General features: G+C 41.6%; 1 protein-coding gene across 1 annotated transcript; it reads right to left on the bottom strand.

Moving 5' to 3' along the window:
* Positions 1-6,735: 6,735 nt before the first annotated feature.
* On the bottom strand, positions 6,736-31,698 carry LOC109868594 (neuropeptide Y receptor type 1-like). The gene is made up of 6 exons (XM_031803376.1): positions 30,517-31,698; positions 22,757-23,344; positions 22,357-22,598; positions 21,630-21,776; positions 20,875-21,091; positions 6,736-7,841 (listed from the first exon to the last, which is right to left on the bottom strand). The coding sequence occupies exons 2-6, from the start codon at positions 23,063-23,065 to the stop codon at positions 7,626-7,628; spliced, it is 1,131 nt and encodes a 376-aa protein (XP_031659236.1). The 5' UTR covers positions 23,066-23,344; positions 30,517-31,698; the 3' UTR covers positions 6,736-7,625.
* Between the last annotated feature and the right edge of the window lie 29,250 nt (positions 31,699-60,948).

Genomic DNA, 60,948 nt, shown 5'->3' with positions numbered 1-60,948 from the left:
AGATTTAATTATTTGCATACACGGCCAGTTTTAATAATTGCTCGCACAGTTGATTTCTTCAAACCAAGCTGCTTACCTATTGCAGATTCAGTCTTCCCAGCCTGGTGCAGGTCTACAATTTTGTTTCTGGTGTCCTTTGACAGCTCTTTGGTCTTGGCCATAGTGGAGTTTGGAGTGTGACTGTTTGAGGTTGTGGACAGGTGTCTTTTATACTGATAACAAGTTCAAACAGGTGCCATTAATACAGGTAACGAGTGGAGGACCGAGGAGCCTCTTAAAGAAGAAGTTACAGGTCTGTGAGAGCCAGAAATCTTGCTTGTTTGTAGGTGACCAAATTCTTATTTTCCACCATCATTTGCAAAAAAAAATCATTAAAAATCCTACTATGTGATTTTCTGGATTTTTTTTCTCTCATTTTGTCTGTCATAGTTGAAGTGTACCTATGATGAAAATTACAGGCCTCTCTCATCTTTTTAAGTGGGAGAACTTGCACAATTGGTGGCTGACTAAATACTTTTTTTGCCCCACTGTATGTAAAATTATGTAGAATTGCATGAACTGTTTATAAAATGTATTTCTTTCTTGGACCTGCAAATACGATGATAGATTCATGCAATGCTTTTACTATAAAGGAGATCTTTCCATCTCTACTCTTGTCCATGGATGTCTGCAAACCCACAACCTTCTGGCCCGCAGCCTTATACGCTATAAAAACCTCTTCATGGCAATTTAATACATTCAAGACGTAAACTGAAAACCTAAAACTGCATATCTAAGGCTCTGGTCTGTCCATGAAGTGAGGGTAAAAGGTAGACATGTTCTCTGCTATCCACATTGTTTAATTCTTATTTTGGGTATAGGGAAGGGTCACTTTTTATTTCAAGCATTCAGGGAGAATTTAGGTCAAATATATTTTGCTGAAGGGAGAGCCATCCATTTTCATTTCAGAAGTCAGATTATCTCCATGTAACCATTATTATAAATAACGTTCCCTCCCTTACATTTAGAATGCTCAGGCAGGACAGAAATATGGTCCAATTCACACACCTACCAATATAACCCATTGTCATCCCTACTGCCTCGGATCTGTCGGACTCACTATACACAAATACTGCATTTATAAATGTCTGTTTTGGAGTGTGCCCATCTGTCTGTATACAAAAAGGAAAGAAAAAAGAAAACTGTGATGTCTGGTTTGCTTCATAAAATGAATTTGATGTATAGCATCTACTTGAACTTTTTACTTAAGTATGACAAATTAGTTATTTTTCCACCACTGTACTTAAGTACATTTAAAACCAGATACTTACATACTTTTACTCAAGTAGTGTTTTACTTGGTGACTTTCACTTTTACTTGAGTAATTTTATATTAAGGTATCTTTAGTTTTACTCAACTATGACCATAGCATACTTTTTCCACTACTGATTTACGGTTGTAGAGTTTTTTCATCATTATAACTATCTGTGAACATTTAGACTCTCTACACACATTCAGATTCCTATATGTTATCCTGAAAGCCCAATCACCATGTGTCACGTTCTGATCTTCATTTCCTTTGTTTTGTCTTTATTTAGTATGGTCAGGGCGTGAGTTGGGGTGGGCAGTCTGTTTGTTTTTCTATGTTTGGTTTCTGTTTCGGCCTAGTATGGTTCTCAATCAGAGGCAGGTGTCGTTAGTTGTCTCTGAGAATCATACTTAGGTAGCCTGGGTTTCACGGTTGGTTTGTGGGTGTTTGTTTCCTGTGTCAGTGTTTGTGCCACACGGGACTGTTTCGGTTTGTTTATATTCACTTTATTGTTTTTGTATTTCATAGTGTTCAGTCTTTTCTATTAAAACATGGACACTTACCACGCTGCTTATTTATCCGATCCTTGCTACACCTCTTCAGACGAAGAGGAGGAAATCTGCCGTTACAGAAACACCCACCAACAGAGGACCAAGCGGCGTGGTAACGGGCGGCAGCAGCAGCAGCAGCGAACACAAGACTCGTGGACTAGGGAGGAAATTCTAGACAGGAGAGGACCCTGGGCACAGCCAGGGGAATATCGCCGCCCCAAAGCGAAGGCAGAGAGGCGCTGGTATGAGGAGGCAGCACGGCGGCGCGGTTGGAAGCCCCAAATATTTATTGGGGGGGGCACACAGGGAGTGTGGCGAAGCCGGGTACAAGACCTGCGCCAACTTCCTGTGCTTACCGGAGAGAGAGAGGGACCGGGCAGGCACCGTGTTATGCGGTGGAGTGCACAGTTTCCTCAGTGCGTGTGCATAGCCCGGTGCGGTACATTCCAGCTCCTTGTATCGGCCGGGCTAGAGTGGGCATCGAGCCAGGTGCCATGAAGCCGGCTTTACGCGTCTGGTCTCCAGTGCGTCTCCTCGGGCCGGCATACATGGCACTAGCCTTACACATGGTGTCCCCGGTTCGCCAGCACAGCCCAGTGCGGCCTATTCCACCTCGCCGCACTGGTCGGGCTACGGGGAGCATTCAACCAGGTAAGGTCGGGCAGGCTCGGTGCTCAAGAGCTCCAGTGCGCCTGCACGGTCCGGTCTATCCAGTGCCACCTCCACGCACCAGCCCTCCGGTGGCAGCCCCCCGCACCAGGCTGTCTCTCTGTCTTTTCCCTACAGGTGCTCCCACCTGTCCAGCGCCGCCAGAGCCTCCCTCCTGCCCTGAGCCGCCAGAGTCTCCCATCTGTCCTGAGCCGCCAGAGTCTCCCGTCTGTCCTGAGCCGCCAGAGTCTCCCGTCTCTCCTGAGCCACCAGAGTCTCCCGTCTGTCCTGAGCCGCCAGAGTCTCCCGCCAGCCAGGAGCCGCCAGAGCCGTCAGCCAGCCAGGAGCCACCAGAGCCGTCAGCCAGCCAGGAGCCGCCAGTCAGCCAGGCGATGCCAGAATCGCCCTTCACTCCGGAGCTGCCGGAGTCTCCCGCCTGTCCGGCGCTGTCTGAGTCTCCCGTCCAAATGAGGACCCAGCCGAGAAGAGATCAACATCCGATGAGCTTCTCCTTCACGTCTCCTTCACGCCGAAATCTCCTGTCCATTTGGGACCCATGGCTAGGGTCCCCAGTCGGAGGTCGGCGGCGACGGTCGCCGCTCATAAGAGGCCACGGGGACGGTTGAGGAGGCGGACAAAAACTGTGCTGAAGTGGGGTCCACGTCCCGAGCCAGAGCCGCCACCGAGGACAGACCCCCACCCAGACCCTCCTCTATAGGTTCAGGTTTTGCGGCCAGAGTCCGCACCTTTGGGGGGGTACTGTCACGTTCTGAACTTTATTTCCTTTGTTTTGTCTTTATTTAGTATGTTCATGGCGTGAGTAGTCTGTTTGTTTTTCTATGTTTGGTTTCTGTTTCGGCCTAGTATGGTTCTCAATCAGAGGCAGGTGTCGTTAGTTGTCTCTGATTGAGAATCATACTTAGGTAGCCTGGGTTTCACTGTTGGTTTGTGGGTGTTTGTTTCCTGTGTCAGTGCCACACGGGACTGTTTTGGTTTGTTTATATTGACTTTATTGTTTTTGTACTTCATAGTGTTCAGTCTTTTCTATTAAAACATGGACACTTGCCACGCTGCGTATTTATCCGATCCTTGATACACCTCTTCAGACGAAGAGGAGGAAATCTGCCGTTTACACCATGACATTAACGAGTATTGGAGCTATGTGAGTATGTGATCTAGGAGTATTGAGCATCAATAGCATGACCAGATAGACTGTAAAATAGTCAACATGATGTGAGCATCTGTGTATCACTCTTACTTCAGTGGTAAGTTCATATATGCTCTAGTCTACTATTGTAGTTCAGCACTCAGGGCCCAGAGTTGTTTCTGAACATACCCTAGCTAACTCATTAATATATAGCAGCATACATTTTGACACATGATTGGCTCTAGTTAAGCAGGAAACTGCCTGGGACTAAGAGCCAATCACGCCTCACTGGCTAGGGGCAGGAGCCAATGAGAAGGGTCTGAGGTGATTATATTGTGGACACACAGCTAAGAGGGTCTGCACACACACACACCAAAACACAACACAGCTAATTAGCTAAAGATAATTTCACACACGAGGGATTTGTAATTTTTATTAGGATCCCCATTAGCTAATGCCATAACGCTAGCTTATCTTCCTGGGGTCCAACACCAATTAACAAGACATTACAAACAATAGGGTTGGGAACATTAAAACCAGCTAAATTTAAAACAAAACACTCCATATCTGAAATTACAGATGCACAAAATCAAGTGGGATGTCAGAGTCATTGCAGTTTCAACAAAAAACGGAACACAGAAGAAGAATCTGCCTCAGGAACCACAATGAAAATATACTTTTTAAATATAAAATCAGATATAAGATGTATATATATTATTTGTTTTACATAATTTCCACAGTTTTGTACAATCATAAAGTTGATGTGGACTCATGATGAAGATTTACAGTAGGCCAGCCAGACAGTCGGCCACCCAGACAGATATACAGTAGATCAGCCAGCCAGATAGCAAACCAGGCAGCCAGCCAGTCAGCCACAGACAGATACAGTAAACATTAGACCAGCCAGCCAGACAGATATACAGTAGACCAGCCAGCCCTCAGCCAGCAAGACAGCCAGTAGACCAGACAGCCAGTCCAGTCAGCCTGCTCTGTGTGCCTGTGATCTGTCTGCAATGCGTCAGCAGCACCAGGGACTCCCTCTCCAGCCAGACCCAGCTGCCAGTCACCGTCTAGCCCCTGGCTCACTGCTGGACACCCAGCACCCACCTGCACTGCATGGTGTCCTTATTCCTCTCTCTCTCTATCTGTCTCTCTCGCTTGGTCTCAATCTACCCCCCATCTCTCTTTCTGTGTCATTCTCTGTCTCTCACTCTTTGTCTGTCTCTCAAGCTCTCTCTCTCCCCCTCTCTCTCGCTCGGCCTCAATCTATCCCCCCCCCTCTCTCTCTCTGATTCTCTCACTCGGTCTCAATCTATCCCCTTCTCTCTCTTTCTTCTCACTTCTCTCTCTCTGACAGAAGTATCAGCGTATTTCAGACTGATCTCTGATTGGTGAATAGCTTATAGATTGTTCTACTGTTGTCACAGAGAGACAGTGACTGAGAGGAAGGGCTGTCAGAGCCAACAGGGTTATTCTGATGTTAGAGAGACAGCTGTCATATAAGCTTCAAGTTGAAATGCATGCACATCCCTGACAACCTGAAATGGTCCCTTCACACAGACAGTGTGGTGAAACAGAGCCTCTTCAACCTCAGGAGGCTGAATGAATTTGTCTTGGCCTTTAAGACCTTCACAAACTTCTACAGATACTCAATTGAGAGCCACCAGGTTGTCTACCCTGCACTTTAGAGACTGCTGCCCTATGTATATGGTCACTGAACACTGGTCACTTTAACAATGTTTACATAATGTTTTACACACTTCATATGTATACTGTATTCCAGTCAAGGCTCATTCTATATAACTACTGCTGTATATACCTTTCTATTCATATACTGTTCATATACTGTCCATACTGCCTATACACACCATTTTATATATATACACACACACTATATACAGTACCAGTCAAAATGTTTGGACACGCCTACCCATTCAAGGCTTTTTCTTTATTTTTACTATTTTCTACATTGTAGAATAATAGTGAAGACATCAAAACTTTGAAATAACACATATGGAATCATGTAGTAACCAAAAAAGTGTTAAACAAATCCAAATAAGTTTTATATTTGTGATTCTTCAAAGTAGCCACCGTTTGCCTTGATGACAGCTTTGCACACTCTTGGTATTTTCTCAACCAGCTCCATGAGGTAGTCACCTGGAATGCATTTCAATTAACAGGTGTGCCTTGTTAAAAGTTCATTTGTGAAATGTCTTTCCTTCTTAATGTGTTTGAGCCAATCAGTTGTGTTGTGACAAGATAGGGGGGTATACAGAAGATAGCCCGATTTGGTAAAATACCAAGTCCATATTATGGCAAGAACAGCTCAAATAAGCAAAGAGAAATGACAGTCCATCATTACTTTAAGACATGAAGGTCAGTCAATCCGGAAAATGTCAAGAACTTTGTAAGTTTCTTCAAGTGCAGTCGCAAAAACCAAGTCAGTCAAGAACAAATTCTTATTTACAATGATGGCCTACCCAGGCCAAATCCTAACCCGGACGATGCTGGGCCAATTGTACACCGCCCTATCACGGCCGGTTGTGATATAGCCTGGACTTGAACCAGGGTCTGTAATGATGCCTCTAGCACTGAGATGCAGTGCCCTAGACCCCTGTGCCACTCAGGAGCTTGGAGCTTGGGACCATCAAGCGCTATGATGAAACTGGCTCTCTTGAGGACCGCCACAGGAAAGGAAGATCCAGAGTTACCTCTGCTGCAGAGGATACGTTTGTTAGAGTTACCAGTCTCAGAAATCGGCAAATAAGAAATCGGCAAATATGCACCTCAGATTGCAGCTGGAATAAATGCTTCAAAGAGTTCAAATAACAGACACATCTCAACATCAACTGTTCAGAGGGGACTGTGTGAATCTGGCCTTTATGGTTAAATAGCTGCAAGGAAATCACTACACTACTAAAGGACACCAATAAGAAGAGACTTGCTTTCATCAAGCTGTCATCAAGGCAAAGGGTGGTTATTTGAAGAATCTCAAATATAAAATATATTTTGATTTGTTTAACACTTTTTTGGTTACTACATGATTCCACGTGTTATTTCATAGTTTTGACGTCTTTACTATTATTCTACAATGTAGAAAATAGTACAAATAAAGAAAAAGCCTTGAATGAGTAGGTGTTCTAAAACCTTTGAACGGCAATGTAATGTACATTCTGATCGTTGACCATGACCATGATATTTCTACATCTCTCTCTTTATTCATTTTAAGGGATTTGTGTCTTTTGTTTTGCATTGTTAGGTATTACTGCACTGATGGAGTACCAAATATAAGCATTTCGCTGCAACTGTGATAACATCTGCAAAATATGAGTATGTGGTCAATCAAATTTGATTTGATTTTGATTAGATCTCAAGGCATCCCTGAGTTCAGAATTGACTGTCTGACTGACTGTCCATCTTTCTGCCTGGCTTGACAACAGTTTAACACCCCAGGATGATGTCAATATCTGGTGAAGGCAGTTTTTCTGGGGACAAGCTGAATGAGCTCAGAAATACATCATCACCATTGAAACAGAGCCCACGAGTCCCTGGTTCTGTAAGTCTCTCTGCCGCAGTCTCTCCAGATGTTTGCTACCTAGCGTAGCTGCATGTGTGCAATCTGTCCATGAGCTGCTCTGTCGATTAGCTGTATGGATCTGTTTGTTTGCTTTTAGCGAAGTGCATTCTGTATACTCTGTAGGGCCTGCGATGCTTTGTAGGAATTCAGAAATCGACCGATCTCTATGGAGACTGGGGCCAACCAGCTCTGTCTTTGACAGTCAGTCCAGCTGCTTAGTTCCACTTTCTCTCTCTCTATTAGCGTTAGCGGCTCTCTATTAGTTCTGTCCATTGGGGCGTTCTGTCTGTTAGCTGCTTGCTTGATATGAACTTTACCCTTGTTGTTTACATCGTGTCTGACAGCTGTACACACTACACAATGTCCATTAGCTCTTAGCCATTAGCATTAGCCACTAGCTCTGTCGGCTAGCTGTTAGCTGCATATGTTAACACTGGGCTCAGCCCGTGGTGGTGGAGCGATGCTCATTGACCCTGCCCGGTTCAGCATCGACATCTTGGTGATCCCCTCGCTGCCAACGGTGGAGAGTGGGAAATTCTCGTAGCTCTCTGGCGCCCCCAATCCACAGTGGCAGCGCTGCAGCTGGGCCTTCAACTCCCTCTGGAAGTTACTGTTCAGGAAACCGTACACCTGTGTGTGTGTGTGTAGACAAAGTTTAAATGCAGAGCACCAGCACCTTAATATGTTTGTAATGACATTTACATTTCCAACAATTTATTCAATACAGTTGAGTTGAGTTCAGTTAAGTTAATTTAAATTCAATTCAGTTCAGTTAAATTAGATTATATTTAATTTCATTCAATTCCACTCCACCCTTCTCTACCCCACTCAACCCTTTCAGGCTTTTCTTGAGGAATTCTCCCAGTGCCTCTCTGTAAATCTTCTGGGAGAGAGAGGGAAGGCAGCTAGCACTTACACATCACTCAGCTACCCCTCTCACTACCGCTACCCTAACCCTAACCTTCTGGGAAAGAGAGGAAGGTAACTAGCACTACCACTCTCACTACTGCTCTCAACTTTACGGACTGTTGGGACAGAGGGAAGACATGCTTTTCAAGAGCAAGAACAAGGACAAGGCATCTTGTGTCCTGCTTTTAACCGGGAAACTACAATCAAAACTGGACCAAATGTGTAAAAAAGAGAGCCAACCACAGGCCCAGGACCCTAGAATAGAGATACAAAGGAACAAGTGCCCCTTGCACAAAAGAGTTGAGAAAATAGCAGAGAAAGAGAGGTGATACATGGATTCTAAAGCATTCATGGATTCTAAAGCAACTGCAAACAAATTGGTTACTCAGTAGAGAAGCTTTTTAAGAAAAAAGAAATAGTTCGTAAGTGCAATTCCTCAACAATATCTCAAGATTTAATAATTTTCTTACGAACTTCTCAAATATCCAATTATGAATCTTCTTAAGATGTTTGTTGCTAGGCAACTGATTTAGCTAGCTATCTAGCTAGCAATGGCAATCATGTTAGCATATTTCCTACTGAGATTACTATTCTAAAACATGTTCTTGGGTTTAAAATAATCAATACTGAAACTTTCAGATGAAGTCTGTGTGAATTAAACATGTTCAATTGCTTTCATGGCTGTATTCTCTCACTACCCTGAGTTTAAGACAAGGGTTTAGCTATCTTGGAATTAAGAACAAATCTAAAAACGTTATTTTCAATAACCTTCAATAAACTTTTTGCTTAAGGAGAAACATAAGAAATAGCGCAAGAACATTTCCAATAACCTTTTTGAGGAATATCAACTTTGCTTAACTTCGTAAGTCTATAGTTCAGGAAAAAATGGTGGTTAAGAAGACATTTCTTCTTAAGAAGGTTTTGTGAATCTGGACCCAGGAAATCTGCACCTGGCTTGTTAATTTTTAAACAGGCATTTCAAACCAAAACAATTCAAACAAAACAATAACAATGGAACTATCAGCAATAGTCCCAGTCGTTACTCAGGTAATAATGACTACCCCTCGACCACACCCACAAACCAACAGTCTTTCCTATACCCCCATTTTAAAAGGGGCAACTTCATTGTCGATTTTTTTTGTTATACAGAAATAATAAAACATGCAGAAAAATTGCTGTTGTTCAATGTGCATGTTGTCACGTTCTGACCATAGTTGTGTTATTTTATTCTTTGTTTTAGTATGGGGTGGGCAGTCTGTTTTTCTATGTTGGTTTTTGTGTTCGGTATGGTTCTCAATCAGAGGCAGGTGTCGATAGTTGTCTCTGATTGAGAATCATACTTAGGTAGCCTGGGTTTCACTTTTGGTTTGTGGGTGTTTGTTTCCGTGTGAGTGTTTGGGCCACACGGTACTGTTTCGGTTTTTGTAAATTCACGTTGTCATTTATTGTTTAGTGTTCTGAGTTTTAATTCAACATCATCATGAACACTTACCACGCTGTGCTTTGGTCCGATCCTTACTCCTCCTCAGACGAAGAAATCCGTTACATGTAGCCAAGTCAAAAATCCCGACCTATGGTTCGCAATGCTCCCACATAGGGAAATATAGCCTGTGAGAAGAGCCCTCTGGATTCAGGCTATTCGGTGTGGCAAAGTGGGAAATTTTGGGGCGCTGTGTCCAACTAGGCTAAAACATTTCATCAAAGTAAGACATTTAACTTGTTTAGTACAGTCCATTTGTAACTCTACTCACTACTTGTAGCTGTATAGTCTGTTTGTAACTCTACCTCAATACTTGTAGAGTTACAAACAGACTATACAGCTACAAGTAGTAAGTAGAGTTACAAACAGACTATACAGCGACTCACTACTTGTAGCTGTATAGTCTAACTCTACTCACTACTTGTAGCTTTATAGTCTAGTCTGTTTGTTTGTGTTGTTGGTCTTGGCTAGCTTAATGATCCGGTTGGTTGCTAGCTAGCAGTCAATCAAGTGACTGCTAGCACAGTCATGAAAAGTGGCATGAGGGAAGCACTACAATATGATATTTTTCTAAGTAGTGAGAACACTAGGGAGCAGGCATTGTTGAAAAGTAATCTTTAGACATGTTGTGCTTTTCTTTAAATGTAGTTTTGTAATTGACTTAAACAAGCAGACAACAAGAAAATTGTATTTGAAAAAGGTCAAGTTTTTGCTGTGAGCCAATGAGGTTTTGGTACAGACCTGGCGTGCAGGTTTGCGAAGTTCTATCTAATACCGACTGGGACTATAGCAAGAGCAGTAGCAACGGAACCTTCAGCAGCAGTAGAAGTCTCACCACACCCGTTTGTCTATCCACCATGTGTGACATCAGGACATTCCAAAAGGTGCCAAAAACTGAAGCAATAAAGGGACAGCCCAGATACATTACTTGGTCACTATGTGCATTTTCAAAACACATGAACTAACCTCCTGTTTTACCAGTTGGCCAACGACATGACACTCTGCCCTATGTAGACACTAAAAATACATAACAAAAAGGGGCATTGGAAAAGGGAGGCAGATTCAGATTTTGGAGGACCAGGAGAAAAAAAGCGAGATCAGGTACCTCACAATAAACATATACCTGAATGGGACAGTATTGTTTCAAGGGAGCGAATGAAGTTGCGCTCCACACCTTTGTAGCCAGATTTTTTTTACACTCAAATCTGTGGTGGAAGTAGAGGGAACACATGACCAGTACCTGATCAACATTACAACATCACAAGCAAGTTCCAATGAACAAAGACAGTGAACAAAGACGGCTAGACGCAAAACTCGTAGAGTTAAAAGATCAAGTCCTGGACCAGCTCTCTACCAGCACTGACATAGAGATGGAGCAGCTGCGTGACCAACTCTGCCAGGTAAAGAATGAACACAGACAGTTGATAGAAAATCTGACATCAGAGAGAAAGAAAGTGACAGAAGAAAAAAAAAATCCAAGATGGCGTAGCAGTCTTTGTCTTGTCTCGTCCCATGTATATATATTTTGATATATTTTTCTTCGCATTCTTTTTTATATTTTTCCTAAACCTCAACTTCAAAATACCCTCCTGCAACCTGCCTCACCCAATGTGGTATGGATCTGTTTTTTCAAAAGTATTTCTATTTACCCCTGAACTGGAATACCTCAACTGAAGCTAGCTAGCTAACTAACTACCCGCTATCAGTCAGCTAACCACTGCTAGCGGTCATCAGCTAACCTTTAGCTTGGAAAGCTCTCACCAGTTCGTACAAAGCGTTTCAAACCAGAGCATACAGGACCTATTTTTCTCTCCATATCCCGGATTCCTACCGGAAATTCTGAACCATTTCATCCGGATCATCACAGCTAGCTAACCGCAACCCGGGTTGACTACTCCTGGCTAATGTTTCCGTCCCGGAACTAGCACCAACTAGCCTGGAGCTAGCCCATGCTAGACCCATCTCCCGGCTAGGGCTCCTGGGCTACTCCTGAAGCCCACTCCACGGCTACAATATCCAGACCCCTTCTACTGCCGGTACGGGGCACGGAACACCGCCGATCCTTCACGACTGGAATACCGACAATCTGCCCGAGGATCCCAACAGGCCCCTCAGGCGCGACGTCCCCTGAAGGCCCATTCTGCTAACCGTGGCCTGCTAGCTATCTAGAGCATATTGGACTGCTAGCTGATCCATCGGCCAGTTTCTTGCACCACTATACCCATTTTGCCAATTGGACTTGGACCCCTCTGTTACTTGGAACCCTACTAATTCCACGACTGGTCTATCGACGTCACCTCACGAGGCAAAAACAAACGTCCATCTAAAGCTATCCATCTAAGACTATCTGAATCGCCATGTCCCCAGCCAGCCCAACCACCCACTGGACCCATACGATCACTTGGCTATGCATGCCTCTCCCTAATATCAATAAGCCTTGTCCATTACTGTCTTATTTAACTGTAGAGCCTCTAGCCCTGCTCAATATTCCTTAACCAACCATGTTGTTCCACCTCCCACATATGCGATGACACCACCTGGTTTAAACGTCTCTAGAGACTATATCTCTCTCATCATTACTCAATGCCTAGGTTTACCTCCAATGTACTCTCTTCCCACCATACCTTTGTCTGTACATTATGTCTTGAATCTATTCTATCGTGCCCAGAAACCTGCTCCCTTTACTATCTGTTCCGAACGTGCTAGACTGCCAGTTCTTATAGCCTTTAGCCGTACCCTTATCCTACTTCTCCTCTGTTCCTCTGGTGATGTAGAGGTTAACTCAGGCCCTGCAGTGCCTAGCTCCACTCCTACTCCCCAGGTGCTCTCATTTGTTGACTTCTGTAACCGTAAAAGCCTTGGTTTCATGCATGGTAACATTAGAAGCCTACTTCCTAAGTTTGCTTTATTCACTGCTTTAGCACATTCTGCCAACCCGGATGTCTTAGCCGTGTCTGAATCCCGGCTCAGGAAAACCACCAAAAACCCTGAAATTTCCATCCCTAACTATAACATTTTCGCCAAGATAGAACTGCCAAAGGGGGCGGTGTTGCAATCTACTGCAGAGAGCCTGCAGCGTTCCATCTTACTATCCAGGTCTGTACCAAAACAAATTTGAGCTTCTACTTCTAAAACTTAACCTTTCCAGAAACAAGTCTCTCTCCATTGCCGCTTGCTATAGACCACCCTCTGCCCCCAGCTGTGCCCTGGACACCTGGACATATGTGAATTGATTGCCCCCATCTATCTCCTGAGCCCGTGCTCCTAGGTAACCTAAACTGGGACATGCTTAACACCCCGGCCATCCTACAATCTAAGCTTGATGCCCTCAATCTCACACAAATGATCTATGAACCTACCAGGTACAACCCCAAATCCGTATACACGGGCACCCTCATAGATATCATCCTAACTAACTCGCCCTCCAAATACACCTCTGCTGTTTTCAACCAAGATCTCAGCGATCACTGCCTCATTGCCTGCATCCGTAATGGATCTGCGGTCAAACGACCATCCCTCATCACTGTCAAACTCTTCCTAAAACACTTCAGCTAACAGGCCTTCCTAATCGACCTGGCCGGGGTATCCTGGAATGACATTGACCTCATCCCGTCAGTAGAGGATGCCTGGTTATTCTTTAAAAGTGCCTTCCTCACCATCTTAAATAAGCATGCTCCGTTCAAAAATTTTAGAACCAGGAATAGACATAGCCCTTGGTTCACTCCAGACCTGTCTGCCCTTGACCAGCACAAAAACATCCTGTGGCGTTCTGCATTAGCATTGAGGAAAGCTAAGGCTAACTTTTTCAAACAGAAATTTGCATCCTGTAGTACAAACTCAAAAAAGTTCTGGAACACTAAAGTCCATGGAGAATAAGAGCACCTCATCCCAGCTGCCCACTGCACTGAGGCTAGGAAACACTGTCACCACCGATAAATCCACAATAATTGATCATTTCAAGCAGTATATCCCTACCCCGGTCAACAGCCCTGCACTCCCCACAGCAACTTGCCCAAACCTCTCCCACTTCTCCTTCACCCAAATCCAGATAACTGATGTTCTGAAAAAGCTGCAAAATCTGGACCTCTACAAATCAGCCGGGCTAGACAATCTGGACCCTCTCTTTCTAAAATGATCTGCCAAAATTGATGCAACCCCTATACTAGCCTATTCAACCTCTCTTTCGTATCATCTGAGATTCCCATAGATTGGAAAGCTGCCGCGGTCATCCCCCTCTTCAAAGGGTTCAATTCTTGGGCCGACTCTTCTCTGTAGACATCAATGATGTCGCTCTCGCTGCTGGTGATTCTTTGAGCCACCTCTTATGCAGACAACACTATTCTGTATACCTCTGGCCCTTCGTTGGACACTGTGTTAACTAACCTCCAGATGAGCTTCAATGCCATACAACACTCCTTCCGTGGCCTCCAACTGCTCTTAAATGCAAGTAAAACTAAATGCATGCTCTTCAACCGATCGCTGCCCGCACCTGACCGCCCATCCAGCATCACTACTGACCATCCTACCGATCCTCGACTTCGGCGATGTCATTTACAAAATAGCTTCCAACACTCTACTCAACAAATTGGATGCAGTCTATCACAGTGCCATCCGTTTTGCCACCAAAGCCCCATATACTACCCACCACTGCAACCTGTATGCTCTCTCGTTGGCTGGCCCTCGCTTCATACTCATCGCCAAACCCACTGGCTCCAGGTTATCTACAAGTCTCTGCTAGGTAAAGCCCTGCCTTATCTCAGCTCACTGTTCACCATAGCAGCATCCACCCGTAGCACGCACTCCAGCAGGTATATTTCATTGGTTACCCCCAAAGCCAATTCATCCTTTGGCCGCTTCTCCTTCCAGTTCTCTGCTGCCAATGACTGGAACGAACTGCAAAAATCTCTGAAGCTGGAGACTCCTACCTCCCTCACTAGCTTAAAGTACCAGCTGTCAGAGCAGCTCACAGATCACTGCACCTGTACATAGCTCATCTGTAAATAGCCCATCCAATCTACCTCATCCCCATACTGTATTTATTTATCTTGCTCCTTTACACCCCAGTATCTCTACTTGCACATTCATCCTCTGCACATCCTACCACTCCAGTGTTTAATTGCTATATTGTAATTACTTTGCCACCATGGCCTATTTATTGCCTTACCCCTCTTATCCTACCTTATTTGCACATGCTGTATATAGATTTTCCTACTGTATTATTGATTGTACGTTTGTTTATTCCATGTGTAACTCTGTGTTGTATGTGTCGAACTGCTATGCTTTATCTTGGCCAGGTCACAGTTGCAAATTAGAACGTGTTCTCAACTAGCCTACCTGGTTAAATAAAGGTAAAATAAAAAATTAAGACAGTGACAATGAGAAAAGTAGAGGAGATCAAGGAGGAGATGAGAAAAGAGCTTTTAGAAGTAAAAAAGGACCTGAAGAACAGAGGACGCCATACAGACTCCAAAGGAGCAGCTACCCACGGTCACAAACCCCAGCCCACCTCCCACTGTGCTCCACACACTCATTCCATACCAGCTCTCCAGGAGATCCCTTTCCACCCAACACCAACCCTCCTCCCTCAGATCCCTCTCCAACAAATAACAACCTCCCTACCACCTCTGCTAGCTCAACCAACACTCCCACCAACGCTCCAAGAACAACCTGGGATTGGAGTAATTCTCTGTGACTACAACAGAAACATCTATGGGAAGAGAACTACTACCTGATATGGAGGTGAGAAAAATATGGTGCCCCACACCCTAGAGTGCCCTCAAAATAATTTCAGAGGACAGTTTAATAGGAGCGAAGACAATAAAAAATCCACACTGGAACGAACGACCTAAAGAACATGAGAGGACGTGTGGCCCCAGCTATGGAAGAAATAGCCAATATGGCCACAGAGAAATACTCATCTGCAATAATTATAATTTAATCTCTTCTCCCGTGCTGCAATGTGCCATTCAATATTATTTTAGAAAACAAACTCAGAGCTCTCAAGAAAACGTGCACTAAGATCTAACATCTTTTTGGCACACCACAAAGACATCCACCCTCACCTCATGCAAGACCATGTCCACCTAAACTGGTGATGTGCAAACGTCTTAGCAAAGGTGCTAAAGTACATGGCCAAAATGCGAAGAAAGACTAAGAGCATCCGGGAATGCCTATGGAATGCCTATGGGAAGCCAGCAAATAAGAACATCCACCAAGAGTCAGCACTCCGCCCAGAGAGACCCTCACATAACCCAGAGACTCCTACACTCCACCCAGAGACTCCTACACTCCACCCAGAGACTCCCACACTCCACCCAGAGACTCCCACAGTCCACCCAGAGTCCAGCACTCCGCCCAGAGAGCCCAGCTCTCCACCCAGAAACTCCCACACTCCACCCAGAGTCCAGCACTCCGCCCAGAGAGACCATCACCTCACCCAGAGAGCCCAGCACTCCATTGAGTGTGACCAATGAACAAGTTGAAGAAGTTGAACTTTTAGCAGTAACATTGGATAGTCAGTTATCATGGTCAAGTCATATTGACAAAGTTGTTGTGAAGATGATGAGAGGTATGTCTGCGTTGTTCTGCGTTTTTGACACCAAGATCAACTGTACTATTGTTCAAGACTTTGATCTTGTCCCATCTTGATTACTGTCTGGTAATATAGTCCGGTGTAGCAAAGACAGACCTAGCAAAGCTGCAGCTGTCTCAAAACAAAGCAGCACACCTTTCCCTTAATAACTGCACACAGAGAACTAACATCAACAAAATGCACGACAGTCTTTCACGGTTGAGTTGAGGAGACTGCTTCTTTTTAAGACACATTTTTGTGTTGAAAATGCCGAACCACTTGTATAATCTATTTGCATTCACTTCAAACAGACAGAGTACCAGTCAACATTTTGGACACACTTACTCATTCAAGGGTTTTTCTTAACTGCTACTATTTTCTACATTGTAGAATAATAGTGAAGACATCAAAGCTATGAAATAACACATGGAATCATGTAGTAACTAAAGTGATAAACAAATCAAAATATATTTTATATTTGAGATTCTTCAAATAACCACCCTTTGCCTTGATGACAGCTTTGCACACTCAGGGCATTCTCTCAACCAGCTTCATCCAACCGCCTTGAAGGAGTTCCCACATATGTTGAGCACTTGTTGGCTGCTTTTCCTTCACTCTTTCCTTCACTCCAACTCATCCCAAACCATCTCAATTGGGTTGAGGTCAGGTGATTGTGGAGGCCAGGCCATCTGATGCAGCACTCCATCACTCTCCTTCTTGGTTAAATAGCCCTTACACAGCCTGGAGCTGTGTTTTGGGTCATTGTCCTGTTGAAAAACAAATGATAGTTCAACTAAGCACAACCCAGATGAGATGACCTATAGCTTCAGAATGCTGTGGTAGCCATACTGGTTAAGTGTGTCTTGAATTCAAAATAAATCACTGACAGTGTCACCACACCATCACACCATCACACCTCCTCCTCCATGCTTCACGGTGACAACCACACATGCAGAGATCATCCGTTCACCTACTTTGCGTCTCACAATGATAAAAAATTATAATCTCAAACTTGGAATCATGTGACCAAAGGAAAGATTTCCACTGGTCTAATGTCCATTGCTCATGTTTCTTGGCCGAAGCAAATTTCTTCTTATTATTGGTGTCCTTTAGTAGTGGTTTCTTTGCAGCAATTCGACCATAAAGGCCTGATTCACGCATTCTCCTCTGAACAGTTGATTTTGAGATGTGTCCGTTACATGAACTCTGAAGCATTTATTTGGGCTGCAATCTGAGGTGCAGTTAACTCTAATGAACTTATCCTCTGCAGCAGAGCTAACTATTCCTTTCCTGTGGCGGTCCTCATGACATCCAGTTTCATCATATCGCTTGCTTGTTTTTGCTACTGCACTTTAACTTCTTGGTGACAGGGGGCAGTATTTTCACGTCCGGATGAAATGCATGCCCAAATTCAACTGCCTGCTACTCATCCCCAGAAGATAAGCTAGATATGCATATTATTAGTAGATTTGGATAGAAATCACTCTGAAGTTTCTAAAACTGTTTGAATCATGTCTGTGAGTATAACAACTTATTTAGCAGGCGAAACCGAGGACAAACCATTCAGATTGTTTTTTGAGGTTACTCTTTTCAATGGGCTTTTATTGGGAATCCAGATTTCTAAGGGACCTTCTTGCAGTTCCTATCGCTTCCATTGGATGTCAACAGTCTTTAGAAATTGGTTGAGGTTTTTCCTTTGTGTAATGAAGTACGGCCATCTTGAACAAGGGTAACTTGAAGTGTACTGTTAGATAGAGGCACGTGACCAGAAAGCTAGCTACAGTTTGTTTTCCTCCTGTATTGAACACAGATCATGCCGTCTTCAATTTTATCGATTATGTACGTTAAAAAATACCTAAAGTTGTATTACAAAAGTAGTTTGAAATGTTTTGGCAAAGTTTACAGGTAACTTTTGAGATTTTGTAGTTACGTTGCGCAAGTTGGAACCGCTCTTTTTCTGGATCAAACGCGCCAAATAAATAGACATTTTGGATATATATCGATGGAATTAATCAAAACAAAAGGACCATTTGTGATGTTTATGGGACATATTGGAGTGCCAACAAAAGAAGCTCGTCAAAGGTAAGGCATGAATTACATTTATATTTCCGTTTTTGTGTCACACCTGGTTGAAATATGCTTCTCTCTCTTTGTTTACTATGGTGCTATCATCAGATAATAGCATCGTTTGCTTTCGCCGAAAAGCCTTTTTGAAATCTGACATGTTGGCTGGATTCACAACAAGTGTAGCTTTAATTTGCTATCTTGCATGTGTGATTTCATGAGTTTGATTTTTATAGTAATTTATTTTAATTTGGCGCTCTGCATTTTCACTGGCTTTTGGCCAGGTGGGACACTAGCATATCCCAAAGAGGTTTTAAGAAACTTTCAAAGTTCATGAAATGTTCCGCATTGACTGACCTTCATGTCTTAAAGTAATGATGGACTGTTGTTTCCATAATATGGACTTGTTCTTTTACCAAATAGGGCTATCTTCTGTATACCTCCCCTACCTTGTCACAACACAACTGATAGGCTGAAACACATTAAGAAGGAAAGAAATTCCAAAAATTTACTTTTAACAAGGCACACCTGTTAACTTCACTAGGGTAGGGGACAGCATTGGGAATTTTGGATGAAAAGCGTGCCCAAATTAAACTGCTAGATTATGCATATAATTAGTAGATTTGGATAGAAACCCCTCTGAAGTTTCTAAAACTGTTTGAATGATGTCTGTGAGTATAACAGAACTCATATGGCAGACAAGAACCTGCAAAAAAATCCAACCAAGAAGTGGGAAATCAGAGGTTGGTAGTTTTTCAACTCATTGCCTATCGAATACACAGTGTCTATGGGGTCATATTGCACTTACTAAGGCTTCCACTAGATGTCAACAGCCTTTAGAAGCTTGTTTGAGGCTTCTACTGTGAAGTGGGGGCGAATGAGAGGGGATTGAGTCAGAGGTCTGCCAGAGAGACATGAGCTGACCACGCGTGATAGTTAGCTTAAGTTCCATTGCAATTCTACAGACAAAGGAATTCTCCGGTTGGAACATTATTGAAGATTTATGTTAACATCCTAAAGATTGATTCGATACATCGTTTGACATGTTTCTACCGACTGTAATGGAAGTTGTTGACTTTGTCTGCACCTAGTGATCGCGCCTCATGAATTTTGATTACTGGGCTAAATGCGCGAACAAAAAGGAGGTATTTGGACATAAATTATGGACATTATCGTACAAAACAAACATTTATTGTCGAACTGGGATCCCTGGGAGTGCATTCTGATGAAGATCATCAAAGGTAAGTCAATATTTATAATTCTATTTCTGACTTCTGTTGACTACACAACATGGCGAATATCTGTTTGGGTTGTTTTGGTCTCTGAGCGCTGTACTCAGATTATTGCATGGTTTTCCGTAAAGTAAAAAACAAATCTGACACAGCGGTTGCATTAAGGAGAAGTGGATCTAAAATTCCATGCATAACAGTTGTATCTTTTAGCAATGTTTATTTTGAGTATTTCTGTAAATTGATGTGGCTCTCTGCAAAATCACTGGATGTTTTGGAACTACTGAACATAAAGCGCCAATGTAAACTCACCGAACAAAACTTTACCGAACAAAACATACATGTATTGTGTAACATGAAGTCCTATGAGTGTCATATCTCTTTCTGCTTTTTGTGACTCCTCTCTTTGGCTGGAAAAATGGCTGTGTTTTTCTGTGACTTGGCTCTGACCTAACAATCGTTTGGTGTGCTTTCGTCATAAAGCCTTTTTGAAATCGGACACTGTGGCTAGACTTACAACAAGAGTATGTTTAAAATGTTGTAAAATACTTGTATGTTTGAGGAATATTAATTATGGGATTTCTGTTGTTTTGAATTTGGCGCCCTGCAGTTTCACTGGCTGTTGACGCTAGCGTCCCACATACCCCAGTGAGGTTAATTGAAACGCATTCCAGGTGACTACTCAATGAAGCTGGTTGAGAGAATGCCAAGAGTGTGCAACGCTGTCATCAAGGCAAACGGTGGCTACTTTGAAGAATCTCATAAAAAATATTTGGATTTGTTTAACAATTTTTTGGGTTACTACATGATTCCATATGTGTTATTTCAAAGTGTTGATGTCTTCACTACTATTCCACAATGTAGAAAATAGTAAAAAATAAAGAAAAACCCTTGAGTAGGTGTGTCCAAACTTTTGACTGGTACTGTATATAACCCACCAGACACACTACTATGGGTTTCTCCACTGTACCCAAACCCAAAACAGATTTAATACATCGCTCAGTTATGTATAGAGCCATGTCATCGTGGAATGCTCTGCCACCAGACGTTACTCAGGCAAAAAGCACATTTAGCTTTAAAAAAACAGATAAAAAACCAACATATTGTTTCACAGAGCCTCTCCTCTTTCTAAACATCTCATTTAACTGTATACAATAATATGAATATGTATATATGAATAGTGTGTAAATAATATTTTTGTTCTCTTAGTGTCTATCCAATTTATAACTCTTATTTATTTTAATTTGTTTATGTTTATTTGTTATTATTATTAATTATATTTAATGTCCTTGTCTATTACCGTTCTGCACTTTGTCATATATTTGTACGTTTTATGTGGAGCCCAGGAAGAGCTGCTGCATGTGCAGGAGCTAATGGGGATACTAATAACCTAAACTAAACTCCACTCACCACAGGGTTGATACATGTGGAGGCCATGGCGGTGAGGTGGCAGGCGGAGAACACAGCATCATGCTGGCAGGCGGGCAGCGCCTGGTGGTCCCAGTCGAATATCGTGTTGAACACGTTGAGCGGCAGCCAGCAGAGGGCGAAGGCGGCAACGATGGCCGCCAACATAGCATTGATCCTCTGGGCTCCTCGGGCCTTCCGGCTCCGCTCCACCACGTCCCTGGATGGGAAAACACAGGAAAGGATGAGATTTACAGTATTCCACACTTTTCCAGTTACTTTTGTTTCTGTTTTATTTGTTCTATGTGTATCTGTTGTTGTAATTTTGTTTGATCAATGTGTGGCCACCGGAATGGACTAAATGGATGGGATTTAACCATACTTTACCAGGTAATTTCATTAACATTTCTATTTATTCATTAACTGTTCATTGTCTATCCTCTTTGATGATCCTTAGACTATTACTCCATTCATTCATTTCTTTTATTCACCATTGGCCACTCATTGACTACCATTCATTGACTCCTGTCCTGATGTATTACCTGCGTCTGAGTAGGCATACTATTATTGACTATTCACTAACTCATTAATCTGACAAATCTTTGACTGTCGTGTGTGTGTGTGTGTCTGTCTGTGCTTGCGAGCATGCATGAGTGCATGTGTGTGTGTCTGTCTGTGCTTGCAAGCATGCATGAGTGTGTGTGTGTGTGTGTGTGTGTGTGTGTTTGTGTGCTGGCGTGAGTGTGTGTGTGTGTCACCTGCGTCGACGTAGGCGTAGGAATATGCGGAGGTAGCAGAGCAGCACTAGTAGCAGAGGGAGGCAGTACTGGAACAGCAGCAGGGAGGTGGTGTAGGCCAGACGGTGTCTTTCAGTTGGCCATTTCTCCAAACAGATCACATGGTCTCTGAGGAGAGAGAGTGAAGGAGAGCAAGAGAGAGAGGGAAAGAATGAGATTGAAAGTGAGCAAGAGAGAGGGAGAGAGAGAGTGAGACCAAACGTAATTTATGAATCAGTGGATCACCTCGACAACTTCCAGTGAAATTGCAGAGCTCCAAATTCAAATTAAATTACTATAAATATTTTACTTTCATGAAATCACAAGTGCAAATACAACCCATATTTATGTTTATTTATTTTCCCTTTTGTACTATTTTGTACTAACTATTTGCACATAAAATTACATTTGAAATGACTTTATTCTTCTGGGACTTTTGTGAGTGTAATGTTTACTGTACAATTTTTTATTGTTTATTTCACGTTTGATCTATTTCACTTGGTTTGGCCATGTAGACATATGTTTCCCATGCCAATAAAGCCCTTAAATGTAATTGAGAGGGGGGGGAGAGAAGGAGAGAGAGAGGAAGGGAGAGAATGATAGACAGAGCGTTCGTAAATTCATCAGTTCTGCGCTCTGGCACACTCAGACGAGAGTGCTCTGAAATCAGAGTATCAGAGTGAATTTATGAACACACACACGGACTCACCTGAAGGGGTTGGCAGGCAGCGTGAGGTTCTGGAAGGGGTTGTCGGTCAGAATGTTGTAGGACAGGAACGGGAGTGATATGAAGCAGGCGACCAACCAGGTGAGACCTACGGCCAGGTAGGAGTGGCCTGCTGCTGGGGACCAGCCAGTAGGGTGCAGGATCAACTGATGGCGCTCCAACGCAATCAACACCAGGGAGAAAATAGACACCGTCACTGACACACACTGTACAAACGGAGTGACCTGATGGGGAAGAGAGGAGATAAATAAGGGACAAGAGAGGGAGAGGGAGGAGAAAAGGACACATTATGGACACAAACAAACATGGCAAGGTTATCAAACAAAGATACAGGAACTCTGAACATGGATTCTTTTTTTGGAAGAAAAGTCTGTGTTCTCACCTTGCAGAGTGCCTCCCCCAGTACCCAGCGGTCCATCAGAGTGTAGATGACGGTGACAGGTAAACACACCACACACATCAAGATGTCGGAGCAGGACAGGTTGGCGATTAGAATGTTAGTGACATTATGAAGTTCCTTCTGCCGCCCGATGATGAAAACCAGGCCCACATTGCCTAACAACCCTACTGCGATCACCGTGCTGTAGGCCACGATGAGGAAGGTGGCTCCACTCACCGAGGGTGGACACTGGGCTGACTCTGACCAATCAGAGTTCTCCCAGACGCCAGAGGAGCTGCTGTTATTGGTCATGGTGGAATAAGCGTTTTGGGGGCTGTTAGAGGGAGCTTACTGGTAGAGCCTGGGAGTTGATGGGGGACTAGAGGGAGCTAAAGGGGGTGTAGAGGGGACAGGGTGACTGGGTAATCAGGCAGTTATAGTCCTTCTATACCCTCCTCAGTTGGCTGATTGGTCGTCAAGATGTTAGAGTCGCTGTGCTCGTCTCTCCGAGTCTGCTAATCACTCAGTCGTTGAGCCCTCAGTCTGATGGAGACAATATGATTGGTTTGGCTCAGGAGGAGCAAAGTCTATCTGTAAAACAGGGAAGAGAATAGAAAATAATCTCAGTCTATCTACTGTATAATATAAGAGAATCTGTAAGAAAAGATTGTGACTAGAGGGAGTGGAGGAAAAGTGAATACAACTTAGAAGATATACGTACAGAAGATGAGAAAATGTGAAAAGACAGAACAGAAGATGAGAGAAAATGAGATTAGAAGGAGAGGACAAGAGGATCATAAAAAATAAATGAGAAAAAAGAAAAGCGGGAACATAGTTTAGATGACAGAGAAGGTATGAGAAGGGAAAAGATTAGAAAAAATGAAGAGGGGAGAAGTTAAGAACAGAAAAAGAGAAGAGAAGGAGAACTAATAAGTAGAGGGAATATATTTATCAAGGCGAGACTCAAATGCAGACACATGAGGCAGCTAGTTGGAGTCTTACAATGTTTAATAAGCCAAAGGAGAAGGCAAGAGAATGGTGGTGGACAGGCAAAACCAGATCAGAGTCCAGGAGGTACAGAGTGGCAGAAAAGGCTCATGGTCAAGGCAGGCAGAATGATCAGGCATGTGGGTACAAAGTCCAGAAACAGGCAAGGGTCAAAACCGGGAGGACTAGAAAAAGGAGAATGCAAAAAGCAGGAGAACGGGAAACCACTGGTTGACTTGGAAACATACAAGACGAACTGGCACAGAGAGACAGGAAACACAGGGCTAAATACACTGGGGAAAATAAGCGACACCTGGAGGGGGTGGAGACAATCACAGGGACAGGTGAAACAGATCAGGGCGTGACAATATTAAACAGAGAAGATATTAAAGAGAGAAGATATTAAAGAGAGAAGAGGGGGAGAACTAATAAGTAGAGAGAAGATATTAAAGAGAGAAGAGGGGGAGAACTAATAAGTAGAGAGAAGATATTAAAGCGAGAAAAGGGGGAAAACTAATAAGTAGAAAGAGAAGATATTAAAGAGAGAAGAGGGGAATAACTAATAAGTAGAGATAAAAGAAGATAAGAAGAGGGTGGAAAGGCTTTCATTGTCCACTAAATATTAAAATGTCCACTAAATATTCAGAAAATCTCTAGTCAGTGTTGAAGAGCTCAAGGAAAGATATTAGAGGAGAGGTGGATGTAATTATATCTGTCTCTCTTCTTTCAGGAACGCAGCTCTCTGTGACAAATACTACAGCTTCTCTCTCTCTCTCATTCAATTCAATTCAATTCAAGGGGCTCTTTGGCATGGGAAACATGTGTTAACATTGCCAAAGCAAGTGAGGTAGATAATATACAAAAGTTAAATAAACAATACAAATTAACAGTAAACATTTAACATACGGAAGTTTCAAATGAATAAAGACATTACAAATGTCTTACTCTTCATCTCTCATTCTATCTCTGTCTCTCTCTTCCTCACACCAGTATAACCATCTCATAATTTCTTCCTCAGAACTTTGCTTCATGTCTTTTAAATGTTTTTTCCCAGCAAGTTGCACACACACACAAATATACACACACATAAAAACAAAAAACACACACACAAATATACACACACATAAAAACAAAAAACACACACACAAATATACACACACATAAAAACAAAAAACACAAACTAAAACAAAACCTGTTACAGTAACAGAAAAAATGTGAGTAGATTTCTGTCTCATTTGCATGAGAGGGGGAGTGCAGCGCAGATGAGGTGTGTAGTCAAGCAATCAGCAATACACTGCCAATTAGGACGGGAAACAAACACACACGAGAGAAGGAGTGGTGAGGGAGACTAGAGAGAGACTGGGAACAAACACATACAATGAAACAGACGCAGACTCACACACACTGCCCTCAAGTTTATAGTGTGATTATACAGCCCGTCTCACTGAATATTACTGGCTCCTCTGACGAGATTAAACATTAGAGACAAATTGCTTAATGTGACCCTCAAAGAATTGTGTGTGAATGTGTGTGTGTGAATCATTATATTAGTCTAGACAGTTGTAGTAGAATATACAACAGTATAACTATAGCTAGACAACAGAGAGTATATATAGTAGAACAGAGATAGACTGTAATATTCTCTGATCTGGCAGCAGACAGGGATGTCTGAAAGCCCTGGCCTCTCTAAAAATACCAACGCGCTCCTAGACACAGACTGACTGTGAATAACACACGCATTCATGCTTGGATGCACAAACACACAAGCATGTGCAAAGACACACATGCAGACACACACAGACACACGTATGCTTGGGCGCATACAAACACACACATAAGAATGTGTACTCACACACCTGCACGCACACACAAAATAGTAAACGTTCCTCCCTCCTAATTTATCTGGTTCATACTCTGCTCTCTTCCTCAGGCCAGTGGTGTCCTGGTTTGACTAAGCTGTTTAGTAAAACCACTCTGAAAGACAATACATCATGCTTATGACACCAGCTCATTGCCACAGACAGATATCAATATCACTAATCCGGAAAAACAACTAATATCTCTTCTGTTTTGCTAGTCTCCACTGGGCCATTTTACTGTGTTATGAATGTTGCTCACAAATGACCAGTCGCTTTCTTAATGAGTTAACCGCCTCTGCCCTAACTCATTATGAAAGCAACTGGTTATTTGTGATTAACATTTAATATCAGCATCAAAGTAGACATCATGCTAACCTACAAATCCCTGCAAGGTCCTGCACTTCATCTCTAAATGATACCTTTGCTAACAGGTAAAGGATCAATTTAAAACTTGCACAAGACAGTTGACAGAATTGTCAAATTTAAAGAAATGTAGCCAATTTATTTGTTACTAAATTGAGCTAACATTACATAACTAATCCAGAGAGTCTTACATTGGCTTCGATACGTCAGTCTCGCACAGATCGTCATGGCATTTGTAGGTCTTTATGATAGCCACATTAGCAGCAAATTAGCATGGCATTATTCATTTTTAAATACAGGCGAATATATTGATAAAAGTCACATTGTCCTAGAGAGAATTACATGATTATCAAAACTTCATGCCAGGGTAAGCCTACACAAAACACAGTGCTTATTTTAAGTGTTTCTAAAATCCCCTATGGGATAAATGAATGGTGGAAAAACTAATTGGAACCATTTCCCTGTTTGACCACTAGGTTTTATGGGTATTATGACTCATACTGTGGTACTCTATTAGAGCAGCATGTAGGGATTGATGAGCAGCATGAAAACGAAATCTGTATGAGTGTGTTTGGGGAGGGATGTTGAGTCACTCAGTGGAAAAAAAATATTCAACAGAAGACAATAATGAAGCAAATATCCTCCATCCATCACCTCCAAAACTCCCTGCTGGGATAAACAACTAACTCACATACACGCTAACATTTGCGTCTCCACAGGCTTTCTAGTGTATAGGACACAGAGTGTTTTCTCTCAAAGGGTAGAATACCGAATCTCCTCTGCTAGCGTATGTGTGTGTGTGTTTACTCAACGGAATACAAGAATCAAGCAAATATCCATCATCTCTCACAACTCCCTTCTGGGATAAACATAATTTTTCTTCCTCTCCTCTCCTCCCTCCCCTCTTCTCCTTCCTCTCTCCTCCCCTCCCCCTTTTCTCCTCTCCTTCCCTCTCTATCCTCCTCGGATGAGTTGGACCAAAGAGTGAAGGAAAAGCAGCCAACAAGTGCTCAGCATGTGTGAACTCCTTCAAGATGATTGGAAAAGCATTCCAGGTAAATACCTCATGAAGCCGGATAAGAGTGTGCAAAGCTATCATCAAGGCAAAGGGTGGCAACTTTTTGGGTTACTACATGATTCCATATGTGTAATTTTATAGTTTTGATGACTTCACTATTATTTTACAATGTAGAAAACTGTAAAAATAAAGAAAAACCCTTGAATGAGTAGGTATGTCCAAACTTCTGACTGGTACTGTATGTCACAATACATGTTAACAATATGTGTTAACATACACTACATGTACAAGAGTATGTGGACACCTGCTTGTCAAACATCATGGACAATAATATAGAGTTGGTTCCCCCTTTGCTGCTATAATAGCCTCCAATCTTCTGGGAAGGCTTTCCACTAAATGCTGGAACATTGCTGCGGAGATTTGCTTCCATTTAGCCACAAGACCATTAGTGAGGTTGGGCAATGGTGTTGGGAGATTAGGCCTGGCTCATAGTCAGTGTTCCAATTTATCCCAAAGGTGTTTGATGGGGTTGACAAACCATTTCTGCATGGACCTAACGTTGTGCACGTGGCATTTTAATGCAGAAACAAGAAAGGGCCTTCCCCAAACTGTTGCCACAAAGTTGGAAGCACAGAATTGTCTAGAATGTCATTGTAAACTGCAGCGTTAAGATTTCCCTTCACTGGAGCTAAAGGGCCTAGCCAGAACCATGAAAAACAGCCAAAGGCCAATATTCCTCCTCCAACAAGCTTTACAGTTGGCACCATGTATTGGGGTAGGTAGCATTCTCCTGGCATCCGCCAAACCCAGATTTGTCTGTCGGACTGCCAGATGGTGAAGCATGACATCATACCAGATAAAAAAAATTCACTGCTCCAGAGTCCAATGGCGGCGAGCTTTACACCACTCCAGCCAATGCTTGGCATTGATGATGGTGATCTTAGGCTTGTGTGTGGCTGCTCGGCCATGGAAACCCATTTCATGAAGCTCTCGACGAACAGTTATTGTGCTAACGTTGCTTCCAGATGCAGTTTTGGAACTCGTTAATGAGTGTTGCAACCAAGGACAGATGATTTTTACACGCTACGGCTTCCGCACTTGGCGGTCTCGTTCTGTGAGCTTGTGTGGCCTACCACTTTGCGGCTGAGCTGTTGTTGCTCCTAAATCTTTCCACTTCACAATAACAGCACTTACATTTAACTGGGGCAGCTCTAGCAGGGCATACATTTGACGAACTGACTTGTTGGAAAGGTGGCATCCTATGACGGTGTCACGTTAAAAGTCACTGAGCTCTTCTACTGCCATTGTACTGCCAATGTTTCCTATGGAGATTGCATGGCTGGGTGCTCAATTTTATACACCTGTCAGCACAGGCTGTGGCTGAAATAGCCAAATCCACTCCTTTGAAGGGGTGTCCACATACTTTTTTATATAGAGTGTATATGTAATAGAAGCATTATTTCAGTGATACTTGTAATCATGGTAATAAAACATTAGAACAAACACAAAACACTAAACTTAATCCTATTCATTTTATTTGTTTCTCTCATTGCTTCTTAATTCAGGCATTTTACAGTTGTAAGCCGTTCCCACTTGTCCTTTTGTTGCACCCGGGAAGCGCTTAATGACAGCATTTGTAGGGGGAAAGCAACAACTAGAAGATAAAGAGCACATAGAACAGTTAGGGGTTGGGGTCGTAAATAAAAAATATATATAATAAATGAAAAAACCTTTATGTGAAAAGCTAATCAGATTCTGTTGAATAAGACATCATTGACCATTAATGCCCTATTTGCAATATTAAATTAAGAGAACCCCATAACAGGGTTGAGGTCAATTTCTATTCAACAAATTGAAGATGTTAAAGGGATAGTTACCTTTTTTACATCTTATAGTCAGTCAGATGGTTCCCTACCCTGAAAGTAGTCCATGGGCCAGGAAAAACTGTAATCTATGGTTCAGAGTTGTTTAAATAGCCACTAATTGCCCCGTAACCCATATAGTTTTTTTCTTAGTCATCTGACTATAAAGGTGTAAAACAGTGACCCGTCCCTTTAACATCTTCAATTTGTTGAAAAGAAATTGACCTCATTGAGGTATCAGGGAAAGCTGTGTGCTTGGTGTGCAAAGAGAGCATCGCTGTCTTGAAAGACTACAACTTGTTCCGACACTTCCAGAAGAAGCATGCAGAGAAGTATAGGAATATGTCTTCTGAGCAGAGGGCAAGTGCATCGAAAGAGTTGCTTTCTCAGCTGCAAAAGCAGTGGGAGAATTCATTAAAGAATGTTTAATTGACTATGCAGCAAAACTTTGCCCCGACAAGAAAGAGCTGTTGGAAAATGTTTGTCTGTCAAGACGAACAGTGACACGGTCTGTTTAGTAAATGTTTGTCTGTTCCCTATTAGGTGACCAGCGGGAGAAGTATACATCGGTGCTGCGTACTTTGAACAGTGAGTTCTCGTTGTGTTGAGGATTTCAAAGTGTTGGAAAATGACATGCTGTTGGTTTCCTCTCCTTTTACCTTCAATGTGGATAACGCTCCCACTGACCTGCAACTTGAGCTTATCGATCGTCAGTCTGATGCAGTGATTGGAGAACTATTCAAAACAATGTCACTGACGAGGTTCTATGCATCTCTCAATGAACAAAACTTTCCTAAGATTATAAGATGTTTGTACTGTTTGTGTCAACCTATGTATGTGAACAGACATTTTCAGTGATGAAATATAACATGTCAAGGCACAGTGTCACGCCCTGACCTTAGTGATCCTTTTTATGTCTCTATTTTGGTTTGGTCAGGGCGTGAGTTGGGGTTAGAATTCTATGAATTTGTGTTCTGTTTTCTATTTCTGTGTTTCGCTGGGTGTGGTTCTCAATCAGAGGCAGCTGTCTATCGTTGTCTCTGATTGAGAACCATACTTAGGTAGCCTTTTCCCACCTGTGTCTTGTGGGTAGTTGTTTTTTTGTTTTGTGTCTGTACCAGACAGAACTGTTTCGGTTTCGTTTGTTCTCTTTGTTGTTTTGTTAATAAAAGTATGAACACGTACCATGCTGCGCTTTGGTCCTCTCCTTCCAACACAGATCATCTCTTACTGACTCTCACCTATCCTGCGCATGGTGACGTCAGAAACTATACCTGACTTCACTGCTTTAGTCAATGCCCATCAGACACTTCACTCCTCACACTGATTGAGTAGTTTAAATATAATGTTGAGCTCTCTTTTTCTTGTGTTTTTGTCCATACTGTCAACAAGTGTTCTGTCCGTGGTGCTGAATGCACAGTGTACTTTTCCCTCCGTGTAGTTTAATAATGAAAATACCTACCAAAAGGAGAACATGGATGTGGTTCATTTCTTTGCATGTTAAAAAAGTAAAATAAAGTAGCATATCTGGACATGATTTACAGTAGATATATCTGTCAACATAGTCATACACATGATGTATGATTCTGGCCCGTGATGAAAAAAATCTATTCTAATGTGGCCCTCCATGGAAAATAATTGTCCAGGCATGGTCTATACAATCTCTGTACATACCTCGCAGGTTGCTTTTCAGCAACATGTCAACATCAAAAGCACCCAACAGCGCTCTTGCCATCAGTGGAACTGTTGGCCTGGTTGTATGGCCGCCCTCCAGATGTTCTTTGGAACCATAACGTTTGAGCCTGGAAAACATTAATAATTCCGCCAGATGCTGTGAAAGACTAGAAAGTACTTTAAGTACAGTAACATACATCTTCTGTATTTAAAATAGACATGCTAGCTAATAATGTGAATTGACTTGTACTACCAAATAAACCTTCTCAATATTTATCTTAAACTCCGATGATATAAAAGTTAACAATAATGTACTGTTTTAATGAAAATAAATGCACATATAAGGAGGCCTGTTTTAACCTTTAGCTAAATAAACCATAAACCAATGCAGTCATCTCAAAACTGAGCAAGCTAACGGTAGCCACTAAGCTAATAACAACCCTATTGACTTGACAGGCTAGCGTTAGCGCATTTAGCTTAGTATTAGCATATCGTTTTTCTACAAAATACAACTGTAATATAGAACACTTGAATGGGGACATACAGTGCCTAAAACCACAGTATTACCTCAGATGAGCTATAAATCAATAGGTTCAAACCAAAATATTAGCTTGTGCCATTTCTTATGTTATCCTATGGGCTAGCCAAGCTTAGACGCAAAATCCAGTCATCTCAATGTCAAGATTGCTAATGGTTTTCACTCGATCAATTTACACATTTAAACTTTATACTTTCAACATAAACGGTAAGTACCACTCAGACAACCATTTAGACTAACATTTTCTATAGATCATGTGCTTGTGTACACCACATACATTACCTGTTTAACAGAAGAAAGAAAAAGGAGACAGGAGGAAAAACAGTTTGAGTTGTCACCATAAACGGTTTGAGTTGTCACCATAAACGGTTTGAGTTGTCACAGCCATCTTTCTTCGAGCGTTGTTGAGGGGAGGGAGGATGTTCATACCGCGCCTCCTGATGGTGGCAATATGCATAAATGATTCCCAATGTAAATCCTTGGAGGATTCAGTCCAGAATAATAGTGGATTACAACCATACTGCAATCATTGATTACAACAATAATATATAAACCATGTTTTAAATACAATGTGATGCCATAACCTTATGGGCAGCCACGACTAGAGTGTATGAAAATAAACAGGTTTCTGTGCGTTTTCAAAACTTGTACATAAACAAATAATAAACCTACAATAGTTGCCTACACCATCTCAATCTAATCTCAAAATGAGAAGGCAAGTATCATCTAACCAAAAGGTTGCTGGTTCAAATCCCCAAGACAACTTAGTAAAATATATGTCAATGTTTACTCATTACATATTAAATGACATATTTACACTTTGTTAATCCCTTTGAGGCCTTGTCCTCATTCAGCATTGACATAACTATCTTCAGATCCTTCCTCTTTTTTTGCAGCCACATTTCTTCACAACGTAACCTTTTAGAAAATAAAGACAAGCACAACCAAAGACAGGCACAAGAGACAACCAATTATAAGCCCTTATTAATCATCTGCTAACAGAGGTCACATAAGACAAGACAGAAAAAACATTTGATAAACAATGAGGATGACTACATTCGGGATTGTCAAAAACAGTAGATAACAACAATCAACTACTTGATGTTTTGCCTTCTTCTGCGGTCACGAAAAGCCAGTGTAGTCTGGTTGTAGTGTTGTGACTACTAATATCAAGTAGTAAAAACTGTACCTGATTACTATTAAGAAAGACTGTTTAATATTAACTAGAAATAATTAGGTGGGTGCTTATATTTGTCCTATTTCATGTACAAGTGTATATTATGCCGCGCCTGTGTAGTAAAGTTGTAATGTTTTGACTACTTATTTACTTCCATCTACCAACATCAAACAGCAAAAACCTCTACTTGAAAGACTACAAAACTCTAGTTGAGTATTGCATAAACTACACATTCACAACACAATCCCTACGAGTCTCTACATAGTCACTACTGCACGAATAGGTTTTGTGTAGTAATACAGTAGTACCTTAGGTAGACCGAAATAGGTAGACCGAAATACAGTCTCAAATGACACCCTATTCCCTGCTTTCTGCTTGAGCCTTACTCCCCATACAGTACACCACTTTTCACTTGAGGCATATTCCCCATATAATGCGCTACCTTTTACTATATGGGGCAAGAGGGCATGTGTACTTCCTGGTGCTTCTTGCTACTTCCTGTACTTTCACTATGATGTAATCCTTCTAATACTTCTTTATGTTAATTCAGCATTGTCTCTAGTGGCCCTCTTACTGGAAAACACAATTGTACAGATGATGTAGTACATACAGGGTTGAGGCAGAGTAAGATCAGGGGAGTCAACTGTGTGTGTGCGTGTGTAGCTAGGGTTAGGTTTAGGGTTAGGGTAAAGGTTAGGTTTTTGGGTTAAGGTTAGGGTTAAGCTAAGTGTTAGGGGTTAGGGAAAATAAGATTTTGAATGGGACTGAATGATGTGTACCCACAGGGTCAGTTATACAAGACTCTGTGTGTGTGTGTGTGTCACATTCATAGCATATTTGTCCTGATTGAGTTTGACTGTCTTTCACATCTGATCACTCATCACGCTGACTCTGCATAAGAGACCATTCTTTATCTTAAAACATACACACACATATATTTACATAATTCAGCAGACTGAGGACAGGCTGCTCAAGATCAAACCAAATATTTGTCAACAACCTAACCCCCTCTCTGACACAGACACACAACCTCCGCAGCACTTTTAATCTAGCCCCTCTAATCAGAGATGATTCAGACCTGTGCCAAGTGAGGTGTAGTCGGTAAGGTAAGAAATGTTCTTTAAGCTAACATGATTCCCTATTATACATGACAGACAATCATATCCGTTTAATAGAATAGTACCCACTAGAACAGGCTCCAAGTTAGTTTATGCTCTAGTCAATCAGTCTGGCGTTTTCTGTATTGACCTTAGTGATCACTGTTTTACAGCCTGTGTTCATAATGGCTGCTCAGTGAAAGGACCTGTCCTGATTTGTCATAGACATTTGCTAAAAACCTTTATGAGGAAGCCTTCCTCCATGACCTGGCCTCTGTAAATTGGTATTGAATCAGCTTGATCCGCTCTGTCGAAGACGCTTGGACCTTCTTTTTTTATATTTTCAGTGGTATTGTTAACAATCACGCCTCCATAAATAAAATGAGAATTGAAAACATGTTTAGCCCCTAGTTCGACCGTGATCTGGCAGAGTTACTCCACCTCAAGAATTTCATTTGGCGAAAGGCTCGACACACGCATACTCAGGCTGACTGGCTCTTGTTCAGGCAAATGAGAAATAAGTGCACTCAGGCTCTCCGGAAGGCCAAAGTTAGTTACTTTAAGGAGCAGTTCTCCCTCTGTGGGTCTAACCCCAAGAAGTTCTACAAGATGGTTAAAGACCTGGAGAATAAACCATCCTTCTCACAGCTGCCCATGTCCCTTAATGTTGATGATGTGGTTGTTACTGACAAGGAGAACATGGCTGAGCTCTTTAATCACCAAGTCAGGATTCCTATTTGACACAGCCATGCCTTCTTGCCCATCCCATCCTCATCTTCTAACCCTTCTAATGCAACTACCCGATGCTCCTCGTTTTTTCTCCCCTACCCCGCTACAAAGTTTCTCCCGGCAGGCGGTCACTGAGTCTGAGGTCTTAATAACCTCTTTTGGGATAGGGGGCAGCATTTTCACTTTTGGATAAATAGCATGCCCGATTTCAACTTCCTGCTACTTATGCCAAGAATATAAGATATGCATATTATTAGTAGATTTGGATATAAGTTTCTAAAACTGTTTGAATCATGTCTGTGAGTATAACAGAACTAATGTAGCAGGCAAAACCCAGAGGGCTAACCATTCAGAATTATTTATTGTTGAGGTCGCTGTCTGTTCAATGGGTTCTCATGTGGAAACAATATTTCTTAGGCACTTGTTTGCAGTTCCTACCGCTTCCACTGGATGTCACCAGTCTTTGGAATTTGGTTGAGGTTATTCCTTTGTGCAATGATGAAGTACAGCCATCCTGGAAAAGGGTAACGCTGTTTAGAGTTGGCCAAGACTTGGAAGCTGTTTTTTTCTGGATCAAACGCGCCAAATAAATTGACATTTTGGATATATATGGACGGAATTAATCAAACAAAAGGACCATTTGTGATGTTTATGGGACATATTGGAGTGCCAACAAAAGAAGCTCGTCAAAGGTAAGGCATGTTTTATATTTTATTTCTGCATTTTGTGTAGCGCCTGCAGGGTTGAAATATGCTTTTTTGTTTACTGCTGTGCTATCATCAGATAATAATAGCTTCTTATGCTTTCGCCGAAAATCCTTTTTGAAATCTGCCATGCTGGCTGGATTCACAACGAGTGTAGCTTTAATTTGCTATCTTGCATGTGTGATTTAATGAAAGTTTGAGTTTTACAGTATTTTATTTGAATCTGGCGCTCTGCATTTTCCCTGGCAATTGGCCAAGTGAGACATTTGCATCCCCTTATCCCAGAGAGGAGCTCCTTAAACTTGACCCCAATAAAACATCTGGGTCAGATGGTTTAGACTGTTTCTTCTTTAAGGTTGCTGCCCCTATCATCACCAAGTCAAACACTGACCTTTTTAATCTACCTCTCCTTTCTGGGGAGGTTCCCATTGCTTGGAAGGCAGCCACGGTCCTTTATTTAAAAGGGGGAGATGAAGCTAATCCGAACTGTTGTAGGCCAATTTCTATTTTGTCCTGTTTATCAAGAGTGTTGGAAAAACTTGTCAATAATCAACTGATTGGCTTTGATGTCTACAGTATTCTCTCTGGTACGCAATCTGGTTTCAACTCAGGTTATGGATGTGTCACTGCAACATTAAAATGTCCTCAATGATGTCACCATTGCCCTTGATTCTAAGCAACGTTGTGCTGCTATTAAAGATCCCATTACAATATCATAATTTGTCAATTCCTATTATGACAACCTTTACAGCTCTCAATTTCAGGAAGATGGTTGTGAAAGCTACATTTGCCATATTCAGAATTATGTCCCTGTAATTGAGGATGATTTCCAATCAGTTTGCGATTCACCTGTGTCAATTGAAGAAATTAGAGAGTCTCTGAATCCAATGAAAAAAGGGAAATCACCTGGACCTGATGGCCTGTCAGTTGAATTCTATAAACAGTTTTGGGAGTTACTAGAAGACCCGATTTTCAATATGTTTCAAGATTGCATTAAAAATGGGGAAATGGTCTCCACTATGAAACAGTGGAGACTTATTTCATTGATTCCAAAGCCCTTCTCTCATTGACAATTGGAGACCAATTACTTTATTAAATGTTGATTACAAATTGATTGCTCTGGTTTATGCCAAAAGATTAAAGAAAGGAATAGATACCATTATAATTGAGACTCAAACAGGATTTATGAAGGGCCGTCACAAAAACTCTAACATCCGTTTAGTCTTGGACCTTATAGATTATTCAGTTGCAATTGACTCAGATGTGGTTGTCCTATTTTTGGAATTCTGTAAAGCCTTTGACACAATTGAACATGAATTTCTCTTTAGGTCCCTTAAACTTTTTGGATTTGGTGAAATTTGTATTAAAGTAATTTGCATGTTTTACAAAGATATAAATAGTTCTGTGCTACTAAACCTTAATATTTCCAAAAGATTCAGTATCAACAGAAGTGTATGACAGAGATGCCCAATTTCGCCATTTTTATTTATTTTGGTTGTGGAACTTCTATCTCTAGATATTCTGAATAATGCACATTTGTATGGCTTACCCATTTTTAACAAAGGATTCAAAATTTCCCAACTGGCTGATGATACTACTCTTTTCTTAAGAGACAAAGACCAAGTCGCCCATGCCCATAATGCTATAACTGCATTTTCTATTGCATCAGGATTAATGCTGAATGTTTCTAAATGTGAAATATTATGTTTATTTGACTCTGATGATAAAGAAATAGAAAATATTCCTGTAAAGGACTGTGTTAAATATTTAGGAATAGATCTGTCAAAAAAACACTTAAACAACATTTGAATTTCTCTCCTAAAATTAAGAGAATTAAAAATATATTTAATAATTGGCTACAAAGAGACCTTTCTATACTTGGGAGAGTACTTCTGTCCAAGGCAGAGGGACTGTCTCATTTTGTGTACCCCTCATTATCCTTATGTGTAAATCTTGTAAAGAGATCAATAAGATCTTTCTTGACTTCATCTGAAAAAATAAGTCTCAAACTAAAAAAAAATCTGTCCTTTCTAACAAAAGAGCTGAAGGCGGTCTAGAAGTGTACCAATTTTGACTGGTATTGTATGCAGCCCTAAAAGTTGTGCAAGGCTGATAATCATTTTGAAAAATATTCTCACAGCTGCAATTGTTGTCAAAGGTGCTTTCACCAAGTATTACCTATTACCTCCAAGTATTACCTCTGGGCTGTGAAGACATACACAATCAATACCTCAATATCTTAACATATTTATCTTTTGAAGATTTATAATTTTTCTTTCACTTTGAAAATGTAGAGTAGGTTGTGTTCATTGGTAGGAAAACAATCTTTTTAAAATACACTTTTTAGGCAGCAAAATGTGGAGACTGCTCAAGGGGAGTGTGTAGACTTTCACTAGCGACTGTTAATTGTTTTTGATCTTATGCTAAAAAATGATATGTGTATTTTCTAAAATAACCTAACATGTAAATGGGCAGATTTATTGCAACCGTTACTGAGAAGGCTGTTCCAGTTAACATGATGTAGGTAGTCTCGAACAACAGTACTCTCCTCACTTCTCTAACAGGCATTCTGTTATGCGGTGGAGCGCACGGTCTCCCCAGTGCCCCCAGTGCGTATGCATAGCCCGGTGCGGTATATTCCAGCTCCTCGCATCGGCCGGGCTAGAGTGGGCATCGAGCCAGGTGCCATGAAGCCGGCTTTACGCATCTGGTCTCCAGTGCGTCTCCTCGGGCCGGCGTACATGGCATGGCACCAGCCTTACGCATGGTGTCCCCGGTTCGCCAGGTTCGCCAGCACAGGGCTATTCCATCTCGCCGCACTGGCCTGGCTACCGGGAGCATTCAACCAGGTAGGGTTGGGCAGGCTCGGTGCTCAAGAGCTCCAGTGCGCCTGCATGGTCCAGCCTGCTCAAGAGCTCCAGTGCGCCTGCATGGTCCGGTCTATCCAGTGCCACCTCCATGCACCAGCCCTTCGGTGGCATCCCCTCGCACCAGGCTGTCTCTCCCTCATCCCTACAGGTGCTCCCGTCAGCCAGGAGCCGCCAGAGCCTCCCCGTCAGCCAGGAGCCGCCAGAGCCATCAGCCAGCCAGGAGCCGCCTGTCACGCCGGCGATGCTGGAATCTCCCTCCTGTCCGGAGCTGCCAGAGCCGCTCCTCAGTCCAGAGACGCCTTTCCATCCAGTGGCGCTCTCTACGATGATCTTCAGTCCGGGGCCCGCTGCGAGGGTCCCCGCTCCAGAGGTGCCACCTAAGTGGGCCAAGACTGAGGTAGAGCGGGGTCCACGTCCCGCACCCGAGCCGCCGCTGTGAAAAAGGCCCACCCGGACCCTCCCCTTTTGATTAGGTGTTTTGCGGCCGGAGTCCGCACCTTTGTGGGGGGGTACTGTTACGCCCTGACCTGAGTATTCTTTGTTTTCTTTATATATTTTGGTTAGGTCAGGGTGTGACATGGGTGATGGATGTGTTTTTTGTACTGTCTAGGTTATTTTTTTGTAGGTTTATGGGGTTGTTTACCATCTAGGTGTTTGTGTGTCTATGGTTGCCTAGATTGGTTCTCAATTAGAGGCAGCTGTTTATCGTTGGCTGCCTAAATATGGTTCCCAATCAGAGACATCTTCTTTGGGTATTTTGTGGGTTATTGTCTGATGTTACATGGTCACGTTCGTCTGGTTATTTTGTTTGTTTAGTGTACTTCGTGTCCGTCTTTCATTAAAAATATGTATTCGCGCTGCGCTTTGGTCTCCTCACTACGACGATTGGGACACTATTGTTCACCTAATACCTTTTTTTGCACTATTGGTTAGAGCCTTAAGTAAGCATTTCACTGTAAGGTTGTATTCGGGGGGCTAGGGTCAGTTTGTTATATCTGGAGTACTTCTCCTGTCCTATTCGGTGTCCTGTGTGAATCTAAGTGTGCGTTCTCTAATTCTCTCCTTCACTCTTTCTTTCTCTCTCTCGGAGGACCTGAGCCCTAGGACCATGCCCCAGGATTACCTGACATGATGACTCCTTGCTGTCCCCAGTCCACCGGGCCGTGCTGCTGCTCCAGTTTCAACTGTTCTGCCTTATTATTATACGACCATGCTGGTCATTTATGAACATCTTGGCCATGTTCTGTTATAATCTCCACCCGGCACAGCCAGAAGAGGACTGGCCACCCCACATAGCCTGGTTCCTCTCTAGGTTTCTTCCTAGGTTTTGGCCTTTTCTAGGGAGTTTTTCCTAGCCACCGTGCTTCTACACATGCATTGCTTGCTGTTTGGGGTTTTAGGCTGGGTTTCTGTACAGCACTTTGAGATATCAGCTGATGTACGAAGGGCTATATAAATAAATTTGATTTGATTATTCGGTGCACGTGACAAACTTTGATTTGACTATTTGATGCTAGTGCAGTCCGCCACAGGATGTTTTTGTGCTGGTCGAGGGCAGTCAGGTCTGGAGTGAACCAAGGGCAATATCTGTTCTTAGTTCTACATTTTTTTTGAAAGGGGCATGCTTATTTAAGATGGTGAGGAAATTACTTTTAAAGAATGACCAGGCATCCTCGACTGACGGGATGAGGTCAATATCCTTCCAGGATACCCGGGCCAGGTCGATTAGAAAGGCCTGCTCGCAGAAGTGTTTTAGGGAGCATTTTACAGTGATGAGGGGTGGTCGTTTGACCGCGTACCCATAGCGGATGCAGGCAATGAGGCAGTGATCGCTGAGATCCTGATTGAAAACAGAGGTGTATTTGGAGGGCAAGTTGGTCAGGATGATTATCTATGAGGGTGCCCATGTTAATGGATTTAGGGTTGTACCTGGTGGGTTCCTTGATAATTTGTGTGAGATTGAGGGCATCTAGCTTATATTGTAGGACTGCCGGGGTGTTAAGCATATCCCAGTTTAGGTCACCTAACAGAACGAACTCTGAAGATAGATGGGGGGCAATCAATTCACATATGCTGTTCAGGGCACAGCTGGGAGCTGAGGGGGTCAAAAACTGCTTCTATTCCCAAGCCATAAGACTGCTAAATAGCTACACGGACTATCTGAGTTGACCTAAATATCTAAATCATTTTTTTTGCACACTCACAGGGCCCTACACACTCACTCACTCCAACACACACACAAACACATTTGCTCACACACATAATATGCATATACATTTATACTGACTCTACACACCCACTCACATACAGACATATGCTGCTGCTACTCTGTTTATCATATATCCTGATGACAAGTCACCTTAGCCCAATGCATATCTACCTATATGCAGTTGAAGTCAGAAGTTTACATACACCTTAGTCAAATACATTTCAACTCAGTTTTTCACAATTACTGACATTTAATCCTAGTAAACATTCCCTGTCTTTGGTCGGTTAGGATCACCACTTCATTTGAAGAATGTGAAATGTCAGAATAATAGAGTGATTTATTTCAGTTTCTTTCTTCACATTCCCAGTGGGTCAGAAGTTTACATACACTCAATTAGAATTTGTTAGCATTGCCTTTAAATTTATCTTGGGTCAAACGTGTCGGGTAGCCTTCCACAAGCTTCCCACAAAAAGTTGGGTGAATTTTGACCCATTCCTCCTGACAGAGCTGGTGTAACTGAGTCAGGTTTGTAGGCCTCCTTGCTCGCACACGCTTTTTCAGTTCTGCCCACAAATGTCCTATAGGATCGAGGTCAGGGCTTTGTGATGGCCACTCCAATACCTTGACTTTGTTGTCCTTAAGCCGTTTCGGGTCATTGTCCATTGTGAAGACCCATTTGCGACCAAGCTTTAACTTTGGGACTGTCTTGAGATGCTGCTTCAAAATATCCACATCATTTTCTTTCCTCATGATGCCATCTATTTTGTGAAGTGCACCAGTCCCTACTGCAGCAATGTACCCCCACAACATGATACACCGTGCTTCAAGGTTGAGATGGTGTTCTTCAGCTTGCAAGCATCCCCCCTTTTCCTCCAAACATAATGATGGTCAATAAGGCCAAACAGTTCTATTTTTGTTTCAGCAGACCAGAGGACATTTCTCCAAAAAGTGTCCCCATGTGCAGTAGCAAACCATAGTCTAGCTTTTTTAAATGGCGGTTTTGGAGCAGTGGCTTCTTCCTTGCTGAGCGGTCTTTCAGGTTATGTCAATATAGGACTTGTTTTACTGTGGATATAGATACTTTTGTACCTGCTTCCTCCAGCATCTTCACAAGGTCCTTTGCTATTGTTCTGGAACTGATTTGCACTTTCCGCACTAAAGTACGTTCATCTCTAGGAGAAAGAACGCGTCCCCTTCCTGAGCGGTATGACAGCTGCGTGGTTCCATGGTGTTTATACTTGCATACTATTGTTCGTGCAGATGAATGTGGTACCTTCAGGCATTTGGAAATTACTCCCAAGGATGAACCAGACTTGTGGAGGTCTACAATTTTTTTTCTGAGGTCTTGGCTGATTTCAATTAGCCATGACATAATTTTCTGAAATTTTCCAAGCTGTTTAAAGGCAGTCAGCTTAATGTATGCAAATTTCTGACCCACTGGAATTGTGATACAGTGAATTGTAAGTGAAATAATCTTTCTGTAAACAATTGTTGGAAAAATTACTTGTGTCATGCACAAAGTAGATGTCCTAACCGACTTTCCAAAACTATAGTTTGTTAACAAGACATTTGGGGAGTGGTTGAAAAACGAGTTAATGACTCCAACCTAAGTGTATGTAAACTTCCGACTTCAACTGTAAATGAGACTTAACACCCTTACACCCCAAATGGGACCATATAAACCCCAAAATTGTGTTGAGTTTGACTCCATAGGAGTTGAATGAAGTATTGAGATTATATTGTGAGAGTAAACATTACTCCAAATAATTAACTGTAGAATACTGAAAACTGCATAGAGTTAAAAAAGTAACAAATATTGTTAATTAACACTGACAGAGTGAAACGCAATGACGCAGAGTTAAATATCAACACTAAATTGAGCATGTTCAACTGTGAAAAAATAACTCTGTTGCCAGAGTACGTTTTACCCTTCATAGACTGGCACCAAATGTTATCTGTGGCAAAATATTCTACAATTAGAGTCAAATGTACTCTGTCATTTTGACTCTGTAAAGCCTGTAGCTCTATCTATATATACCAGGACATCTATACCAGGCAGTGCCAGAGGAAGGCCCTAAAAATGGTCAAAGACTCTAGGCACTAAAGTCATTGACTGTTCTCTCTGCTACTGCACGGCAAGCTGTACCAATGCACCAATTCTGGAACCAACAGGGCCCTGAACAGCTTCTACCCCTAAGCCATAAAACTGCTAAATAGTTAGTCCGGGTAGCTATTTGGTTAACTATTAAACTATCTGCATTGATCCTTTTTGGACTCACTTTTTGGACTCATCACAAACGCTGCTGCTACCATTTGTTATCTGTCACTTTATTCATAGTTATATGTACATATCTACCTCAATTGCCTCGTACCTCTGCACATGGACTCCGTACTAGTACCCTGTGTATATAGCCATGTTATCATTACTCATTTTGTATTTATTATTATTATTATCACGTGTTTTACTTTTAATTCTTTCTCTATTTTCTTTCTCTCTGCATTGTTGGGAAGGACCCTTAAGTAAGCATTTCACTGTTAGTCTACACCTGGTGTTTACGAAGCATGTGACTAATAACACGTGATTTTATTTGATTTAAAGCTTGTGGCTCTCCAGGACCAGGTCTAGAACTAAAGTAGCTCTAACTAAAGCCTTTTGCACTCCAGGACCAGGGGTTTAAACAGTAACAGGGAGAGTAGCACAACTGCTGCAGCCCCATCTAACCTTGTGTGTGTGTGTTTGTGTGTGTGTGTGTGTGTGTGCAGGGCAGTTCTCTAATCCCCTCTAAGATGCTGTTAATGTCTCTGGCTCTCCACTCCACAGTTAATTTACAGAGTATTAAGGCCGGGCCACAGGTAAAATGGAAGTGTCTGTGTGTGTGCATGTGTGTTTGTGTGTATATGGGTGTGTGTGACACACATTATGTCAGATTCTAAAGAGCATTAAGTCAAAACTGCAGGTGAAATGATAGAGCAGGCTATTGTGGTCTGTCTGACTCGATGACTAATGGCATAAACACACACACACACACACATAGAGAGAAACACACAGACACACACAAACTGTGATTTCCACTGCAGTTATTCCCTCCATATTCAGCATCCTATTCTGTGGTGTTAGCTGCTGTGTTATTGTGTAACACTTCATTATGTGTGTTGTTGGCCTGCTCTGGGAAATGTGTTGCTTTTACACTGTACATGTTACAATAAACTGTCATTTGTTTCACTGAAAATGTGCCGTCTTCAACACTGTACATGTTATAACACACGCGCGCACACACACATGCACGCACGGCGGCACACTAACAGAGTTACAGGATGTATGGTATTGATCCTTTCTCAGGAGTAACCTGGGTACACAGCACGCCTGGAACACTCGGGCGTCTACCAATCAGAGCCAGGCGTTATCTACACTGATAAGAGCAGAACCCATTTAAAATCACAGCAGAGTGAGATACACCGCACACACACACACAAGTACACACAAACACTTGTTAAATTTCCTCATAAAAATACCAACTATACATATACATTTATTGGTTGTTTGGTTGGTTGATTTCCGGTCCTACCAAGGCCCATGAACTGAGGTGAGACAGCCACTCCTGGAGGACAAAATGCTGGATAATAATTGAAAATAATTCTGTGTCTCTGCCTTACAGCCTTTACCAGAGTTCTGCTGACAGACAAACCTGTCCTGAATCTTTATTTGATATCAAATTTAGCTACAATCATATAGGCCAGGGGTTCCCAATCTTTCCCCAAACCATTTCACACGAGACCCCCCTTCCAGCATTGGGGAACATCCCCCTTCCCCCTGCATGTGAGGGCCACATCTATTTCTATGGGTACAAGCATGACTGTTCATGACACAAACTGTTCACATCCCTCTTGTTGGTGGAGAGAATTTTTCAGGTTTAAAGCTTCTTTCCTGCAATTCTACACATTTTGTCATGGGGTGCAAAGACAATTTTACTGTTTTAAAGCACATTTTCTTGAAATTCTATACATTTTACCATGTCTAATGTGTATTCATGTTATATTTGAGTGACAAAAAAATTACAACAATATCTATGTTCTTAAAAAATAAAAAAAACATTAGCTGACATGGGCTAGTTGATCTGGACAGTTCTGACAAGTTATAAATAGCGCTAAGGTATGAAATGACTAACATGACAAGAGGAACTGATGATGCACTACCCAATTTTGAAACGGCACCTTGTGCATTCTACAATTACAACTTTCAAGAGTAAGTTTAAAGTCAGACTGAGTTCCTTTTTTGACCCCCTACCAACCCCTCGCCCTAGGGGGCACGCCCCAGAGCTTTGGAACCACTGATATAGGCTACAATAGCTTAGGCCTTCTGTAGCCTACCTAAATTCTCGTAGGCTAATAACTACACCACATAAGGTTAAATTATAAACTTTTTAAATCCCTTAAACTAACAACAATCGAGAACTAAACAGATTACACTGAACAAGCATTTGGCTAGACTCGCATTACCATCTGCTAACAATGTGTATGTGACCAATACAATTTGATTTGCAAACAATTACCAATGATTTTCAAACTGTCAAATGGCTTCACAACAGAAAGGAGGGAAAGGAGATCTCTCTCTCTCTCCCTCTCTCTCTCTCTCTCTCTCTCTCACACACACACACACATACATCACATCGGTAGCCGGTAATTCATTAGCGTTTGGTCATCGGTAAACCAGAATATCCACGTTTTACTGGAGTCAATAGGGTTCCCTCGCCCTGAAACATATCTTTAACCCACACTGACTGATTGACAGCGTCTAAAAAAACACAATATTTCAAGACGACAACAACTAGAATATTGAATAAACGGTAGCTCTATTCCCTCACTTTTTTAATACGCGTCAAAGCAGAGGGACAATATCGGAGCACCAGAGCTAGACAACAAACATCTTGAAGAATGAAGTAAAATGTCCGAGTGAGAGTGAGCGGAAATGTACCTTATGTTTATCTGTAAATGCTCAGTCACCTGCTGTATGTAGCACCGCGGACAGAACAGATGCGCGCTCTCTCTCATGTGAGATGTGTTGGTGCGTCTCTCTGCCGCCTCTGGGCTGTTCTGTGTGGAGGGACTCACAGCGCGGAAACACAGCTTTATAACGAGAGGGGCATGGGGAGAAGCAAGGAGGGGAGAGACAGTCGACGGCGCGTCTTATCTTGAGAGAGAGAGAGAGAGAGAGAGAGAGAGAGGCGGGGGGACGTCATTTGCGTAATAACCCACTGGTTGAATTGACATTGTTTCCACCAAAAAATCTATGTGAAAACGTTGAATCAACTGGGATTTTGGGGGGTAATAAACACCCAATGTAAGGGAATTTCGTATTTTTTTTACACAACTTTTAACATAAATCCAATGATAATGGTGACATTTTTTTGTTGATTGACTTGTTCACGTTCACGTTGACTTCAGTTAGATTACAACTAGAACATTTAATGAACATTTAACATTCAATGATGGCTTCCTGCCGTGTATGTATCTAATAATCTCAGACATACAGACTGTAAAAAGACATGATGGCATGAGTCATCATATTTGTGCCCATTCTTCTCTTATCCAGAATAGACATCAAAAGAGGTTAACACAGTAAGACAAGCCTTAAAGACATTTTCCAGATCTCTGGCAACTACACTGGGTGAAAAGGGTCATATTAGGGGATATCTTTATCTATATACAGTATTTCCGGATGTCTGACATTTTATTACATATAAGGACTAGATATGCTCCAGATACACATGTCCTTCATTTCATATTAGGAGCTAGGATATTCTCCGTAATGGGATAGTTTCTTCATGGATTCAAACTGGACCTCTGAAAACTCCCTGCTAACATATGAGTCTGGGGTGATATCTGGGGTGAGATACATTGAAGACACGCACCTGATACGCGTGCACCTGCTTAACATGACATATTTGTAGAATATTTTAACTCCGGAAAAGGTATGTGTCAACATGCTGACATATCTAAGCCTTTATCTGTAGTCATTACCTGATCATATATGTTTCCGCATATAAAAATATGCATAATTTCAAAAGATATCCTATGACTTCCTTGAATCATAGATATTTCAATATCTCATCCTCGTATTTCTGATCGAAAATGGGCTAAATGTCCAGCGCACAAATGATTTTACCTATTCAGGCATTGAAAATCATTATGCTTCTTCACATGAAGGTGACATATTCAGGAGTAGGCACGGAAATGCAAACATTGTCATATTTCATTAAAGTTGCTATTTCCAAAGCACATCTCTGCTATTTCTGTTTTTAATTTTATTTTAAATGCAGCATTAATTGATTTAACAGAAAATAAAAGTTGCACACCCTCAATCCTCCTGGCTGCCCTGCTTGTTATTATGGACGATGCGATGGGTGCAGATTGGGTCATCAACGGCGGTCCCTCGCAGTCCAGACCCAATGTGGTGGTAGAGTGTTGGTCTGTGATCCACTCCAAAGCTGTCAACGCATAAATATTGGCATTTCGCATAGCCATTCCACAAGGGAGCTACTCTAGATGCTTCTTTCATGATGAGAAAACAAACTGGAAAAGCTAACGTTAGCTAACCAAGTTGCTAGTTAGTTAGCTAGATAACTAGTTAGCTTAAAGACGCCATAATATTGTATGCCAAACCATTTAGATATGTCCTCTATCATTAGCAATTGTAATTTAATGTCTAGAGTAAATGGTTGGAAAAAAATAGTCTAAGAACAGAACTACTGAAATGTTACTTTTGTACCTGCCCGGCGGGGCGGGATTAACACAGCCTAGGGACAGCTGGCGAGAAGTGCACAATATCTGTCTTACCTCCATGTTTGTAGTTTGTAATGCTCATTACTTTCAACAAATGTACTATCAGCCATAATTTCATGTTTGTGTCTGTTTGAATAACTAATGCTATAGGTTTGTAATTTATGAAAATGACCCATGCGCCAACATCGCAATGTTGCGCAACCACAATATTTTGTTTTACAGTATTAATCAGGCTAAAATGGATGACATAATAGCTATATTTACCATAATTTTCTCATCTCACTTTAATGGGAATCTAGTAGGAGATGTTTTTTCACTATTTTTTAATACTATTCATGCTTAGCCCTACCAATCAGGTGCGCTCCAGCTGTCATTGTCATGCTCGCTGCTCGTGGGTAGTTATTGTAGGGTAGTTTCTGTCAAACAATGTTTTACACCTTGTTGATTTATGATTGGGATGGGACTTCTGCCTGTGATTTGAATATCACACCTATGTATGACTTCACACCAGGATATAAATACTGTTTCACACCTATTGTTCTGATTTTATTATTTGTTCTACATTTTATTTCACCTTTATTTAACCAGGTAGGCCAGTTGAGAACAAGTTCTCATTTACAACTGCGACCTGGCCAAGATAAAGCAAAGCAGTGCGCCAAAAATAACAACACAGAGTTACACATGGGATAAACAAATGTACAGTCAATAACACAATAGAAAAATCTGTATACAGTGTGTTCAAATTAAGTAAAGAGATAAGGCAATAAATAGGCCATAGTGGCGAAGTAAGTACAATTTAGCAATTAACACTGGAGTGATAGATGTGTAGATGAGGATGTGCAAGTAGAAATACTGGTGTGCAAAAGAGCAGAAAAACCCCAAAAATATGGGATGAGGTAGGTAGTTGGCTGGGTGGGCTATTTACAGATGGGCCATGTACAGCTGCAGCGAGATCGGTAAGCTGCTCTGACAGCTGATGCATAAAGTTAGTGAGGGAGATATAAGACTCTAGCTTCAATAATTTTGGTAATTCATTCCAGTCATTGGCAGCAGAGAACTGGAAGGAAAGGTGGCCAAAGGAGCTGTTGGCTTTGGGGATGACCAGTGAAATATACTTGCTGGAGCGCGTGCTACGGGTGGGTGTTTCTATGGTGACCATTAAACTGAGATAAGGTGGAGATATACCTAGCAAAGACTTATAGATGACCTGGAGCCAGTGGGTTTGGCGACAAATATGTAGCGAAGACCAGCTAACGAGAGCATACAGGTCGCAGTGGTGGGTAGTATATGGGGCTTTGGTGACAAAATGGAATGCACTGTGATAGTCTGCATCCAATTTGCTGAGTAGAGTGTTGGAGGATAATTTGTAAATGACATCGCCGAAGTCAAGGATTGGTAGGATAGTCAGTTCTACGAGGGTATGTTTGGCAGCATGAGTGTCAGAGGCTTTGTTGTGAAATAGGCAGCTGATTCTAGATTTAATTTTGGATTGGAGATGCATAATATGAGTCTGGAAGGAGAGTTTACAGTCTAGCCAGACACCTAGGTATTTGTAGTTGTCCACATATTCTAAGTCAGAACCATCCAGAGTAGTGATGCTAGCCGTTTGGACGTTTGTGAACCCTTTCATGCTTGAGTTCCAAATATCGCCCCAGCGTGAGTTTTTTTATGCACGTGATGTTAGAACCTTCTCTCCATTCCCGAATGTGATTGTTACGTAACAGTACATTTAATCAGCGCTGCCCTCAAACCAAAGCACACATACTGTTTTTATTTATAGGCTGTTTTCAACTTGTCAATTTTAAATTATTTTCTAACAAGTGTTTTATTTTCTAATAACAGTTTGAATTGAGGTATGTTCCGCCTCATTCATTCACATAAAAGTAGTCATTTTTACTTTAGCCGACCAATTAATTTTTGGGACATTTCTGACCCAGACAAAATTCCCCAAACACTTCCCAATTGTTTGTGCAGTTCAAGTCTGCAGACATTTGCTCATCTCCTGTCCTGCACACACGTGTTCACATTGTCCGTATGTTGCCTGCATCACAATCAAAGTTGTTTTCGTTACCAATAATAACTTTGGAAATGTGTGCGTTTCTATCAATGTGCCTTATTACGTTATAATAGTTTCTGCATGTCGTGTTTTGTCGTTTCTACTGTAGCATCATGTTTTTGTGTATATTCCTTATAAAGCGCGGACACACAATGTAACGTTACTCATTTCATAACCTTTATGGTGTTATACTCCATGCTTAGGTAGCTAGCTACATTCTTCTATTAGCTCTGGAAAACAATGCTAATTGCGTCAGAGAACTATTAGCATCTGTTGTATTTTGAAGGTACCTTGGCCTTATGACTCCCAAGTGGCACAGCGTCTCATTGCTAGAGGCATCACTACAGACACTCATCTTCAAATCCAAACTGCGTTTCTATCAAAGTAAGTGCCTTATTACATTATAATAGTTTCTGTGTGTCGTGTTATACCGTTTCTACTGTAGCTCACTGTGTGTATGGAGCATAATATATTTGTTTATATTCCTTATAACTGCTGACACATGAGGTAAGGTTACTCATTTCATAACCTTTATGGTGTTATATTCAATTGTGCTTATGTAGCTAGTTTCATTCTTCTTTATCACATGTTGTATGTAAACATCACACCCATTGTTCTGAGTGGCTAGGATTTTAATATCACACCCAGGTGTGACTTCAAGTTCAAGTTATCTTTATCGTCCCAAATGGGAAATTTGATTTGCAGTCAGGGTTCAACAATAAAAAAACACAACATTCAAAAGAATGGCAGCCATACAACTGATACACACATAACATGAAACAATGAGATGGATTAAAAGAGAAAGTCATTGTGCAGCAATAAATAGACATTATTTAATTTAATGTGCAGATTCAGAAAGTTTATGGCCTGTGGGATAAAAATAGTTATTGTATATGTTGCTATTGAGTTTGGGAAGTCTAAAATAACAACCTGAGGGGAGAAGTTCGTCAAGGAGGCGGTGATCAGGACAGTCTAGGATACTGTTAGCTCTCCTCACCAGTTGCTTTCTGGATGTCACTGAGAGTTGTGCCTGTTGCACCTCGATGACCTGGCTGGCCACCTTAACTACCCTGTCCAACCTATTTTTGCAGAGATGAGACAAGATCGAAATTGGGGGAAAAAAATACAAAACAATACCCCATTATATTTCTGTCTGTCTGTGTGTGTGTCTATCAGTGTTTGTTTGCGTGTGTGTGTGGGTGAGTGTGTGTGTGTTGTTCAAGGGTTAGCATATGGGGTGTCTGGGGCTGTCAGGTCAGAGATGCGTCCAGACATGCAAGCTCAGGGTGACATCAGGGCATGACGCCTATACCCCATTGTCCAAATTCCTTAACCAGTGAGAATGCTTGAAGTTGTGATGGGCTAGTCAGGAGGGGGGGTTGTGTGTATTGGTGGGGAGGGACTGTGTTTGTGGGTCTGGACAGTTCAACTCTAAAAATGCTTAATTGCCAAATCTTGTGATTTATGAGGGGGCGGGACTTCACACACTTAGTGAGTATGGGACTGAGGGCGCATGGGCCTGAGGGCACACACTTAGTGTGTTGTGAATTCTGAAATGAATGTATTATAATGTTTTTAAAATGGAATAACTGCCTTAATTCTGCCGGATCCCAGGAAGATTAGCTGCTGCCTTGGCATCAGCTAATGGGAATCCATAATAAATACAAAATACATATACACCAGGATGTAAATATCACTCCCGCTGTTCTGAGTGGGTTTGATATGTAACTTTAGAGTTCAAACCATGTTAAATGTCCAAGACACAGCTGGAGACAACTTCCTGACTTATTGGAGTGATAACTGTCCAGACCCACATACACAGCCCCTCCCCAGCAATACACACATACACACACCCCCCTCCTGACTAGCCCATCACAACTACAAGCATTCTCACAGGTTAAGGAACTTGGACAATGGGGTATAGGTGCCAGTATTGCCAACTCCTCAGTAAGGAAAGTAGCTATTGGCTGTCCTAAAAGTCGCTAGAAGTTGCTGAATGGCGGCATTACCTCATTTGCACAATTGGCCATATGCATGTAATTGTGATGGATGTTGTAGGAGAGAGGAATAACATCGTGGGAGAGACAAAAAGTGAGTAAAAAACACCCTAAATATGTTTAGAACTACAAATGAGTAAGCTGCAGAGAGTGGCACACAGCGAATAAGAACCAGATATTTGAGGCCATCTCCAATAAACGGCTTCAACCAGCCTTTGAATTCAGGGTTTGATTCCCACTCCTTTCTGTATTTTTGAGTGTACAGTTTAAACTGAGACATGATGAACTAGCCAGCTAGATGTTTAGCTTATGTCACAGAGAGGCAGACACAGAGTGGACAAGGTGAGTAAGTGACTGAGGCTGTGTGAGCCAAATGCAGGGATTTATTTTTTTTGCACTGATTTATTTTAGACAAAAAACATTTGACATTTACATCCCAGCCAGCGGTGGCTTCCCGCATGCGTAATTCATTTGCAGTCTGGACGCGGAGGGGTGAACATCTCCTGCTCTGACTGCAGCTGGGAGGGACTGCTGCACGAGGACTGGACCGCCTGTGAGTGCTTTGGGACGGGGGTGAGGCCCACGGCAGCATCCGCTGCTCATTGAGAAGAGTAAGAACAATACGTGCTTTTACGTCAGAGTCTACAAAAGTCTCCAGTAACACCAGAAAAAGACACTAGATTTGTCGCTAGTGGCTTTTTTGAAAATGTGTTGCTAGAGGGGTCTGAATACACGCTAAATATAGAGACAAAGTCACTAAGTTGGCAACACTGATAGACGAAATGCCCAGACGTCACCGTGAGCTTGCATGTTCAGACGCAACTCTGACCTGACAGCCCCAGACGCCCCATACAGTAACCCACTGTTCCCCGGTAGACCATCATTGTAAATAAGAATTTGTTCTTAACTGACTTGCCAAGTTAAATAAAGGTAAATTAAATACAAAAATACAAAAAAATGGCTTGTTTGTATGACCCCTCTCTTCAGGCAGTTGTGTTCTGACTCCAACTATGCTAGTACTGATAGAGAGAAACGATCTGGGTTCTATGAGGTGGGGCCTATATACTGTATATAGTTGAGTGGCAGTAATAGATAATGGGGTGTATAGGGGTAGCATGTAGGCCTACACTGTATGTGTATTACCATGAGTCAGTAAGCCCATGAACAATACAGGGGTAAGACATACCATAAGACTGTGTATGTACCATGTATAGAATAATGAATGAAATTGGCTCCCATGAGGACTGCCACAGGAAAGCAAAACCCAGGGTCACCTCGGCTGCAGAAGATAAGTTCATTAGAGTTACCAGCCTCAGAAATGGCGGCCCAAATAAGTTCAAGTCACAGACACATCTCAACATCAACTGTTCAGAGGAGACTGAGTGAATCAGGCATTTGTGGTCGAATTGCTGCAAAGAAACCACTACTAAAGGACACGAAAAATAATAAGATACTTGCTTGGGCCAAGAAACACAAGCAATTGACATTAGACCGGTGTAAATCTGTCCATTGGTCAAATGAGTCCAAATTAGAGATTTTTGGTTCCAACCGCCGTGTCTTTGAGAGATGCAGAGTAAGTGAAAGGATAATCTCGGCATGTGTAGTTCCCACCGTGAAGCATAGAGGAGGAGGTGTGATGATGTGAGGGTGCTTTGCTGGCGACACTGTCTGTGATTTATTTAGAATTTAAGGCACAGTTAACCTATTTAATCCCATCGGTCACAATAGTGACCGTAAAAAAAAACGTTTTTGTTATAAGGCTCTAAAAATGTTACTGAATGATCTATCAATGCATATCCAGCCAATATTGAAATAAATAAGGGTCTCAATTAAACATGTGCAGTGTCACATGTTTATTGTAAATTGTCACATGACCAGAGCTGTTTCCTTCCTGGTTGCACCATGAGAAGAGGATGGCTGCATCAAAGCTCCCAAACAAAAGGTTAGTAAAATATGTTAACATTAAGATAGGACAAAGATCTTTGGTACACATCATCTTTAAGGTGTCTAGTATTGATATATGCATTTGCAATTACTCAACTGTGTTCAGTGTGGTCATAGAATGAGTAAACATGTTGACGGCAACAATAGTGACCGGTGGGATAACGCAGTGCATCTAGGTATACACATAGTTATACACATACATAGTTCTTGTTTTACCTGACTTTATACTCTGTTCTTTCTTTTAGTTTCACTTTGAGTCAAGTTCTGAATATGTTGGATCTCGGTGACTGCCCAGACAGGGCATGCAACACTGCAGTCAAAATGAGAAAGATGCTGTCCTGAGTGATTTTGATAGCGATGGGTCAGATATGGACTATGGACAGGCCATTTGCCAGCCAGGCTGTTGAATGCATATGCTGAACCTATGCAAACAGATCATGACAGGAACAACGTTATCAGTGATGATGACCTACCCCTCACCACCCCCCCATCCACAACCTCCCCCACCCCCCTCCATTGTTGATAATGAAGAGCCAAGGGCCTCTACCCGCCAGAGGGTCCAGTCAGAAGAGCCAAGGGCCTCTACCCGCCAGAGGGTTCAGCCAGATGAGCCAAGGGAAAAGCTGCAGGTGGTCAAAAATAAAGATTGAGCGTTCAAACGATCGAAGAGGCCTGCCACTGATGTGATTCCAAAACACATAGTATACAGCTCAAATATGCAAAAGTTTGGCACGAAACCACTGAGCCATGGAAGGAGATCTTTACTGGCTGCTACTGTTGAAGATCAGGCATGATATGACAAAGCTTCTCACTGGCCAATCAACACGATGCACCGGTTCCAGAGAAGTCGTCATTGTTACAAACGTACTACCTATGCATGTGAGAAATACAAAGCGCCACTGCACATTGAGTGCTTCAAGATATACCATGGACAGTAGAAAAGGAGATAAGACCGAATGAAAAAGGGCTGAAAAAGATAATAAAAGAAAAATAGAAAAGTCGATAAAGGGTGAGGAGAAGCAGTACAACGGACTCTAGGAAGAAAAGAAAAGTCGATAAAGGGTGAGGAGAAGCAGTACAACGGACTCTAGGAAGAAAAGAAAAGTCAAAGGGTGAGGAGAAACAGTACAACGGACTCTAGGAAGAAAAGATTAGTCAAAGGGTGAGGAGAAGCAGTACAACGGACTCTAGGAAGAAAAGAAAAGTCAAAGGGTGAGGAGAAGCAGTACAATGGACTCTAGGAAGAAAAGAAAAGTTGACGAAAAAGACAATCAAAATGACAGAAATGTTTTTGGAAAAGAAGGTCAATTGATTCAAGACATCCTGTATGACAGTAGGTCTGACTAATTGTAGTTCAAAACAGTGATGCACAAACTAATCTTGCACTTGGTTCTGAAGCCTAACTCTATGATAGACAGTATATATATATAAGCACTCTTTGTCCAGTGGCGCTTTTTATATATATATATATATATATATATATATATATATATATATATATATATATATATATATATATATAATTGTATTTTGTTCAGTGTAGGCCTCTACTTAAATGCATATTCTACAGGCTACCTCTATCCTAAATGTTACCTTTATGTTCAGTGGGAATGAATCACACGACTGTTGCACTAAAATGTTACAATGACAATGTTACAATGAATATTGCACTAAAGTACAAGTTCAAATGTTACAATAAAGTTACAATATTAATGTTGCACTAAAGTAACAATGTTGAAATACGTTGATGGATGTTGTCTTTTTGTCTTTGCTCTCAGTATTCATATCGTGTTGTATAAGGGTTTTTGATGTGTAAAATAGTCACACTAGAATGTGATGGGGCATTCTAGTTGCAATGCTGGGGACTGCTAGTGACAGAGTTTTAAATGTGTTAAAACTTCTTGATACACCCATCCCGTTAGCGGAATCATTTTCGTCAACATCCGCTGAATTGCAGAGAGCCAAATTCAAATTAAATTACTAAAAATATTGAATTTTCATAAAATGGCGTGTCAGATTTCAAAAAAGCTTTTCGGCGAAAGCATACCAAGCGTTTATGTAAGGACATCTCTCTCAGTAGACAAAACATTACAAACAGCTAGCAGCCAAGTAGATTGGTCACGAAAGTCAGAAAAGCAATAAAATGAATCGCTTACCTTTGATGATCTTCGGATGTTTGCACTCACGGGCCTCCCCGTTACACAATAAATGTTCCTTTTGTTCCATAAAGATTATTTTTATATCCAAAATACCTCCATTTGGTTGGCGCATTATGTTCAGAAATCCACAGGCTCGAGTGGTCACTACATTGCAGACAAATTCCAAATAGAATCTGTAAAAGTTCGTAGAAACATGTCAAACGTTTTTTATAATCAATCCTCAGGTTGTGTTTACAATATATAATTGATAATATTTCAACCGGGAATGTAGCTTCTTCAATAGGAGAGAGAGAGAAAATGTCTGCTCCAAGTAGTTGCGCATGCAAAACGCTGCTGGCACCCAGCCATATAATGACGCGATGTGATCTTTCTCGCTCATTTTTCAAAATAAAACCCTGAAACTATGTCTAAAGACCATGGGGAAGCCATAGGAAAAGGAATCTGGTTGATATCCCTTTAAATGGAGTGAAGGCAGGCAATGGAACAGAGAGCTTTCAGGAAAAACAGCACCTCCGGGTTGGATTTTCCCCAGGTTTTCGCCTGCAATATCAGTTCTGTTATACTCACAGACAATATTTTGACAGTTTTGGAAACTTTAGAGTGTTTTCTATCCTAATCTGACAATTATATGCATATTCTAGATTCTGGGCCTGAGAAATAGGCAGTTTCATTTGGGTATGTTTTTCATCCAAACATCAAAATACTGCCCCCTTGTCTCAGGAGGTTTTAATAACTGGGTTGGGATATATATAATATGTTAATTGTGACCGACCACAAAACACACCTTTTCACCTACTTTTCCATAAAAATGTCAAAAAATAATGATTAATTACCTCAAAGGGTTACTAATGACACTTGATTTTGATATTTTTATGTCTGGGAAAAATTTGGGATTAAATGGGTTAACCAGCATGGCTACCACAGCATTCTGCAGCTATACGCCATCCCATCTGGTTTGGTCTTAGTAGGACTATCATTTGTTTTTCAACAGGACAATTACTCAACACACACCTCCAGAATGTGGAAGGGCTATTTGACCAAGAAGGAGAGTAATGATTTCATATTTCCATATGTGTTATTTCATAGTTTTGATGTCTTCTTCAATGTAGAAAATAGTACAAATAAAGAAAAACCCTTGAATGACTAGGTGTGTCCAAACGTTTGAGGATGTGGACATTAAGGATGTGGACATTTTCACAACTCTTGGCACAAAAATGTATTCAGGTCATCAAAATGGTTTATGTTTAAAAACTCTGCACATTTGTGATCCACCGCCTCAATTCGATCTTATGTAGTAGCATTATAGATTGTGTTTTTTTTTACATTGGATAAAAGTAGAGACTCCGCTACAAAATGGTATATCATACACTACAGTTGAGGAACAATGGGAAAGTTATTCTGCTTTGAAAGTTGATGAACTTGATTAAACGGCCCTTGAATATTTTGGTACACCTGGAGAGCTCTTCTTTGTCTACATCTATTCAGCATCGCTCACACCCTCCTAAGCCTTATCCCCACCCATTTCTTTACACTAAAGAAAAACTCCAAGTAAAAATATACTTTATCTAGTCCTTGGTCTATATCCTAATATGACTTTGAAAGTGTCCAGATAAAAATATTGTATAACTATTTTAAAACTACTAGATGATGCTTACCCAGACACTTGTCTAAATTGATGGGTCATGTGAAAGAAATGCCATAAACACCCACCAATAACATCTAGCTAAGTGGATGGGACAATATTGTCTAAATATGTACACATGTTCATAAAATACAATAGATGGCCATAAATCACCCTCAGACACACCTGGCTAACTTGATGGTTATGTAATCATTCTCTTGCAAAGTGGTCCTTTGTTTCGACATGTAGGTAGTTAGCTAGCTAGCTAACTAAACAATTAACCATAATCCAACCCATAGATAGCTACAGTAAGGTGGCCAGATTTCTGAAATTAAAACCGGGGACATTTCCAGTTCGGCGGTCAATATGTCATTAAAATATCCAATGTTATTATCTATGAAATGAAAAGGGGGGACAATTCCTGTTTCATGTATTTAGTCTAACAGGCACACTGTGATAGAAAAAACAACTTTATTACAGAAACATTACAGACAAGACAGAACTGTCCAATCTGAACAGTGGTCCTGGTAGTCTGGGTAGAACAAGAGCAGAAGAGAACATGAGCAGAAGTGAAGAAACAGACAATAGTATATGTGAAATACTTAACAACATAATAAAAAAATAAGACGATGATGTGATTGGTAACTACATAATATACTTATACCAATCGAATCTGTATATTTCTCAGAAGAATGTATCTTCTTCAGGATTACTCTGTCTTTGGCCAGCTTCTCCATTAACTCCTGGCAGGGAGGTTGAAGTTTGTCTTCACAATAAGCATGGCCTTGATGGTAGGAAAAGTGAACCCATTTCTTGCTGCTGTCCACATATCATTCATTTAGGAGAACACTCTCTCAACTGGTGCATTACTTCCAGGTAAGCACATGACAACAGACTTACCCTAGTAAAACTGACTATCCTACCGATCCTCGACTTCGCCAATGTCATCTACAAAATAGCTTCCAATACAGCAAATTGGATGCAGTCTATCACAGTGCCATCCGTTTAGTTACCAAATCACCTTAAACCACCGACCACTGCGACCTGTATGCTCTAGTTGGCTGGCCCTCGCTACATCTTCGTCGCCAGACCCACTGGCTCCAGGTCATCTATAAGTCTATGCTTGGTAAAGCTCCGCCTTATCTCAGTTCACTGGTCACGATAACAACACCCACCCGTAGCACACGTTCCAGCAGGTATAACTCACTGATTATTCCCAAAGCCAACACCTAATTTGGCCGCCTTTCCTTCCAGTTCTTTGCTGCCAGTGACTGGAACGAATTGCAAAAATCGCTGAAGTTGGAGACTTTTATTTCCCTCACCAACTTTAAACATCAGCTATCTGAGCAGCTAACCGATCGCTGCAGCTGTACATAGTCCATCTGTAAATAGCCCACCCAATCTACCTACCTCATCCCCATAATGTTTTTATTTACTTTTCGGCTCTTTGCACACCAGTATCTCTACTTGCACATCATCATCTGATCATTTATCACTCCAGTGTTAATCTGCTAAATTGCTCCTATGGCCTATTTATTGCTTACCTCCTCATGCCTTTTGCACACACTGTATATAGACTTTCTTTTTTCTACTGTGTCATTGACTTGTTTATTGTGTTATTGGCTTGTTTATTGTTTATTCCATGTGTAACTCTGTGTTGTTGTCTGTGTCACACTGCTTTGCTTTATCTTGGCCAGTTGTAAATGAGACTTTGTTCTCAACTAGCCTACCTGGTTAAATAAAGGTGAAATAAAAAAATAAAAAATGTAAAACTTGCAATGAAAAATACTTTCTGACAAAATTAGAAATCGTAACTAGACTCTTACCGTATACATGGATGAACGCTTCATGGCAGCTTTTACATTTGGTTTGTAGCTAGCTACAGCTTGTTTTATCAAGTCACTTTGGTTCACACTGAACCTTGTGCAGAAAAGTAGTCCATCACAACTTTTTCCCACTGATCTTTGTCGACAGCACCTGCTAAATTCTGGGCAGCAATGTGTTTGTGAGCAGTAGCAACTTTTGCAGATTTCTATGGCTAACGTTATATATTTCAAAAAAGCTGCGGTAGCAAGGATTATCTACACATACTGCTCATGATGTAGACAGAAGCGCGCTACATGACAGACCAATCTGAACTCATCTCTCGGTGTGTCCAGCCCATCCATTATCTCAGTCAATCATAGCTAGCGGGAAGGTTGCTGGCTTTTTCCATGGCTAAACCAACCAGGCTTGTAATTTAACAATTGTATTTGTATTTACAGATGACATACACATTTGTTATTAAGGCACATGAAAGTTCACATGTTCCAGAAGGCATTTCTGCCAAAAAACGCATTTTGATTTTAAAAAAACTTTCAAATGCCTCCTGTGAAGTAGTGACTTGCGACATACGCCTACTTTCTTGAAACAGGTCCCATTTTAATTTGACTGAGTACAACAAACAAATTCACAAAGTCATTTGATCACTGCACAAAATCACTTTTTAAATTTGGATACATATTCAATCTAAGTCTCTGCTTTTCAAAATGCAATGCAGTATTCACTTTACTTTTATTACTATTTTCTTGTCATGTTAAAAATAAAAATAAATATCACTTAATCAAACACCTCAACTGGTAACTACTGAACCAAAAACATGTAGTGCCTAGTTCACGTATACAGTACCTTGCAAAAGTATTCATCCCCCTTGGCCTTTTTTCCTATTTTGTTGCATTACAACTTGTCATTTAAATAGATTTTTATTTGGATTTCATGTAATGGGCATACATAAAATAGTTCAAATTTGTGAAGTGAAATTCAACAAAATGAAAAACGGAAAAGGGTGTGTGCATATGTATTCACCCCCGTTGAAGCCCCTAAATAAGTTTTGGTGCAACCAATTACCTTCAGAAGTCACATAATTAGTTAAATAAAGTCCACCTGTGTGCAATCTAAGTGTCACATGATCTCAGTATTTATACACCTGTTCTGAAAGCCCCCAGAGTCTGCAACACCACTAAGCAAGGGGCACCACCAAGCAAGCGGCACCATGAAGACCAAGGAGCTCTCCAAACAGGTCAGGGACAAAGTTGTGGAGAAGTACAGGTCAGGATTGGGTTATAAAAAATATTTGAACATCCCAACGGAGCACCATTAAATCCATTATAAAAGAATTGTGAGAATATGGCACCACAAAAAACCTGCCAAGAGAGGGCCGCCCACCAAAAGTCACAGACCAGGCAAGGAGGGCATTAATCAGAGATGCAACGGAGCGACCAAAGATAACCCTGAAGGAGCTGCAAAGCTCCACAGCGGAGATTGGAATATCTATCCATAGGACCACTTTAAGCCATACACTCCACAGAACTGGGCTTTACGGAAGTGGCCAGAAAAAAGCCATTGCTTAAAGAAAAAAATAAGGCATGTGGGAGACTCCCCAAACATATGGAAGAAGGTACTCTGGTCAGATGAGACTAAAATTGAGCTTTTTGGCCATCAAGGAAAATGCTATGTCCGGCGCAAACTCTACACCATCCCCACATTGAAGCATGATGGTGGCAGCATCATGCTGTGAGCATGCTTTCCATCAGCAGGGACTGGGAAACTGGTCAGAATTGAAGGAATGATGGATGGCGCTAAATACAGGGAAATTCTTGAAGGAAACTTATTTCAGTCTTGCAGAGATTTGAGACTGGGACGGAGGTTCACCTTCCAGCAGGACAATGACCCTAAGCATACTGTTAAAGCAACACTCAAGTGGTTTAAGGGGAAACATGCAAATGTCTTGGAATGGCCTAGTCGAAGCCCAGACCTCAATCCAAATGAGAATCTGTTGTATGACTTAAAGATTGCAGTACACCAGTGGAACCCATCCAACTTGAAGGTGCTGGAGCAGTTTTGGCTTGAAGAATGGGCAAAAATCTCAGTGGCTAGATGTGCCAAGCTTATAGAGACATACCCCAAGAGACTTGCAGCTGTAATTGCTGCAAAAGGTGGCTCTACAGAGTATTGACTTTGGGGCGGTGAATAGTTATGCACGCTCAAGTTTTCAGTTTTTTTTCACAATAAAAAATATTTAGAATATTCAAAGTGGTAGGCATGTTGTGTAAATCTATTTTAATTCCAGGTTGTAAGGCAACAAATAGGAAAAATGTCAAGGGGGTGAATACTTCCGCAAGCCACTGTATAGTGGCTATCAATTTACATTTTAGTCATTCAGCAGATGCTCGAATCCAGAGGGATTTACAGAAGAAATTAGGTTTAAAACTTCCCTAGGGTAGGGGGGCGGCATTCGGAGTTTTGGATGAAAAGCATGCCCAAATTAAACAGCCTGCTACTCGGGCCCAGAAGATATGAGATGCATATAATTAGTAGAGTGTGGATAGAAACACTCTAAAGTTTCCAAAACTGTTAAAATAAAGTCTGTGAGTATAACAGAACTGATTTGGCAGGCGAAAACCTGAGAAAAATCCATTCAGGAAGTAGTTTTATTTTTGGTTTGGTGTTTTCTATTCAATGCCATTACAGTATCCATGGACTTAGGACTCAATTTGCAGTTCCTATGCCTTC

This window comes from Oncorhynchus kisutch, linkage group LG23 (genome assembly GCF_002021735.2).
Source record: "Oncorhynchus kisutch isolate 150728-3 linkage group LG23, Okis_V2, whole genome shotgun sequence".
Taxonomy (NCBI): domain Eukaryota; kingdom Metazoa; phylum Chordata; class Actinopteri; order Salmoniformes; family Salmonidae; genus Oncorhynchus; species Oncorhynchus kisutch.
This window is presented reverse-complemented; position numbering and strand designations above follow the sequence as displayed.

What these genes read in the sequence shown, in the direction of transcription:
- LOC109868594 (XM_031803376.1), bottom strand. Translation starts at nt 23,065, where the DNA reads ATGACCAATAACAGCAGCTCCTCTGGCGTCTGGGAGAACTCTGATTGG. An exon ending in TGGGGGAGGCACTCTGCAAG is followed by an intron (nt 22,599 to 22,756) that starts GTGAGAACACAG and finishes CTTCCCCATCAG; the next exon opens with GTCACTCCGTTTGTACAGTG. An exon ending in CTGCCTGCCAACCCCTTCAG is followed by an intron (nt 21,777 to 22,356) that starts GTGAGTCCGTGT and finishes CTCTCTCCTCAG; the next exon opens with AGACCATGTGATCTGTTTGG.